This window comes from Manihot esculenta, chromosome 4 (assembly GCF_001659605.2).
Source record: "Manihot esculenta cultivar AM560-2 chromosome 4, M.esculenta_v8, whole genome shotgun sequence".
Taxonomy (NCBI): domain Eukaryota; kingdom Viridiplantae; phylum Streptophyta; class Magnoliopsida; order Malpighiales; family Euphorbiaceae; genus Manihot; species Manihot esculenta.
The window spans coordinates 5046026-5118114 of NC_035164.2; the positions used below are offsets into that span (position 1 = coordinate 5046026).

Sequence of the window (72089 nt, forward strand, 5' to 3'; positions counted from 1 at the left end):
TAGGTAACCCAAATAAATAAAACCCTAAGTCTCCAAAAGTTACCCTTTATGGGTAACCCAAATGAACAGAGCCCTACGTCTTCAAAAAAACTTTAAATCTCTATTGGTGAGGCTCTGATACCATGTAAAAATATAATATTTTGTTTGTTGTTATATTTCACGATAGAGATTACAACCTATTTATACACGAGACGGTATCTAAACAGAAAGAAAAATCAAGCCTATAATTATACAATCCTTAAAATTAAGTAACTGACCCATCTATCAATATTTATTTCTTATATTAACATATTTACTTCCTATAACCTATAACAGATTAAAATCGGTCCCTTATCCTTTTCTCTTAAAAAAAAAAAATCTTTCTTTTCTCTCTCAAAATGGGTGGCAATTTACGAGCTGCTGCTAAGATTGCTATTAATGAGGGCAATATCATTTCTTGCACTCCAGACAGTGGACAAAACATACCCTCTATGGTCAACGAAGTAGATCTCAATAATATGAACAATGAGAAATGTTTCAATACATTAAAAGGTTGCAAGCTACTCTCGAGCATTACAAAGCTTTGGGGAAGCATTATTTATGACTCCTGGGCAAGGAGGATGCTTCCACTGATACCCTAAGAATTCGAATAGATGCGATCCAAGCGCAGTCCAAAGGAAAGACCAAACTAAAGGATGAAGAGTCATCGGATGAGACTCCAAAGAACGTTGATTGGAAGCTGATTCGAGCCGTGGAAAGGTACCAAAAGGAGCAAGAGAAAGACTAAGTACTAGAAGGAGTAAGAAGAAGACTATGGTTTGGACAATGTTTCGCCCCTATCAGATTAGATCTTAGTAGAAATTTTCTTAACCAAGTTCAAACTGTCAAGTTTAGAAAAATAAGATGGAACATCAAATCTCAGAAGTCAAATGACAAAATCTCAGAAATCACACGACAATCTTTAGGACGCCATACAGTTTCAAGATATCAAAACTTCGTATTGTACCGAATGTTTCTATTAACACAAATTTCATGTTATGCTGATTAATAAATTTACAATATTTATTAACATAAAATAAAAATCAAATGATCCTGTAACGAATTAAATTTAATATAAAATAAAATTAAAGAAAAAATTTGTTAAAAATATTTTTATATATCAAATAATTAATTTAATTTAATTTTAATATTTTTCACTTTAACTAATTTTCTGAATTAATTATTGATTTAATTAATGAATTAAATTGTAATTTTATTTTTTAATTTAATATTTTATAATTACCTATTCATATTTTATAACTTATGTAATAATAATTACTCATTCTATTCCATAATTTTTTAACATCTTTTTATTAATGAATTAATTTTTCTTTTCTTTTCTTTTTCTCTCTCATTAATTTTTTTTATTTCACGTATTATAATATTATTGAATTAATTGAATTATTGTACATAACAGTTGTATTGTAAAATCACTTCCTCTTAAGATAGGATTACCCATAAAGCAGTTTTTCTTTACAAGAAATTATTTTTAATACTAAAGTACATGAACATATTGCATGAGAACTTATTACATGAAGCTCAACTTTCAAGCAAAGCACTCATATCTTTTGAATAAGGAGATTCACACCATGCTCAGGCTCCAAAAGCAGACCATAAGTAGGTGAGTGTCGATATTTAGGAGAGATAGTAAGTTTGAAATTAGAGAGTATGACAGCGAAAAACACTTTCAATTCTATTAAAGCCAAGTTCTGTCCAGGACACACTCGAGATCCCAATCCAAAAGGTATATAGGCTTGTGAAGACTTGCAGGCTCCGGTAACTCCATTAGTGAACCTCTCAGGATTAAACACGTCTGCATCAGCTCCCCAATATTCAGGATTACGATGCAATGCTGGTAGCCATATCCAAATGTCCATTCCTTTTGGAACCTTCAACTCACCAAGCTTCACATTTTGCATTGCCTCTCTTGAAACCAATGTCACTCCTGGATAAAGCCTCAGAACCTCTTGGATCACCATTTTTAACTGCATGAAAAACACAAAAATCAATTAAAAATACGGATGCAGTGCAACTTCTCAGTTTATATCTACTTATGTGAATGTATCTACCACTTTCATCTTGCTGAGCATATTGTAGTCTAGGAGCTGTTGTCCCTTACAAATCTCTAAAACTTCAAACCGAGCACGGTCTTGCCATTCAGGATGTGAAGCTAGTAACATTAAACCCCAAATTGCTGCAACAGCAGGGGATTGGTACCCACCAAAAATCATATTTTTGCAATTGTCAACTATGAACTCATCTTCTGTTAACTTTCCAAGTTCACCATTCTTGGAACCTTCAATGATAGCTTGTAATAAGTCCTGATGAGATGTAGATCCACTTCTCTCCTTAGCTATGTCCATTATCATTCCATGGATCTCTTTTGCTAATCTCCATGTTTTTCTATTTCTTTCTATAGGAAGAAATCTTATTCATAAACATAACAATGAGTATTAGTCGTGTAAGTGATTTAGATAAAACTAAACAATTTTATAATAAATACATTTAGACTGATTGTATAGAAAAAGGTGAAGATATACATACCTTAGTAAAGGAATCCCAAGAGTTGCGGTTTCACCCATAGCCTTGAGGAGTTCATGACACTTGGAAAATACTTTAATTCCATTATGATGATCACTTCCAAATATTATTTTTGAGGCAATATAAGTAGTGAAAATTCTCGCATGCTCATCCACCACTATATCAACCATCCCACCCTCACCTTCTCTATCTATTATCTTCGCCCATGCTTTAACTAGCATACTACCAGATTCCACCATCAGATTCACCATATCCTGTGTATAATAAATATTATTTTTTATTAAAGCAAATAATTTTAATTAGCCTTACAAATAAAATCCATAAATTTAATTACCTTAACCTTGTGCATGTAGAGTTGAGGGGCAATGGTCTTTCTTTGATGATGCCAAACATCACCGTTTGCAGTATTAAGGCCCTTGCCTAATAGAACTCCTCTGTCATTTTGTAAATAAGCAGGTTTTCCAAGTTCAAATGATGTGAACAGATTTATTTCTCTCACTATGCTCAGATTATTCACGTACAACAATTGTATTCCACCAAGGGCAAACTTGAATAACTTACCTGTCGTATACGATGAACATAACTAGGAGTTAACGAATGAGAATTGATTTAGAGTATGTCTGAAATCTTAAACTCGAATGTTAACAAAAACTATATATATATGTATGAAAAAGGGGAAATTAATATGTATGAAATACCATAGTTTTTGGCCCAATGCTTGAGATAGGGTAAGACAATTAAGGGACCATCGATCTGTGGAGTTTCAGAATTTTGAGAAACCATTCTCTCCATTTCTGGTATGTTTCCCAACAGCAGAGAAGGTGGAGGACCTTTGATTCCTTGCTCTCTAACAAGCTTATTAGTTTTATAGCTCTCATGCTTCCACCACGCAACATAACATAAACAAATGACGAGAAAACTCCATAAAAGAAACATCATAGACTGAAGCGTTGATAGAAATTTACACCCCAACTGTATTGCTGGATTCATGGACGTGGCTCTTTAAATAGACCATTCACATGCACGTCAATATCTGCAAGTGATAAATACCTCTCCTATATATCATCTGCATGTGATAAATGTTTACTAAAAACAAATGAAGAAAAAAAAAAAGCTTATTTATATATAACAAACTTATGAAACAATATGTTTTTCTTTAATTATTAAACAGTTAAATCTTTTTTATTTCTGTTTATTTTTATTTTTACTTTTAATCTAAGCTGTACTAAAAATAAAATATTTTTAGTTGCAATTAGCCATCCACGATCAGTTATGAGCCATAAGTGACAGCTATTAATTATTAACTATATTTATATAAAATAGTTGTTTTGAATTCGGTTGTAAATCTATGATCTCCAGATTTGGTCCGACGGACTGCGAAGACTTTGACGAATCCCTGTCAAAGATTCGCCAACTAGGCTCCTTACGAGATTATCAGAAGGAGTTCGAAAGATTGGGAAACAAGGTTAAAGGGTGGACGCAGAAGGCGTTAGTGGGTACGTTTATGGGCGAATTAAAAACAGAAATCGCCGATGGAATCCATATGTTTAAGCCAAAAACTTTAAAAGAGGCAATCAGTTTAGCCAGGATGAGAGATGAACAGCTGAGTCGGCAAAAGAAAATTCACCGTCCTAATTTTATATCACCGACCTCCTCCCCAGTTAAAAAAACAGAAACACCCATACGCCGATTGACTTGGGATGAGATGCAGAAGAAACGTGCCCAAGGTCTCTGCTTTAATTGTGAAGAGAAATTCACTCCTGGGCATCGTTGCAAGGGACCCCAACTTCTCCTTCTAGATGGGGGTGATGAAGACGAGGCAACCATGGAAGAACAACCGGAAATATCCCTACATGCACTCTCTGGATGGGCAACTCACAAAACAATGCGGGTGGCAGCAAAAATTGGTTCCTACACCCTGATTGTACTGATTGACAGTGGATCTACACATAACTTCATCAATACAAAGGTAGCAGACATGTTACAATTGCCAGTACAGCCGTTCAAACCCTGCGACGTTAAAGTTGCGAATGGAGGATTACTGGCATGCCAAGGCAAATTCAATAATGTTCAGCTGCACCTCCAAGGTATACCTTTTGTAGTCACTTTGTTTGCTTTGCCTATAACGGGTTTGGATGTGGTTCTAGGGATTCAATGGCTGGAAAGGTTAGGAACAGTGGCATGTAATTGGAAGAACTTAACTATGGAGTTCCAATGGGACAACAACACTCACAAATTGCAGGGCCTACGGACACCAGTTATTCAATCAACATCTCTACAAGCCATCTCTAAAGAAGCACGACATGGCAGTTCAATATTTGCTATTTGTATTGATTCCAGTAAGGGTTCAGAATTCATTCACCCTGACTTACAATCAATACTGGACCAGTATCAGGACCTGTTCAAGGAACCAACTCAGTTACCACCACCAAGAGAAATAGAGCACCACATCAACTTGAAAGAAGGCACTGAACCTGTCAATATCAGGCCTTACCGATACGCCTATTTCCAGAAAGCTGAGATTGAGAAACAGGTACAAGACATGTTGAACTCCGGGTTGATAAGGTCAAGTACAAGCCCGTTCTCTTCTCTTGTTCTGTTAGTGAAAAAGAAAGATGGGTCTTGGCGGTTTTGCACTGATTACCGAGCACTCAACTCTGTTACCATCAAAGACAGATTTCCAATCCCCACTGTCGATGATATGCTCGATGAACTCCACTGAGCAAAATATTTTACCAAACTAGACCTTCGAGCGGGATTTCACCAGGTACGAGTTCATTCTGCAGATATTCCTAAAACTGCTTTCCGTACTCATAACGGTCATTACGAATATCTTGTCATGCCCTTTGGCTTATGTAATGCACCATCAACCTTTCAAGCAATTATGAACTCTATCTTTCGTCCCTACCTCCGCAAATTTGTTTTGGTCTTTTTCGATGATATTCTCATCTACAGCCCAGATTGGACCACTCACCTTGGACATGTCCATACAGTGCTTCAAACCCTGAGACAACACCAATTTACCGTCAAACTCTCTAAATGTGCTTTTGGGTTACAGGAGATAGAGTATCTGGGACATATTGTCACTCCTCAAGGAGTGAAGGTGGATCAAAATAAAATTTCAGCTATGGTAAATTGGCCTAAACCCACTAATGTTTCTGAGTTATGTGGGTTTTTAGGTCTTACAGGTTACTATCAGAAGGTTGTCCGCAATTATGGCCTTATAGCACAGCCACTCACCAATCTTTTGAAAAAAGGGCAATTCTAGTGGACTGATGTAGCAGATTTAGCTTTCCAGCAGCTCAAATCTGCAGTGACAGCCACACCTATTCTTGCCATGCCAAATTTTGATGAAATATTTATTATTGAATCAGACGCTTCAGGCGACGGCATTGGTGCGGTGTTATCCCAGCAAGGCAGACCGATTGCTTTTATGAGCAGGGCTTTGGGCAATAGCAAACGCTCTTGGTCTATTTATGCTAAAGATATGTTAGCTATCATACATGCCATCCAGGCTTGGAGACCATATTTGCTCGGCCGAAAATTCATCATCCACACAGATCAACGCAGTCTCAAACATTTTCTGGAACAACGGGTGGTGACACCTGAACAACAGAAATGGATTTCCAAGCTTCTTGGTTATGACTACGAGATCCTCTACAAACCAGGGAAGGAGAATAATGCAGCAGATGCATTATCACGGGTTTCGAGCAGTCCTAGTTTGGATGCTTTGTTCGTATCTCAGTCTCCATTATGGGATACAATAAAAAAAGAAGCTAAAACTCATCCTTACATGATTAAAATTGGCAAAGAAGCTACAACAACTCCAGGCAATCCGTATCGGTGGCAAAATGGGCTGGTGAGTTATAAGAATCACATTGTTGTGCCTCCAAACTCCCCACTTATTCCACAACTTCTACATGAGTTTCATGATTCTCGTCTTGGCAGACATTCCGGAGTTCTAAGGACATACAAGCGGATTGCTCAGCAATTTTATTGGCCCTCAATGTATACAACTATCAAGAATTATGTGGCGGCTTGTGAAGTTTGTCAACGAGTTAAGATGGAAACTTTGTCACCTGCTGGGTTACTATAACCACTTCCGATTCCTTACCAAATTTGGGATGATATCACAATGGATTTCATCGATGGACTGCCCACCTTGAATGGTAAGAATTCTATCCTTGTTGTGGTTGATAGATTGAGCAAATCTGCTCATTTTATAGCACTTTCACATCCATATTCGACCAAGGTGGTAGCTGAAAAATTTGTTGACGGAATTGTGAAATTGCATGGCATGCCACGAACAATCATCAGTGACCGTGATCCCATCTTTGTAAGTCACTTTTGGCGTGAATTTTTTAAGATGTCAGGAACCCAGCTTAAAATGAGTTCGGCTTACCATCCTCAGATCGATGGTCAATCTGAGGTAGTCAACCGTTGCATTGAACAGTACCTCCGGAGTTTTGTGTACCAACAGTCCCGCAAATGGTTCTCTCTGTTGCCTTGGGCAGAATTCTGGTACAACACAACTTTCCACATATCAACGGGAATGACTCCCTTCCAAGCCTTGTATGGAAGATTGCCCCCAACAATTCCCCTCTATCATGAAGGAAGCAGTTCAGTTCATGAAGTTGATAAAAATCTCCTTTCTAGAGATGCCTTGTTGAGTCAACTTAAATCCAACCTTGCGGCTGCTACAAATCGAATGAAACAATATGCTGATTCAAAAAGACGAGATGTACAGTATGAAGTTGGTGATTGGGTATTTTTGAAGCTTCATCCCTATCGCCAACATTCTGTGTCTGTTCGAACTTATCCGAAGCTTGCTTGCAAATTTTATGGGCCATATCAGATTGAAGAGAATATAGGACCAGTCGCTTACAAGCTTCAGCTTCCCCCTGGTTCTCGCATTCATCCAGTTTTTCACGTATCTCTCTTAAAAAAGAAGATTGGAGAAGCTGCTCTTTCCAGCAATGAAATGCCACCTGTGACTAATGATGGCGAATTGCTCTTGGAACCTAAATCTGTTCTTGATACCCGTTGGGTTAAAAAAGGATCCAAAATTGTTGAACAACTTCTGGTCAAATGGAAAAAGCTTCAAGAGGAAGATGCTACATGGGAAGATTCTCAGTCCTTCACAGTACGTTTTCCTACCATTAACCTTGAGGACAAGGTTGCTGTCCGAGGGGGAGGTAATGATAGACCAAGAAGATCCAGTCGGTTGCCGAAGATCAATTCCAAATATCTTGACTGAGTTACTGCTGCGGCTTGCTTGACTTGCCTAAAATAGCTGTTATTTGATTCTACTTTGATTCTGTTATTTGATTTTGTTGATTTAGCACTACTTATTTGTTTTGCTTTCATCCTTATTTGTAGGGAAGTTGTTATTTTTCTGCAGTATATATATTACTGCTATTCATTAATAAAGGGGAGCAAATTCTCAAATTCATTACTGGTTTTCTTTTTCTCACCATAAGCAGAAAATTATTCTTCTTACATTCTTACTCTGATTGGGACCATCTAACATTGGTATCATAGCCTGGTTTTTTTTTTCCTCTCTTCTTTCTTCTTACTATTCTTTCTTATTCCTTATGACGACTAACAAGGAACGAATCGAGAACCTTGAAACAGGACTAGGGCAGCTTCAAGATGTTGCTGGTCGAATGGAAACTGGGGTTACTAGCAAATTGCAACACCTGGAAGATATGATGACCAAACTTTTTGAAACAGTCCTGTCAAGCCGAGAAGGTGGAAGCAGCAACTTTCGGGAAAAATCAGTTCAACAAGGCGGCAACCGTGCAGAATCGGCCACAGGAGGAAAGCCAATGTTCTCGTCAAAATTGGCCAAGCTTGAATTCCCGAGGTACTCCGGTACTGATCCAACCGAATGGCTAGCAAAAGCCAATCAATTTTTTGATTTTCAAGCCACGCCAGACAATGAGAAGGTTTCATTAGCCTCCTATCACATGCAAGGGGAAGCTAATGAATGGTGGCAATGGTTACACAGAACTTACAAGGTAGAAGATAACAAGGAGGTTACTTGGGAGATTTTTGTCGATGAACTGTGGGCCAAATTTGGTCCGACGGACTGCGAAGACTTTGACGAATCCCTGTCAAAGATTCGCCAACTAGGCTCCTTACGAGATTATCAGAGGGAGTTCGAAAGATTGGGAAACAAGGTTAAAGGGTGGACGCAGAAGGCGTTAGTGGGTACTTTTATGGGCGGATTAAAAATAGAAATCGCCGATGGAATCCGTATGTTTAAGCCATAAACTTTAAAAGAGGCAATCAGTTTAGCCAGGATGAGAGATGAACAGCTGAGTCGGCAAAAGAAAATTCACCGTCCTAATTTTATATCACCGACCTCCTCCCCAGTTAAAAAAGCAGAAACACCCATACGCCGATTGACTTGGGATGAGATGCAGAAGAAACGTGCCCAAGGTCTCTGCTTTAATTGTGAAGAGAAATTCACTCCTGGGCATCGTTGCAAGGGACCCCAACTTCTCCTTCTAGATGGGGGTGATGAAGACGAGGCAACCATGGAAGAACAGCCGGAAATATCCCTACATGCACTCTCTGGATGGGCAACTCACAAAACAATGCGGGTGGCAGCAAAAATTGGTTCCTACACCCTGATTGTACTGATTGACAGTGGATCTACACATAACTTCATCAATACAAAGGGAGCAGACATGTTACAATTGCCAGTACAGCCGTTCAAACCCTGCGACGTTAAAGTTGCGAATGGAGGATTACTGGCATGCCAAGGCAAATTCAATGATGTTCAGCTGCACCTCCAAGGTATACCTTTTGTAGTCACTTTGTTTGCTTTGCCTATAACGGGTTTGGATGTGGTTCTAGGGATTCAATGGCTGGAAAGGTTGGCAACAGTGGCATGTAATTGGAAGAACTTAACTATGGAGTTCCAATGGGACAACAACACTCACAAATTGCAGGGCCTACGGACACCAGTTATTCAATCAACATCTCTACAAGCCATCTCTAAAGAAGCACCACATGGCAGTTCAATATTTGCTATTTGTATTGATTCTAGTAAGGGTTCAGAATTCATTCACCCTGACTTACAATCAATACTGGACCAGTATCAGGACCTGTTCAAGGAACCAACTCAGTTACCACCACCAAGAGAAATAGAGCACCACATCAACTTGAAAGAAGGCACTGAACCTGTCAATATCAGGCCCTACCGATACGCCTATTTCCAGAAAGCTGAGATTGAGAAACAGGTACAAGACATGTTGAACTCCGGGTTGATAAGGTCAAGTACAAGCCCGTTCTCTTCTCCTGTTCTGTTAGTGAAAAAGAAAGATGGGTCTTGGCGGTTTTGCACTGATTACCGAGCACTCAACTCTGTTACCATCAAAGATAGATTTCCAATCCCCACTGTCGATGATATGCTTGATGAACTCCACGGAGCAAAATATTTTACCAAACTAGACCTTCGAGCGGGATTTCACCAGGTACGAGTTCATTCTGCAGATATTCCTAAAACTGCTTTCCGTACTCATAACGGTCATTACGAATATCTTGTCATGCCCTTTGGCTTATATAATGCACCATCAACCTTTCAAGCAATTATGAACTCTATCTTTCGTCCCTACCTCCGCAAATTTGGAATTGATCTTCGGCAATCGACTGGATCTTTTTGGTCTATCAGTTATAAACAGTTCTTTACGTTTACCCTTTTCTTCAGCTCTCTGATTTGAGCGTCAGAGTAGCTACCATAGGTATTATCCATCTCACGTTTTTTTTTTTTGCCAAGTAACCAATCACAACATAGTTTCGTTTCGACCATATCATTTAGTTTCAGTATCGGGGAATCCATTGAATTTTATCTGTTAATTTGGATTAAAATTGGTCCCTTATCTTCTTTCTCTTAAAAAAGAAATCTTTATTTTCTCTTAAAAAAAATCTATCTTTTCTTTTTTTAAAAATAGGTGGTAGTTTATGAGCTGCTGCTAAGGTTGCTATTAATGAGAGCGCTATCATTTTTTTTGGTCCTGACAATGGATAAAACACACTCTCTATGGTCAACAAAGTAGTAGATCTCAATAATTTGAACAATGAGCAAATATTTTAATACATCAAAGGGTTGCAAGCTATTCTCGAGTATTACAAAGTTTAGAGAGAGGCATCATTTGTGACTCCTAGAGTAAGGGAGGACGCTTCCATTGATACCCTAAGTAAATGCAATCCAAGCGCAGTCCAAAGAGAAGGCCAAACTGAAGGATGAAGAGTTATCGGATGAGACTCCAAAGAACGTCAACTGCAAGCTGGTTCGAGCCATGCAAAGGTACTAGAAGGAGTAAGATGGGGACTATGGTTTGGACAATGCTTCGCCTCTACCAAAATAGATCTTAGCAGAAATTTTTCCAATCAAGTTTAAACTATTAAATTTGGACAAATAAGATAGAACAACTGATCTCAGAAGTCATTTGGCTATTTTTAAAATGACCACACAGTTTCAAAATGTCAATAACTACGTATTGCACCGAGTGTTTTTGTACACACGACTTTCGCGTTATGCCGAGTAATAAATTTACAATATTTATTAACATAAAATAAAAATCAAATGATCATTTAACGAATTAAATTTAACATAAAATAAAATTAAAGAAAAAATTTATTAAAAATATTTTTATATATCAAATAATTAATTTAATTTAATTTAATTTTACTTTTTCACTTTAACTAATTTTCTGAATTAATTATTAATTTAATGAATGAATTAAATTGTAATTTTATTTTTTAATTTAATATTTTATAATTACCTATTCATATTTTATAACTTATGTAATAATAATTACTCATTCTATTCCATAATTTTTTAACATCTTTTTATTAATGAATTAATTTTTCTTTTCTTTTCTTTTTCTCTCTCATTAATTTTTTTTATTTCACGTATTATAATATTATTGAATTAATTGAATTATTGTACATAACAGTTGTATTGTAAAATCACTTCCTCTTAAGATAGGATTACCCATAAAGCAGTTTTTCTTTACAAGAAATTATTTTTAATACTAAAGTACATGAACATATTGCATGAGAACTTATTACATGAAGCTCAACTTTCAAGCAAAGCACTCATATCTTTTGAATAAGGAGATTCACACCATGCTCAGGCTCCAAAAGCAGACCATAAGTAGGTGAGTGTCGATATTTAGGAGAGATAGTAAGTTTGAAATTAGAGAGTATGACAGCGAAAAACACTTTCAATTCTATTAAAGCCAAGTTCTGTCCAGGACACACCCGAGCTCCCAATCCAAAAGGTATATAGGCTTGTGAAGACTTGCAAGCTCCAGCAACTCCATTAGTGAACCTCTCAGGATTAAACACGTCTGCATCAGCTCCCCAATATTCAGGATTACGATGCAATGCTGGTAGCCATATCCAAGTGTCCATTCCTTTTGGAACCTTCAACTCACCAAGCTTCACATTTTGCATTGCCTCTCTTGAAACCAATGTCACTCCTGGATAAAGCCTCAGAACCTCTTGGATCACCATTTTTAACTGCATGAAAAACACAAAAATCAGTTAAAAATACGGATGCAGTGCAACTTCTCAATTTATATCTACGTATGTGAATGTATCTACCACTTTCATCTTGCTGAGCATATTGTAGTCTAGGAGCTGTTGTCCCTTACAAATCTCTAAAACTTCAAACCGAGCACGGTCTTGCCATTCAGGATGTGAAGCTAGTAACATTAAACCCCAAATTGCTGCAAGAGCAGGGGATTGGTACCCACCAAAAATCATATTTTTGCAATTGTCAATTATGAACTCATCTTCTGTTAACTTTCCAAGCTCACCATTCTTGGAACCTTCAATGATAGCTTGTAATAAGTCCTGATGAGATGTAGATCCACTTCTCTCCTTAGCTATGTCCATTATCATTCCATGGATCTCTTTTGCTAATCTCCATGTTTTTCTATTCCTTTCTATAGGAAGAAATCTTATTCACAAACATAACAACGAGTATCAGTCGTCTAAGTGATTTAGATAAAACTAAACTGTAATATCTTGAATTCAAATTCCAATTAGACTGATTGTATAGAAAAAGGTGAAAGATATACATACCTTAGTAAAGGAATCCCAAGAGTTGTGGTTTCACCCATAGCCTTGAGGAGTTCATGACACTCGGGAAATACTTTAATTCCTTTGTGATGATCACTTCCAAACATTATTTTTGAGGCAATATAAGTAGTGAAGATTCTCACATGCTCACCCACCACTATATCAATGATTCCACCCTCACTTTCTGTGTCTATTATCTTCTCCCATGCTTTAACTAGCATACTGCCAGATTCCCCCATCAGATTCACCATATTCTGTATATAGTAAATATTATTTTTTATTAAAGCAAATAATTTTAAATATTTGTTTATCAACTAGTTTTAATTAGCATGACAAATAAAATCCATAAATTTAATTACCTTAACCTTGTTGATGTAGAGTTGAGGGGCAATGGTCTTCCTTTGATGATACCAAACATCACCGTTTGCAGTATTAAGGCCCTTGCCTAAGAGAACTCCTCTGTCGTTTTGTAGATAAGCTGGTTTTCCAAGTTCAAATGATGTGAAAACATTTATTTCTCTCACTATGCTCAGATTATTCACGTACAACAATTGTATTCCACCAAGTGCAAACTTGAATAATTTACCTGTCATAAGTAATGAACATAACTAGGATTTAACGAAAGAGAATTGATTTAGCATCTGAAATCTTAAACTCGAATGTTAATAAAAACTAAAAATATATGAAAAAGGGGAAATTAATATGTATGAAATACCATAGTTTTTGGCCCAATGCTTGAGATAGGGTAAGACAATTAAGGGACCATCGATCTGTGGAGTTTCAGAATTTTGAGAAACCATTCTCTCCATTTCTGGTATGTTTCCCAACAGCAGAGAAGGTGGAGGACCTTTGATTCCTTGCTCTCTAATAAGCTTATTAGTTTTATAGCTCTCATGCTTCCACCACGCAACATAACATAAACAAATGACGAGAAAACTCCATAAAAGAAACATCATAGACTGAAGCATTGATAGAGATTTACACCCCAACTGTGTTGCTGGATTCATGGACGTGGCTCTTTAAATATCTGCAAGTGATAAATAATATTTATTAAATTATTAAAAATTATTAAAAATTATTTTTTTTCTTAAATTATTAAAAATTTAAATCTTTTTTATTTCTGGTTATTTTTATTTTTTTACTTTTAATCTAGGCCTGTACATGAAATATACAAAGTTTACATAAAAAATATATTAAGTATTAGTTTTATTTGTTAAATCTATAAATTTATGTTTACTCATAATTAACGGTTAATTATATGCAATTTTTAATAATAATTAATTAATATTATATATATCATTATTTGTTGCAAGTGTTTTGCAAAACTCACACAAAAACAGTGTTTGGTTTTGGATATTCTGAAAATCCAAAATTCTTAAACCTAGCTAAGCCTATGGAGCTTTTCAAATTATGGTTCCTTTAAGGTTTGTGGCACACGTGGGAGAAGGAAATCAGATCAAAATGAGAACAAAACTACTAGAGGAAATGCAAAAAGAGGTGCAAAGGAAATGAAAACTATTGATTGTATTGTTTTGTACAACTGATTTGAAACGGGATCATTGATACTCCGTCAAGAGTTTTAACATTAAAACATGATAGTTGATATTTTATTAGAAATTTAAATCAATATCATTTGATTAAATAAGATGTTTGATATTCTGTTAAGAGTTTTAACACTAAAAAAAAATAATTTATATTTCATCAAGAATTTAAATAAATATCGTCTGATTAAAACGAAATTAAGAAAGATTAAAAATTAAAATTTCTTGTAAAATTTTCAAAAATTTTTGAAGTCTCATACAGATAAAAAAAAAAAAACTACTTATAATAGCGAAAATTTTTAGTTAAAATTTATGAAAAATTTTATAAATAATTAAAATATAAAATTAATTCTTAAATGATAGAATTTGGGTCTATAGCCTTTTATCGCATTTTTGAAAATCGTTCATCTTGAATTTTTTTTTAAAAAAAATTTATTGTGGGTCTCCACCAATGTCACAAGTATAAGTTAAATACTTTTTTTTATTACTTAAATTCACTCTAAATCTTCTATAAAATGTAAGTCTAATTACACTGTATTATGAATTTTAAATATTATTAAATGTGAATTTTTCAAAAATTTTAAATTTTAAACATATTATTAAATTTTCTCTATGTATGCATTGAATTTTATTAAATTTTTTTATTAAATCGAATCAAATTAAATTAAAAAATTAATTTAAAAAAAAATTAAAATCAAATCTAACCAAACCAAAATCAAATCCAACCAAACCATAAATAAATAAATTCAAAAACAAGATAGGATTTGTAAAGCAATAGCCATAAATAAATTCAAAAGCAAACAAAAAAAGAAAAATGCTAGCGAAATAAAAGGCTACGGTGCTCACCATGAGTTTGTTAGGAGGTGTTTTGATATTTTGGAGCCATGTGGGGTCAACGTAAGACTTCCTGTGTTTGGATAGAATACCATCTCATTAATTTGACATGATGTGTTTAGCTCTATAATTTTGTTTAAATTTCTATGATCTACGCTTCTCCCTCTTTTAATTAGCTTTTCAAATTTTATGCTTTTTTGTCAGATAAGTTATTAATTCACGGTATCCTATTATAGAAATACAATAGCATCAATAATTATAATATTATTTCGTTTATTTTATAAAAAATATTTTTATATTTTTTAATATTTAATATATTTAAAAAATTTAATTAATAAAAATTATTTTTATAAAAAAATTAAATTATTTTTTAAAAAATAACTATTCACATTTTAAAATTTTTATTATGATTTCTATATAAATTTATTAATATATTTTATTTTTAAATAAATTATATTATTAAAAAATATTGTTTAAAAAAATATTTTTAATAAAAAAAATTTTCAAATATAAATTATTTTTAGTAAATGAACCAAGCCTTAGATTTGAAGGAATGGAACACAATTTATATCATATAAATTTTCAACAAAATATTGAACATAAAATTATAAAATAACACAATTTTCATACAATAATACCATGATTGTTCATTTTTCATGTAGAGCGCCATAGTTTTAATAAACCACTCTCAGTTAGAAGTTCGTTGGGACTAGAAAAATACTCGAAAACTCATCAGAGTTATAAAATGCCAGGAAGGAAGTTAGGGCTGTGAAAAGCCAAGGAGTTCAAAAACAATCGGAAGCTCATCAGTGTTGGAAAAAATATACAGAAATCCGTCAAGATTATAAAAGGTCAGGAAGACCGTAAGGGATGTAAAAAGACAAGGAGCTCGTTAAGGCTGGAAAAATACACGGAAACCCGTCAGGACTATAAAAGGCTAAGAAGTTCGCCAGGACTGTAAAAGGCTAGAAAGCTCATAGGGGCTAGAAAATGCCTAAAAGCTCATCAAGGAAGGAGAAAGCATGTCAGGGCTAGGAAATGCCTATAAGCTCGGAAGCACGTCAAGGCTACAAAATGCCCGTAAGCTCATCAAGACATTGCTATATCACTCAGATCGATTTTTGCCAGACAAGATCTTGGACTTGACTGGTCGGTAGGGCAAGTAAGAAGAAAGCAATGACATCATACGCTCAAGTCGAACAAACAAGCCACATACCCCATATCATGAAGACAATTGTCACATTCGAATCTAATGAACCAGAAGTTGCAGGCTACTCTCCAGCAATACAAGACTTGGGGGGAGGCGTCAGTCATGGCTCTCAGGGAAAGGGAAGAAGTCCTTGTCGCCACACCGAGGACTCATACAGAGGCAATTAAAAGATGGTTTGAAGGGAATTCCGAGGTTGAAGAAGATGAAGTGGACAATACTCCGAAAGGTGTGGACTAGAAGCTAGTACGGGCTGTTCAAAGATACCAAAAGGAATAAGAAGAGGATTTTGGCATGAAGGATGCCTCACCTCTTTTAGAGGAAATTTTGGCAGAAACTTTTCCAACCAAGTTTAAGCTACCTTGCTTGGACAAATATGGTGGAACTGCAGATCCCAATAGCCACATGGTGATCTTCAAGACGACCATGTAGCTTCAAGATGTCAATAATTTTGTGTTATGCCGAGTGTTTCTATTAATGATCACAGGTTTGGCTCAGAAATGGTATCAACATCTGAGCCCATATTTGATTCAAAACTTTAAGCAGTTTGCTACATTATTTAAATCTCAATTTATTACTTGTATACCTCCTAAAAACTCTTCTCTAACTTGCGAAAGATTTGCCAAGGAGAGGGCGAGTCTTTAAGAAGCATCGTCTCATGTTTCAATGCAGAAGCAATACAAGTAGAAGAATTAAATCATGAGATAGCATGTGAAGCATTGAAGAAAGGGACACATAACGCCAACTTCATGGATTCCCTAATCAAGAACCTAATAGCTACGTACCAACAGCTAATGAAAAAAGCCAGGAAATGCATCAGGCTGGATGACGAGGTCCGAGCATTGAGATAGGTAAAAAGGGCGGGCCAAAAGCAAAATCGAAAGTCGAAGGGGCGAGAATATGAAGAAGACTACAAAAGCTACCAAGTCTCCCAGAGTAGGGATGATTAAAGTAAGTACAAGGATTATACTCCGTTGGATGATTCATGAATACGTATTCTAATGTGCATTAGAAAAAACGATAAGGAGGTCAGGTGTCCTACTAAGCTCAATCTAGAGAGAGTCAGAAAGAGAGATAGGACCAAGTGATGTCGTTTTCATGAAGACCACGGGCATATGACAAAAGATCACTACAAAAAAATTGTGAAATTGCGACCAAAATTAGCGACCAAAATTTTTGGTTGCTATATAGCAACCAATCAGCGACCATTCTGCTACTACATGAATGAAATAATATTTTTATTTAACAAAAAGCTCAACGACCAAAAATTGGTCGTTATTTGGTAGCTATTTAGCGACCAAATCTTAAATCGTCGCTAAATTTAGTGGAAATTAGTGGTGCAAGATATTTGCGACCATATTTGCGACGAAATTGCGACTACTTTTTTGGCGGGAATATTTTGCGACCATATTTAGCGACTAATTATTTTAGTCGCTAAATAGCGACCAATCAGCAACCATTTCATTTTTAAAATTTTAATTTAATTTTTAATTAAATTTTATTTTATTTAAAATTTTAAATTTTAAATTAAGTGATTTGAATTCGGTATACAAAATGACGTCGTTTTGATAATTTAAGAATACTCTAACCTAATCCCTAATCCTAATCCCTAATTAATCCCTAATGCCTAATAAAATTAACCCTAATCCCTAATCCCTAATACCTAATCTCTAACCCTAATTCCTAATTAATCTCTAATTCCTAACAAAACTAACCCTAATCTCTAATCCCTAATCCCTAATCCCTAATCCCTAATCCCTAACCCTAATCCCTAATCCTAATCCCTAATCCCTAATCCCTAATTCCTAATTCTTAATCCCTAATCCCTAAGAAAATTAACCCTAATCTCTAGAGGTGAGCACAAATCGGTTCAAACCGAAAGAACCGACCGTACCGAATCGATTTGAAAATTTGGTTCGATTTTTTATACATTTCGGTTCGGTTTGATTTTTAATTTTAAAATTTTTTATTATTTCGATTCGGTTCGCTTTTGATCAGAAAAAACCGAAAAAACCGAACCGAATCGATTAATGATAATAATATATTTTTTCAATAATATAGAGAAATTAAATCATGTTAAGATTAAAATATTTTAATTAAATTTTAAAATACTAAAAATAAAGTGTAAAAAATAAAAAAATTATTAAAAAAATTATTAAAAATCGATTCGATTCGGATTTAATTTTTTGAAAAATCGGTAATTTTGGTTCGGTTCGGTTTTAAATTCAAAATTTTTCGATTAGACCGAACCGAACCGAAATCACCTATACTACGTCGTTTTGAAATGTACCCTTATTTGCCCTAAATCTAAAAGTCGTGCCACTGAGTAGAGACGCTAATCTCCATTCCACGCCGCCTCACGTCACACATGCCTCTGCCTCTTCTCTGAGCACTGAGCTCCACCATTTCCAGCGGGTCCACTGTCCACCGTCCAACCAACCTCCACTCTCCTCCCGACATCGACCGATTAACCATCGCAGCTAACTCGAGTCATCGATCATCATTACGTTGTGGATGCGCGACTTAGTTAGCAATGCCGACTCCTCCTCACCTCACTGTCGCTCTCTAGTCTCTCTGTCACCGGTGGATTTGTAGTTTTCTCCCAAGGTTTTTTCAATTTCTCTAGCTTCTAACCCAAATCCTCTCTCCCAGTACTTGCTTCTTTGTGTTGTTGACATTTTTTTCGCTTTCTGATGTGTTGCATGCAAGAAGACCCTCTTCGCGGCCTCCACACAATTGTCGGTGTCGGTCGTCGCTCTCCACGCAATCGTCGGTCGTCGCTCTCCAGTCCATTGGCTCTCCGCGCCGTCAGCAACTTGGTTGTCCTCAATCCTCTGTCCCCTTGGAAACGCTGGTCCCTCTCTCTCTCTCTTTATTTTTTTTTTATTGGCTTCTCTTCTCTCTGCATTTTGAGTATTGGTCTTCGCTTTACTCAGTTTCTCCTCTATTTTCTGTTTATGGCTTCTCCTCAATTTTCATTTGTTTATTTATTTCAAACTTTTTTAATTTTTCGCGTTCTTTTCTTATTTTCCCCATCTTTGTTTGTTCGGTGGGGTTTTAGTTTAGGATGCAATTTTGGGAATTTTTCTTTCTCCCCATTGTGGATTACTGCAGTTTGGTGATGGAGTTTAAAAGTGGTTATAAGATTTTCCCAATCGAGGGACACATTGCTGGTAAGATGATTTCGGTTCAATTTGAGTACTGTTAACACATTCTTCATTAGGAATTTAACTGAGAACTAACTCAAGAATGCCATTGTAAGACTGTCTTTATTATTGGATTGATGCAACTTGGAGATATTGCCTCTTTTTAAGCAATTGGATTTGGGGCTTGAGATATTTTATCCTTGATAGCTCAATCATTTTGTTTTTTTTCTTTTGCTTGTTCATGCGATATGAATGTTTTGTGAGTATAGTTTTTATTTGTCTTTGACTTTTGTTAATGATAGAAAGGCTTAGCTGTTATTGTTGATAGTTGAGCTTTTTACACATGTTGCTGCTATTCAGATTTTGGAACATAGGATTTAGGTTTAGAATTCCAGGTGGATTATAATTTTATTGATAACCGAAAATGTTATTTTTGACTGATTTTAATAATCACACAGTCAAAAAGAAAAAATAGTCTATAATTTGACACGGATAAAGAAAAATAACATACTTTTATATAGGTTAAATAGATTTTCTTTTCAAAGGTTTAATAGAGTATTAAGTAAGAAGATAGTCTATAATTTGACACGGATAAGAAAAAATAGTCTATAATTTGACACGAATAAGAAAAATGATAAGAAAAATCAACAAGAGTTAAGTGGTAGAATATTAATTTTCAATGCTATGAATTTACTTTGTTTACGAATTATACATTCCAAATTACAAATTATTTAATGTTTTTTATTCTCAAACAATATTTAATTTGTAAAAAATAAAACTATCATAAAATATCATTTTAATTAGTATTAAAAGTATTGATATTATAATATTATTAATTTTAATATTAATATATTAAATTTATATTATATATTATTCAATTAATAGTTTTTATATTATATATTATTCAATTTATAATATATATGATAATATTAATTTTAATATTAATATATTAAATTTATATTAATAGTTTTTTAAATTAAGATTAAAATACTAAGATTAAATTAAAAATCACCTATGTTAAATTAATATTACCTTAATCAATTAATTTTAGTTAGACGACGGAATATTATGGATAAATTGCAGAGTATATGAATAGCTAAAATTATATATACTAAATAGTGTATATATTTAGAATTAAAATAATTTAATCAGTATTTTCTTGGATAAAAAGATTAAACAGCTTAACTTTATTGTAGTTTAACTTAAAAATAATTAATTAATTAATTAATTTTAATAAAATATTAATGTCTTAATAATAATTTGCTAAAATATAATATTGCATTCAATAAAAATACAGTTTTAGAAAGCACAAACCTGAACCCAACTTTCTTATCTCAATGTTCAGGCTTATCAGTTTTATTTAAAAAGATTAGGTTTATATATTTTAATAATAATTTTAAAATTAATAGTATATAAATTAGTACTTGGCCCTTCTAAAAAAATTAAATATGAAACTAAAATATATATAGTTTGATAACTTTTATATTCATTTAAAATAGTAAAAAATTAATCAATACTTAATTTATTAGTTTGTCTTAAATTATCTTTTAACTTTGAAAAATTATAATTATAACAAATTTAATGTTGGAAATTAGTTTTATTTTCAATTGTAAGAATATAATTATAACAAATTAAAATGCCTCTATTAACTCCTAAAACAAGATAAAAATAAAAAATATAATTACCATCCAGCTAATTCACTTCATTTATGTTAATATGAAACTCAACCTCATAGGCTGCATCAGGGTTTCATATTTTTTGATCCAGTGTGTTTGGATGGATTGTCCATAGCTGCATTTCATAATAAGGTAAGAAGATACTTTTGAATTGCAGCCGTTTATATTAACATGCTGTGCAGCACTGAGTGCAGCAGCAACGTGCGCATGCTGTGCAGCACTGCACTTGCTGCAAGTGTAGCAGCAAGCATCTGCTGTGCAGTGCAGCATTGCACTTGCTGCCCAGCAATGCACTTGCAGCCAGTGCACTATGCACAACAGCACTTACTGCAAATGCAGTCTGAGCTACTGTTGTGCACAACAACACTTGACCGATTGACTGTAATTAAAATCATAATCAAAATTATCTCAATTTACTTTAATTCCTCCTCCCATTTTTATGAATTTAATTTATATATTTTTACTATACATATCTTGTGTAGGAAAATGAATGCGTGATGAACTACAGGCAGCGAAGATGGGACAGCCGTCTTCCTCATTGATGCCATCATCATCTGATAGTCCTCTAGCTCATAGATCCCTTGGTGATTCACATATGGATTAGCATGATGTCATTACTCACTGACTTAAATAATATATTTTATGATATGAATTTGATACTATTTGGATCCATTATGTATTTTGAGATATTTTAAGTTTTTTAGTGTTGAACTATAGTAATGTTTTGGACTTTTAGATTGCAGAATTATGAAATGAAGTTGATGTGTATATATTGTCTTTGATGTTTTATGTATTGGAATATGTGTGTACATATTGATATTATAGCAGGTTTATGAATTTATTGAAAAAACGATATAAATTAGATTTAAATTTATTTATTAGTGACTAATTAGCCACAAAAACAAATTAAATAATAAATATTTTTTAAATTTTACTATTAATTTGCGACGAAATAGCGACTAAATGCTTTTTCCTGGTGCGATCAAATAACAACGAAATAGCGACCGAATTAGCGACTAAAACAGCGACCATTTCGCGACCAAAATGCAAATTAGCGACCAAATTAGCGACCATTTCTCGACCAAAATTTAACGACTAATTTACTTCCACCCAGCGACTAATATTTCTAATACTTAATTTGCCATGACACCAAATTAGCGACCAAAAAATGGTCGCTGATTGATCGCTAATTTAGCGACTAATTTTCAGATTGTCGCCAAAACTTTAGCGACTGGCCAAACACCGACCATTTCGTTTTGGTCGCTAACAATAGCGACCAAATCTTTCTTTTTAGCGACCAAAATTTTGGTCGCTAAATCACTGTTTTTTGTAGTGAGAGGGCAAAAAGTTGAAAGACAAGATTGAGGGGTTAATCAAGGACGAAAAACTCAAAAAATTTTCCAAAAAGAGGAGAAAAGATAGGAGATCTGAACAACTCATGAGACCACCCCTGATAGAAAACCTATGGGGATTATTATGTAATTGCAGAAGGACATAGTGATTCTAAGGAAGCCAAGAGATCACTGCAACTCAAAATTATGCAGCGAAAAAGAAATATTTATTTTCTCATTTAGGATCTTAGTGCTTTGTTTAATTCGAAAGGAAGGATAAGGAGACTAACCTTTTAGATTTGATGAAAAGAAACTGTTTCGGACTGATGGTGTTGCTTCTGAAACGAATACCCTCAATGGTATCCACATGAACGTTTCCGTCTAGAGTAGTAGCTCTCTGAACGGATGGATTAGCTATGTGCTCCAAATTTGTAACCTCAAGAAAACGATTACAAAAAACCTTTTTAAAAGAAAACGAAAAGATTTTTTATCTGTAACAGTTACAAATCGGCTACAGATATTTTAAATATTATTATCTTATAATAATAACAAATAATTAATATTAATAATAATAACATCTTTATTAATATTATTATTAATTATACTAAGGGCTCTTAGAGCATTAATAGGACGTAGCACATCAATAACGTTCTTTTGTGTGTGACCAAATAGGCTCACATTAATTGACAATAAGTCCAATCCAATAAAGTTCATAAATTATAAACAGCCTCTAACAAGACGTTATGACTACCCAATTAATATTAGGATCGATAGTCCAATAAAGTCTAATAAATAAAACATGTATTAATCCCTTTATCACACGATATCTAATTTGAATATAAGTCATGGTCAATGTCAAACTTATAATGTTCAAACTTATGATTTCTCGATCTCTAAGTAGACTGATAAAACCAAATTATATTGATCACATTATCGATTTATTTGAGCACGACCATGCATTTCTCAGTCTCACTTATCAAGGGACCCAGAAGATATTTCTCTCAAGAGAGGAATAAATTCTATCTTGATTGTTCAATATCCTCTACATAATTTCTATTATACTCAATTATAACCTTTATGATTATCCGATTAAAGGCAATGTTTGGTTATGTCAAAATATAACAGTCCTTATGTTGGAAATTATGACAATCTCAAGTCAAAGGATTAAAATATAAATATCTTGATATTCACTTATGGCAATAATCCATGTAGTAATCTCAATGTGGGTCTATCCAATACTTTATTCTCTAACAAGTATGTATGATTATTGATTTATATCAATATATACATATTCATCTCATGATTATCAATTAATAATCATACTAGTCATATTTTATTATTATCATCATAATAATAAGTAACTATAATGTTAATTATTATTATGTAACATGCAAACAAATAATAATGATAATAAAAATCTCGTTTATTAATAAACAAAATGACATATAAAAAGGTGCAAGATAATGGTGTAGGGCAAATACACTAACCGTCATGATAAGAGAAAATAAGCAAATCACAGAAGGTGTAACAGATGGTCTAGTAAGCAGGGTGAAAACTGGAAGGGACTCTTTAAGGTCTCAAAGGTTATTCGCCCAGGGTCTTATATGCTGGCCAAATTAGATGGCCGAATCATGGAGAATTTGTAATTTGAGAAAATTTTATTAATAATAGTTAATGAGGTATTTTTCTTTCATGTGTTGTGATTCGGTGACAAGAATCAATGGATTGCCTTCTTCAAAAATTTTAAAGAGCACTCATCAAAGACCAAGCGTCTGACCCATATAAATAAAGCTTCTAGGCCAATAAGTCAAAAATCTGTCAGGCCAGAAATCTAGGCATTGGACTGCAGAAATATAAACAAAAGCTTCTAGGCCAATAAGTCGATAATCCTTCAGGCTAGAAGTTCGAGCGTTGAATTGCAAAAATATAAACAAAAGCTTTTAGACCAAGAAGTTGAAAATTTGTCAGGCGAGAAGTCCGGGTGTTGGACCTTGAAAATATAAACAAAAGCTTCTAGGCTAATAAGTCAGGAATCTGTTAGGCTGAAAGACCGAGTATCGGACTCATATAAAAAAATATTCTAGGTCATAAGTCGAGAATCCGTTAGGCCGAAGGACCGGGCGTTGGACCCATTAAACAAAGGCATTGATGCCAGACCATAAGTCATAAATCTTTTAGGCCAGAAGACCAGGTGTTAGCCCCACTTTATAAGATATTTTTACAACATTTCATGATAAGTCTCAAGGCGGGAATACGCTAGGCTAATCAACCAGGTATTGGTCTCATTTCACGAGAAATGCCAAACCTCAAGGTGGGTATAAGGCAGGCCGACCTACTGAGTATTAGTTTCGCTTCACGAGAAGTTTCTAAGGCATTTAATGCTAGGCAGCAAAGCGGATATACGCTAGGCTGACCTATCGGGTGTTAGACTCGAGAAGTTTTAAGGCATTTGATACCAGGTCGCAAAGTGGGTATACGCCAGGCTAATCTACCGGGTGTTATTCCTGTTTCATAAGAAGTTTCTAAGGCATTTGATGCCCAGGCCTCAAGGTGGGTATGAACTAGATCATGCGATTAAAAACATTGGTCCCATCTCACAATGAGAATCACAGACATATGTCGCTTCTCTTATAATTACTTCCGAAGATTTAGGACTTTTTGCAAAAGAGGAAAGCCCATTGTAGGCGGACGAGACTTTTTAATGGACGAGACTTTTTGACGATTGACGAAGGCAGAACGGGCTACCAAGTGAGCAAATGAAGTTTGCAAGGAGCTTGCAAGGACTAGAAAAATTCCCAAAAACTTGTTAGGGCTAGAAAATGCACGGAACCTCAATAGGGATGGAAAATGCCAAGGAGCTCATTAAGGCTAAAAAATGCTCGGAAACTTGTCAAGGCAAGAAAATGCCTAATTATTTAATTATTTATGAAGTCTAATTAAAATAAAAAATAATACATTCGGCGTAATTGTTAGCACAAATTCATAAATCAAAAGCAATATAAATTTAAGAAATTAAAATTTCAAATCAGATAACACATTCTAAATTTTTCTACAAAATTAAGAAACTTCATCTAGACAAATACAAATCATACAAACCCAAATTGATAAATTCTATATAAATCCAAAGAAAGGAAGAGTCAAAGTAAAGTAAATCTAGATCGAATTCTCATATAGTTATAATTGAAACACTAAGAAAAAAAATATAAATTCACAATCCATTCAATAAACCTAAAAACTCCAAAAGATAAAAATTAAATTAATAATTTAGTAAATATAAATCGAGAGTGTCGAGTCACTAATATATTTTTCATTGAATGATGCTATGCAAATTATTATCACACAAACGAATCTTGAAACTAAATTTAGTTGTCGTGATATGCAAAATTGGTATCGATTAGTATTTTGTTAAGATATGTAGCTTCTAAAATATGGGATAACTAACAAAATAATCATATAAAATTTATACTCACTTAACACATGTCTTATCGATAATGAAAATGACCCCTTAACAGAAAAATATTTTTTTTTATATAATTGACTCTATTTTATATGAATAAATACATAAAAATTTATACAAATTTAACACTATTTATTTTTTTATAATTTTATTAAATTTATGTAAAAAATATTAATATTATAAGAATTTATATAATATAAGATAACTTGAAAAACAAAATAATCACATCAAATTTATACACACTATTACCACATGTCTTAATTTGATGAAAAGGACCAATCACACTAAAAACAACCTTTTTACATGTGGTACCCTCTTATTACTGGTGTTTCATGTCATAATTAAGAATTACCAATCAACGTTGAGAAGAAAACAAAGAACTTTGTATTTTTTTTTTTGAAGAAATCTCCTATTATTATTAATGGGCCACCTCTCTTCAAAAAAGTTAAAGAATATGATTATCCAGTGAAATGTCCATGGAATTTTTCTACCTCTTTTTATTAATGGATTAATTTTTATTTTACTTTCTTTTTCTCTCTCATTAATTTTTTTATTTCACGTATTATAATATTCTTGAAATAATTGAATTATTGTACATAACCGTTGTATTGTAAAATCACTTCCTCTTAAGATAGGATTACCCATAAAGCAGTTTTTCTTTACAAGAAATTATTTTTAATACTAAAGTACATGAACATATTGCATGAGAACTTATTACATGAAGCTCAACTTTCAAGCAAAGCACTCATATCTTTTGAATAAGGAGATTCACACCATGCTCAGGCTCCAAAAGCAGACCATAAGTAGGTGAGTGTCGATATTTAGGAGAGATAGTAAGTTTGAAATTAGAGAGTATGACAGCAAAAAACACTTTCAATTCTATTAAAGCCAAGTTCTGTCCAGGACACACTCGAGCTCCCAATCCAAAAGGTATATAGGCTTGTGAAGACTTGCAAGCTCCAGCAACTCCATTAGTGAACCTCTCAGGATTAAACACGTCTGCATCAGCTCCCCAATATTCAGGATTACGATGCAATGCTGGTAGCCATATCCAAATGTCCATTCCTTTTGGAACCTTCAACTCACCAAGCTTCACATTTTGCATTGCCTCTCTTGAAACCAATGTCACTCCTGGATAAAGCCTCAGAACCTCTTGGATCACCATTTTTAACTGCATGAAAAACACAAAAGTCAGTTAAAAATATGGATGCAGTGCAACTTCTCAATTTATATCTACTTATGTGAATGTATCTACCACTTTCATCTTGCTGAGCATATTGTAGTCTAGGAGCTGTTGTCCCTTACAAATCTCTAAAACTTCAAACCGAGCACGGTCTTGCCATTCAGGATGTGAAGCTAGTAACATTAAACCCCAAATTGCTGCAAGAGCAGGGGATTGGTACCCACCAAAAATCATATTTTTGCAATTGTCAATTATGAACTCATCTTCTGTTAACTTTCCAAGCTCACCATTCTTGGAACCTTCAATGATAGCTTGTAATAAGTCCTGATGAGATGTAGATCCACTTCTCTCCTTAGCTATGTCCATTATCATTCCATGGATCTCTTTTGCTAATCTCCATGTTTTTCTATTCCTTTCTATAGGAAGAAATCTTATTCACAAACATAACAACGAGTATCAGTCGTCTAAGTGATTTAGATAAAACTAAACTGTAGTATCTTGAATTCAAATTCCAATTAGACTGATTGTATAGAAAAAGGTGAAAGATATACATACCTTAGTAAAGGAATCCCAAGAGTTGTGGTTTCACCCATAGCCTTGAGGAGTTCATGACACTCGGGAAATACTTTAATTCCTTTGTGATGATCACTTCCAAATATTATTTTTGAGGAAATATAAGTAGTGAAGATTCTCACATGCTCATCCACCACTATATCAATGATTCCACCCTCACTTTCTGTGTCTATTATCTTCTCCCATGCTTTAACTAGCATACTACCAGATTCCACCATCAGATTCACCATATCCTGTATATAATAAATATTATTTTTTATTAAAGCAAATAATTTTAAATATTTGTTTATCAACTAGTTTTAATTAGCATGACAAATAAAATCCATAAATTTAATTACCTTAACCTTGTTCATGTAGAGTTGAGGGGCAATGGTCTTCCTTTGATGATACCAAACATCACCGTTTGCAGTATTAAGGCCCTTGCCTAAGAGAACTCCTCTGTCATTTTGTAGATAAGCTGGCTTTCCAAGTTCAAATGATGTGAAAATATTTATTTCTCTCACTATGCTCAGATTATTCACGTACAACAATTGTATTCCACCAAGTGCAAACTTGAATAATTTACCTGTCATAAGTAATGAACATAACTAGCAGTTAACGAAAGAAAATTGATTTAGCATCTGAAATCTTAAACTCGAATGTTAATAAAAACTAAAAATATATGAAAAAGGGGAAATTAATATGTATGAAATACCATAGTTTTTGGTCCAATGCTTGAGATAGGGTAAGACAATTAAGGGACCATCTATCTGTGGAGTTTCAGAATTTTGAGAAACCATTCTCTCCATTTCTGGTATGTTTCCCAACAGCAGAGAAGGTGGAGGACCTTTGATTCCTTGCTCTCTAACAAGCTTATTAGTTTTATAGCTCTCATGCTTCCACCACGCAACATAACATAAACAAATGACGAGAAAACTCCATAAAAGAAACATCATAGACTGAAGCATTGATAGAAATTTACACCCCAACTGTGTTGCTGGATTCATGGACGTGGCTCTTTAAATATCTGCAAGTGAATTATCTTATTTATATATAACAAAATTATGAAAAAAAATTTGTTTTTCTTAAATTATTAAAAATTTAAATCTTTTTGATATCTGGTCATTTTTATTTTTATTTTTATTTTTTTACTTTTAATCTAAGCCTGTACATGAAATATAAAAAGTTTACATAAAAAATATATTAAGTATTAGTTTTATTTGTCAAATCTATAAATTTATGTTTACTCATAATTAACGGTTAATTATATGCAAAATTTAATAATAATTAATTAATATTATATATATCATTATTTGTTGCAAGTGTTTTGCAAAATTCACACAAAAACAGTGTTTGGTTTTGGATATTCTGAAAATCCAAAATTCTTAAACCTAGCTAAGGTGGGAGAAGAAAATCAGATCAAAATGAGAACAAAACTACTAGAGGAAATGCAAAAAGAGGTGCAAAGGAAATCAAAACTATTAATTGTATTGTTTTTGTACAACTGATTTGAAACTGCATCATTATACTCCGTCAAGACTTTTAACATTAAAACAGAATAATTGATATTTTATTAAGAATTTAAATCAATATCATTTAATTAAATAAGATGATTGATATTCTGTCAAGAGTTTTAACACTAAAAAAAAATAATTTATATTTTATCAAAAATTTAAATAAATATCGTTTAATTAAAATGAAATTAAAAAAATTAAAAATTAAAATTTCTTATAAAATTTTCAAAAATTTTTAAGTGTTAGACAAATAAAAAAAGAACTATTTATAATAGCGAAAATTTCTAGTAAAAATTTATGAAAAAATTTATAAATAATTAAAATATAAAGTTAACACTTGAATGATAGAATTTGGATATACAGTCTTTTGTCGAATTTCTGAATATCATCCGTCTTTGAATTTTTTTTTCTTTAAAAAATTTATTGTGGGTTTAAGTTAAACACTTTTCTTTATCACTTGAATTCGATCTAAATCTTTTATAAAATTTAAGTTTAATTACTCTGTAATGAATTTTAAATATTATTAAATGTAAATTTTTCAAAAAATTTAAATTTTAGACATATTATTAAATTTTCTCTATGTATGCATTGAATTTTATTATTAAATTGAATTAAATTAAATTTAAAAATTAATTTTTAAAAAAATTAAAAACAAATCCAACCAAACCATAAATAAATAAATTCAAAAACAAGATAGGATTTGTAAAGATATAGCCATAAATAAATTCAAAAGCAAAAAAAAAAAAAAAAAAAGAAAAATGCTAGCGAAGGCTACAGTGCTCCCCATGAGTTTGTTAGGAGGTGTTTTGATATTTTCGAGCCATGTGGGGTCAACGTAAGACTATACCATCTCATTAATTTGACATGATGTGCTTAGCTTCTATAATTTTGTATGGCAGCTATAGCTTTTAAATTTCTATGACCGACGCTTCTCCCTCGTTTAATTAGCGTTTCAACTTTTCCGCTTTTATTGCCGATATGTTATTAATTCACGGTATCCTATTATAGAAATACAATAGCATCCATAATTATAATTAAGTTATGCAGTAAATTGAAAAAATTAATTGAATTAAATTAATTTAAAATTTTAATTTAATTTTTTATTTATTTTAATTCAATTGAATTTAATTTTTAATTTTAAAAATTTTAATTATTTTAATTTTAATTAAAAAAATAAAAAATTAAATTCAACTAATTAATAATAATAATATATTATTTTTAATAATACAGAAATATTAAATTATATTAAAATTAAAATATTTTAATTAAATTTTAATATATTAAAAATAAAAATTAAAAAATAAAAAATTTATTAAAAATTTAAATTGATGAAATCGAATCGAATTGAATCTGATCGGTTCTGTTCTATTCGATTTCTGATCAAAACCAATTCAGTTCAATTTTTATAAATACTAAAATTTCGATTTTCGGTTTATTTAGTTCGATTCAATTTTTAATCAAATTGACCGAATGATCACTCCTAATTATAATATTTATTTAGTTTATTTTATAAAAAATACTTTTATATTTTTTAATATTTAATATATTTAAAAAATTTAATTAATAAAAATTATTTTTATAAAAAAATTAAATTATTTTTAAAAAATAAAAACTATTCACATTTTAAAATTTTTATTATGATTTCTATATAAATTTATTAATATATTTTATTTTTAAATAAATTATATTATTAAAAAAATATTGTTTAAAAAATATTTTTAATAAAAAAAATTTCAAATATAAATTATTTTTAGTAAATGAACCAAGCCTTAGATTTGAAGGAATGGAACGCAATTTATATCATATAAATTTTCAACAAAATATTGAACATAAAATTATAAAATAACACAATTTTCATACAATAATACCATGATTGTTCATTTTTCATATTGAGCGCCATAGTTTTAATAACCCACTCTCAGTTAGAAGTCGGTGGGGCTGGAAAAATACTTGGAAACTTGTCAAAGTTGTAAAGGTCAGGAAGAAAGTTAGGGCTGTGAAAAGCCAATGAGGTAAAAGCCGCTCGGAAGCTCATCAATGTTGGAAAAATATACAGAAACTCGTCAAGCCTCTAAAAGGCCAGGAAGACCGTAAGGGATGTAAAAAGACAAGGAGCTCATTAAGGCTGCAAAAATACATGGAAACCCGTCATGGCTATAAAAGGCTAAGAAGTTCGCTAGGGGTATAAAAGGTTAAAAAGCTCATAAGGGCTAGAAAATGCCTGAAAGCTCATCAAGGAAGGAGAAAGCATGTCAGGGCTAGGAAATGCCTATAAGCTCGGAAGCACGTCAAGGCTACAAAATGCCCGTAAGCTCATCAAGACATTGCTATATCGCTCAGATCGATTTTTGTTAGACAAGATCTTGGACCTGACTAGTCGGTAGGGCAAGTAAGAAGAAAGCAAGGACATCATACGCTCAACTCGAACAAACAAGCCACATACCCCATATCACGAAGACAACTGTCACCTTCAAATCTAATGAACCAGAAGTTGCAGGCTACTCTCCAGCAGTACAAGACTTGGGGGGAGGCATCAGTCATGGCTCTCAGGGAAAGGGAAGAAGTCCTTGTCTCCATACCGAGGACTCATACAGAGGCAATTAAAAGACGGTTCGAAGGGAATTCCGAGGTTGAAGAAGATGAAGTAGACAATACTCCGAAAGGTGTGGACTAGAAGCTAGTACGGGTTGTTCAAAGGTACCAAAAGGAACAAGAGGAGGACTTAGGCATGAAGGATGCCTCACCTCTTTTAGAGGAAATTTTGGCAGAAACTTTCCCAACCAAGTTTAAGCTACCTTGCTTAGACAAATATGGTGGAACTGCAGATCCTAATAGCCACATGGCGATCTTCAAGGCGACCATATAGCTTCAAGATGTCAACAATTTTGTGTTATGCCGAGTGTTTCCATTAATGTTCACAGGTTTGGCTCATAAATGGTATCAACATCTGAGCCCATATTTGATTCAAAACTTTACGCAGTTTACTACATTATTTAAATCTCAATTTATTACTTGTATACCTCTCAAAAACTCTCCTCTAACTTGCGAAAGATCCGCCAAGGAGAGGGCGAGTCTTTAATGAGCATCGTCTCACGTTTCGATGCAGAAGCAATACAAGTGGAAGAATTAAATCATGAGATAGCATGTGAAGCATTGAAGAAAGGGACACATAATGCCAACTTCATGGATTCCCTAATCAAGAACCTAGTAGCTACGTACCAACAGCTAATGAAAAAAGCTAGAAAATGCATCAGGCTGGATGATGAGGTCCAAGCATTGAGAGAGGATAAAAGGGCGGGTTAAAAGCAAAATCAAAAGTCGGAGGGGTGAGAATATGAAGGAGACCACAAAAGCTACCAAGTCTCCCAGAGTAGGGATGATTAAAGTAAGTACAAGGATTATACTCCGTTGGATGATTCATGAACACGTATTCTAATGTGGATTAGGAAGAACGATAAGGAGGTCAGGTGGCCTACTAAGCTCAATCTAGAGAGAGTAGGAAAGATAGATAGGACCAAGTGATGTTGTTTTCATGAACACCACGGGCATAAGACAAAAGAGGGAAAAAAGTTGAAAGACAAGATTGAGAGGTTAATAAAGGACGAAAAACTCCAAAAATTTGCCAAAAAGAGGAGGAAAGAGAAGAGATCTGAACTCGAGGCAACAACTCATGAGACCACCCCTGACAGAATACCTATGGGGATTATTATGTAATTGCAGAAGGACCTAGTGATTCTAAGGAAGCCAAGAGATCACTCCAACCCAAAATTACGCAGTGGAAAAAAATAATCTTTGTTTCCCTTTTCAGGATTTGAGTGCTTCGTTTAATTCGAAATGAAGGATAAAGAGACTAACCTTTTAGACTTAATGAAAAGAAACTGTTTCGGACTGATGGTGTTGCTTCTGAAACGAACACCTTCAATGGTATCCACACAAACGTTTTCGCCTGGAGTGCTAGCTCTCTGAACGGATGGATTAGCTATGTGCTCCAAATTTGCAACCCCAGAAAACGATTACAAAAAACCTTTTTAAAAGAAAACGAAAAGATTTTTTATCTGTAACAGTTACAAATTGACTACAGATCTTTTAAATATTATTATCTTATAATAATAACAAATAATTAATATTAATAATAATAACATCTTTATTAATATTATTATTAATTATACTAAGGGCTCTTAGCACATTAATATGACATAGCACATCAATGACGTTCTTTTGTGTGTGACCTAATAGACTCATATTAATTGGCAATAAGTCCAATCCAATAAAGTTCATAAATTATAAACGGCCTCTAACAAGACGTTATGACTACCCAATTAATATGAGAATTAATAGTCCAATAAAGTCTAATAAACAAAACATGTATTAATCCCTTTATCACACGATATCTAGTTTGAATATAAGTCATGGTCAATGTCAAACTTATAATGTTCAAACTTATGATTTCTCGATCTCTAAGTAGACTGATAAAATCAAATGATATTGATTACATTATCGATTTATTTGAGCACGACCATGCATTTCTCAGTCTCACTTATCGAGGGGCCCAGAAGATATCTCTCTCAAAGCGAGAAATAAATTCTATCTTGATTGTTCAATATCATCTATATAATTTCTATTATACTCAATCATAACCTTTATGATTATCTGATTAAAGACAATATTTGGTTATGTCAAAATATAACAGTCCTTATGTTGGAAATTATGACAATCTCAAGTCAAATGATTAAAATATAAATATCTTGAGATTCACTTATGACAATAATCCATGTAGTAATCTCAATGTGTGTCTATCCAATACCTTATTCTCTAACAAGTATGTATGATTATTGATTTATATCAACATACACATAATCATCTCATGATTATCAATTAATAATCATACTAGTCATATTTTATTATTATCATCATAATAATAAGTAACTAGGATGTTAATTATTATTATGTAACATGCAAACAAATAATAATGATAATAAAAATCTCTTTTATTGATAAACAAAATAACATATAAAAAGGTGCAAGATAATGGTGTAGGGCAAATACACTAACCGTCATGATAAGAGAAAATAAGCAAATCACAGAAGGTGTAATGGATGGTCTGGTAAGCAGGGTGAAAACTGGAAGGGACTATTTAAGGTCTCGAACGTTATTCGCCCAGGGTCTTATATGCTGGCCAAATTAGATTGCCGAGTCATGGAGAATTTGTAATTTGAGAAAATTTTATTAATAACAGTTAATGAGGTATTTTTCTTTGATGTGTTGTGATTCAGTGACAAGAATCGATGGATTGCCTTCTTCAAAAAGTTTAAAGAGCACTCTTCAAAGACCAAGCGTCTGACCCATATAAATAAAGCTTCTAGGCCAATAAGTCAAAAATCTGTCAGGTCAGAAATCTTAGCGTTGGACTGCAGAAATATAAACAAAAGCTTCTAAGCCAATAAGTCGATAATCCTTCAGGCTAGAAGTTCGAGCATTGAATCACAAAAATATAAACAAAAGCTTCTAGACCAAAAAGTTGAAAATCTATCAGGCGAGAAGTCCAAGTGTTGGACCGTGAAAATATAAACAAAAGCTTCTAGGCCAATAAGTCAAGAATCTGTTAGGCTGAAAGACCGAGTATCGGACCCATATAAAAAAAATATTCTAGGCCATAAGTCGAGAATCCGTTAGGCCGGAGGATCGGGCGTTGGACCCATTAAACAAAGGCATTCATGCCAGACCATAAGTCGGAAATCTTTTAGGCCAGAAGACCAGGTGTTAGCCCCACTTTATAAGATATTTTTACAACATTTCATGATAAGTCTCAAGGCGGGAATATGCCAGGCTAATCAACCAGGTATTGGTCTCGTTTCACGAGAAGTTTCTAATGCATTTAATGCCAAACCTCAAGGTGGGTATAAGGTAGGATGACCTACTGAGTATTAGTTCCGCTTCATGAGAAGTTTCTAAGGCATTTAATGCCAGGTAGCAAAGCGGATATACGCTAGGCTGACCTATCGGGTGTTAGTCTCGAGAAGTTTCTAAGGCATTTGATACCAGATCACAAAGTGGGTATACGCCAGGCTAATCTGCCGAGTTTTATTCTTGTTTCACAAGAAGTTTCTAAGACATTTGATGCCCAGGCCTCAAGGCGGGTATGAACTAGGTCATGCGATTAAAAACATTGGTCCCATCTCACAATGAGAATCACAGGCATATGTCGCTTCTCTTATAATTACTTCCAAAGATTTAGGACTTTTTGCAAAAGAGGAAAGCCCATTATAGGCTGACAAGACTTTTTGACGATTGACGAAGGCAGGACAGGCTGCCAAGTGAGCAAATGAAGTTTGCAAGGAGCTTGCAAGGACTAGAAAAATTCCCAGAAACTTGTTACGGCTAGGAAATGCACAGAACCTCAATAGGGCTGGAAAAAGCCAAGTAGCTCATTAAGGCTAAAAAATACTCGGAAATTTGTCAAGGCAAGAAAATTCCCGGAAGCTTAATAGGGCTGGAAAAGGCCAAGGGCTCGTCAAGGCTAGAAAAATGTCTGGAAGCTTGTCGGAGCTCGAAAATACTCGGAAGCTCATTAGAGCTGGAAAAATACGCGGAAACTCGTTAGGACTAGGGGTGTAAACGAACCGAGCCGAGCCGAGCTTTGAAGAGCTCAAGCTTGGTTCGTTAAAATTTTTTCGAGCTCGAGCCGAATTCGAGCTTTACTCGTATCGAACTCGAGCCGAGTATTAAGAAGCTCAAGCTTGGCTCGTTTAGCAAACGAGCTTAGACGAATCGAGCTTTTATCGAGCTGAGTCGAGTTTTTATCGAGCTGAGTCTCAAATAGTTCACGAGTAATTTAATTTATTTACATGTATAATGAGTTTTAGTTTAAAACTGATAAGTTTAAAACTAAAATAATTTTAGTTAAATAAGTATATCTATAAATTAGCATGTAAACTTATAAAGATGAGTTTTTAAATCTTAATGATCTAAATATATGCAAGTTTAAGAGTATAACTAAACTATATAGACCTGAATTTTAAAAAATTCAGATTTGGCTCATGAAAGTATATGCAGGGTTTAGTTTATTTCTCTTATGATAGTAATTTCAGTTTACTTAACGAGACTGTTCACGAACCTATTCGCGAGCCTGCTCATGAACTCAGAAATGAGTCGAGCTCACGAGCCTTAACGAGCCGAATACTATGGAGCTCAAGCTTGGCTCGTTTACTAAACGAGCCTAAAAATTAAGCTCGAGCTTGGCTCGTTTAGAAATCGAGTCGAGCTCGGTCGAGCTTTTATCGAATCGAACCTTGAATAGCTCACGAACGGTTTGGCTCATTTACACCCCTAGTTAGGACTGGCCGTTAGAGCTATGAAAATACAAGGAGCTCGAAAATGCTCAGAAACTTTGTCATGGTTGAAAAAATACACGGGAACCCATCAAACGGTAAGGAAGACTGTTAGGGCTATAAAAAGTCAAGGAGGTCGTTAGGGCTGAGAAAATGCTTGGAAGTTTGTAAGGCTAAAAAAATACATTGAAGCTCATCAGGGCTGTAAAAGGCCTCGTGGACTCAGCTCGTTTCCAAGTTCATGAGTAGGGTCTTAATCAATCACATTAAATAAGCTGATATTAATATTTTAAGGGAAAAAATTGTTCGTAAATTATTCAAAATTAAATTTGATAAAAAAACCGACCAGCTTAAACTCGTTTGGTAAACGAATCAAACTTGAACTTATTAATACTTGATTTAAGTTCGAAATGAGTAAAATTTGAGTTCGAAAAAATTTTAACAAATCAAATTTAAACAGAAGAAATCTCATTTTTGCCCTTAAACTTTATGGCATGTCCAAATAAATCCAAAATCAAGTTTTGACTCAATTAATTCAAACTTTTTTGTTTAAGCTCAAATATGCCATTTTTGCTTTAAAAAATTTTTAAAAAATATATTTTTTTAAAATTTTTATTATTAAAATATTAATTATATATATATAAATATTTAATTATTTATGAAGTCTAATTAAAATAAAAAATAATACATTCGGCGTAATTGTTAGCACAAATTCATAAATCAAAAGCAATATAAATTTAAGAAATTAAAATTTCAAATCAGATAATACATTCTAAGTTTTTCTACAAAATCAAGAAACCTCATCTAAATAAATACAAATCATACAAACCCAAATTGATAAATTTTATATAAATCCAAATAAATGAAGAGTCAAAATAAAGTAAATCTAGATCGAATCCTCATATAGTTAAATTCGAAACACTAAGAAAAACAAATATAAATTTATAATCCATTCAATAAACCTAAAAACCCTAAAAGATAAAAATTAAATTAATAACTTTATAAGTATAAATCGCCAGTGTCATGTCACTAATATATTTTTCATTGAACGATACTATGCAAATCATTATCACACAAACCAATCTTGAAATTAAATTTAGTTGTCGTGATATGCAAAATTGATATTCGTTAGTGTTTTGTGTTTTGTTAAGATACGTAGCTTCCAAAATATGGGATAACTAACAAAATAATCATATAAAATTTATACTCACTTAACACGTCTTACGGATAATGAAAAGGACCGCTTAACAGAAAAATAACTTTTTTTTATATAGTTGACTCTATTTTATATGAATAAATATATAAAAATTTATAAAAATTTAACACTATTTATTTTTTTTATAATTTTATTAAATTTATGTAAAAAATATTAATATTATAAGAATTTATATAATATAAGATAACTTAAAAAACAAAATAATCACATCAAATTTATACACACTATTACCACATGTCTTAATTTGATGAAAAGGACCAATCATATTAAAAACGACCTTTTTACATGTGGTGCCCTCTTATCACTGGCGTTTCATGTCATAATTAAGAATTACCAATCAACGTTGAGAAGAAAACAAAGAGCTTCGTTTTTTTTTTTTTTTTTTTTGAAAAAGTCTCCTATTATTATTAATGGGCCACCTCTCTTCAAAACAGTTAAAGAATATAATTATCCAGTGAAATGTCCATGGAATCATGGCGATGTGATGAATATATGTACATTTATTAAATATTTTAATTATAATGTAACTTTTTTTCATTTAATTTTCCATCATTGTTTTAATTTAATTAATTAATAATTTAATTTGAATAGTCTTTCACATATTTTATGAACATTTTTAATTAAATTATCAAATTAAGCCAAACTAAAATACTTTATTTTAAATTATAATAATAATAATAATTACATAATTGAATGATAATTAAGAGTCAATACCATAAAAAAGCAATTACTTTTAATTAAATACATAGGTTACAATATTTATTAACATAAAATAAAAATCAAATGATCATGTAACGAAATAAATTTAATATAAAATAAAATTAAAGAAAAAATTTATTAAAAATATTTTTATATATCAAATAATTAATTTAGTTTTAATATTTTTCACTTTAACTAATTTTCTGAATTAATTTTTAATTTAATTAATGAATTAAGTTGTAATTTTATTTTTTTAATTTAATATTTTTTTATCAACTAGTTTTTATTAGTATTACAAATAAAATCCATAAATTTAATTACCTTAACCTTGTGCATGTAAAGTTGAGGCCCTTGCCTAATAGAACTCCTCTGTCATTTTGTAGATAAGCAGATTTTTTAATTTCAAATGATGTGATTAACAGATTTATTTCTCTCACTATGCTCAAATTATTCACTTATTCCACCAAGTGCAAACTTAGAATAACTTGTTATAAATATTGATGAACATAACTAAGGGTACTACAAAAAAATATAATTTTTAATGACAAAAAGATAACGATTAATTTAATTTTTTTAAAAAATATATATATATAATAATTAATAATGTAATTTATTTTAAATTTCACGTAAAAAATAGAATGAATAAAATATAATCTAAAATCATATTAATTATTATTAATAAAAAATAAATTTATCATTATTGTTATAATTTTAACGATCGATTATAGTATCGTTCTAATTAATATTAATGACTGATGTATAATATTTTTATTAAAAATTTCTAATGACGGAATCTCTAATGACGATGGAATAAAATTATCACTAAATTTATCGTTAGAGATTTTTAACGATTAATTTTTATTATTTAATGATAGATTTTTTCACATTAGTGAATATTTTTTTTATAATTTAAGAAATTAAAATGGAAAAAGTGAAGCTTGTTGTGTAAATCTAAAGGAAAATGCTGAGTGATGTCAGATGATTTTTAACTTACACTTCAACAAGTATTATAATTAGCATTACAAAATTTTAAAGCGATATTAATTCTACTGTTAAATTAACTAATATAACAGCAATATGAATAAATATTAATTACTATCAATGATATATAAAAAGATATAATAATCAAAAAATTATTGATATTAATAAAAAAAATTCTTTTAACAGTAATATTTATTGTTGTTATTAATAATATTTTAGCAGTAATCATAATTTTCTTGTAAAATATTTATGATTATAATTTTGTAACAATAGTGTTATTTATAATAGTAAATTTTATATTTGTAGCAGTAAAAATTTTCACTTTGAGTTTAGCATTTCTTGTAGTGCCAGTTATTTAAAGTCATTTGAAATCGTAAAATTGAAATTAAGTAAAAATAACTAAATAAATAAATACAGGAAATTAATATGTAAGAAATACCATAGATGTTGGTACAGTGCTTGAGATATGGTAAGGCTGTTAAGGGACCATCTAACTCTGGAGTCCCAGACTTTTGAGAAATCATTCTCTCCATTTCTGGGATATTTCCTGCAATAGCAGAGAATGTGGGGAGGGGGGACCTTTGATTCCTTGCTCTCTAATAAGCTTATTAGTTTTATAGCTCTCATGCTTCCACCACACAACATAACTAAACAAATAATGATGAAAAAACTCCATAAAATAAGAAAATCTTCAAGGGAAAGAGGGAAAACTATTTATTTTTATATTTTAAAGGATTAAAAATAATTTTTTATTTGATTAAATAAAATTCACAAAAAGAACTAAAGAGTGATAAACCTTTAACATTATATTAAAATAATAAATTATTTAACAAAATAAGTGACGTTTTAGAATAAGTTTCCTATTATTAATTTTTTTAAATAATATTTACTAATATCAACATAATTTAACTTCAATAATAGCTTAAATATTTTAAATTTGTTAAAATTAGTTGCAGTAGTGTTAAAATCAAAGTTAGGATCATGCATGGTTCCAAATATTTACATATTATATCTTTTATTTTTATAATAATGTAAAATAATAATCATCCAAATTAAATTATGAGTTGTTAAAATAAGATAAAATTATATATGTTCATTTGGATAATGTAGAAATATAATATTTTGTTTGTTGTTATATTTCAGGATAGAGATTACAACATATTTATACATGAGACCGTATCTAAACAGAAAGGAAAATCAAGCCTATAATTATACAATCCCTAAAATTAAGCAATTAACCCATCTATTAATATTTACTTCCTATATTAACCTATTTACTTCATACAACTTATAATACTCCCCTTTAAGTTGGAGTATAAATGTTAATAATGTCCAACTTGTTATATATATAATCAACTTGTCCCATACAACTTAGCAGACACCAAATTTGTGAATCAAACTTTTTCCAATAGTTGACGTATCCACAAAACTTCACAAACAGCTTTTGCCATGACTCGACATTCAGGTTCAGCACTAAAACGGGAGACCTCATTTTCTCAGCTTGGTAAAATGCCTTACACACATCATAAATACGGGAAATATTCCCTTCGCCGGAATATAGAAATTCTAAATACTCTATTAATTCTTTAACAAATTTAGAATGGATAATAAGACTAATCACCTCACTATGAATAGAATTTTGAATCTACAGAAACAAACGAGTATCATCCCTCATCCAATCTCTATGAGTTTCATCAGTAGAAGGATTCTTGGTAAGATGATCATTCATTTCAATATTTCGTAAATAAATACGGATATTCTTACTCCAATCCAAAAAATTAGATCTATTTAATTTGTATTCAGTGATTTTAGTCATTACAAGAATCACATTGGTTTTAACTTCAATTATAAAGACAACCAACTCAAAACAATCAAAATAAACAAAGTACCCGTGAACAGTAACCGATGAACATTACTCGTGAACAGTACCCGATGAACAGTACTCGTGAATAGTACTCGATGAACAGTAACAATACTCGTGAATAGTACTCTATGAATAGTAACAGTACTCGTGAATAGTACCCGATGAACAGTAACAGTACTCGTGAATAGTACTCTATGAACATTAACAGTACTCGTGAACAGTACCCGATGAACAATTCCTGTGAACAATTCCCGTGAACAATGCTCGATGAATAGAGCTCTAAGTCTCCAAATGTTACCCTTTATGGATAACCCAAATGAACAGTGCTGAGTCTTCAAATGTTACCCTTTATGGGTAACCCAAATGAACAGAACCCTAAATCTCAAAATATTATCCTTTATTGGTAATCCAAATGAACGGAGTCCTAAGTCTCCAAATGTTACCCTTGATGAGTAACCCAAATGAACAAGCCCTAAGTCTCCAAATGTTACCCTTTTATGGGTAACCTAAATAAATAAAACCCTAAGTCTCCAAAAGTTACCCTTTATGGGTAACCCAAATGAATAAAGCCCTACGCCTCCAAAAAACTTTAAATCTCTATTGGTGAGACTTTGATACCATGTAGAAATATAATATTTTGTTTGTTGTTATATTTCATGATAGAGATTACAACCTATTTATATACGAGACGGTATCTAAACAGGAAGGAAAATCAAGCCTATAATTATACAATCCCTAAAATTAAGCAACTGACCCATCTATCAATATTTACTTCTTATATTAACATATTTACTTCCTATAACCTATAACAGATTAAAATCGGTCCCTTATCCTTTTCTCTTTAAAAAAAAAATCTTTCTTTTCTCTCTCAAGATGGGTGGCAATTCACGAGCTGCTGCTAAGATTGCTATTAATGAGGGCAATATCATTTCTTGCGCTCCAGACAGTGGACAAAACATACCCTCTATGGTCAACGAAGTAGATCTCAATAATATGAACAATGAGAAATGTTTCAATACATCAAAAGGTTGCAAGCTACTCTCGAGCATTACAAAGCTTTGGGGAAGCATTATTTATGACTCCAGGGCAAGGAGGAAGCTTCCACTGATACCCTAAGAATTCGGATAGATGCAATCCAAGCGCAGTCCAAAGGAAAGGCCAAACTGAAGGATAAAGAGTCATCGGATGAGACTCCAAAGAACATTGACTGGAAGCTTATTCGAGCCGTGCAAAGGTACCAGAAGGAGTAAGAGAAAGACTAGGTACCAGAAGGAGTAAGAAGAATACTATAGTCTGGACAATGTTTCGCCCCTATTAGATTAGATCTTAGAAGAAATTTTCTTAACCAAGTTCAAACTGCCAAGTTTAGAGAAATAAGATGGAACATCAAATCTCAGAAGTCACATGAGAAAATCTCAGAAGTCACATGACAATCTTTAGGACGCCATACAGTTTCAAGTTATCAAAACTTCGTATTGTACCGAGTGTTTCTATTAACACGACTTTCGTATTATGCCGATTAATAAATTTACAATATTTATTAACATAAAATAAAAATCAAATGATCCTGTAACGAATTAAATTTAATATAAAATAAAATTAAAGAAAAAATTTGTTAAAAATATTTTTATATATCAAATAATTAATTTAATTTAATTTTAATAATTTTCACTTTAACTAATTTTCTGAATTAATTATTGATTTAATTAATGAATTAAATTGTAATTTTATTTTTTAATTTAATATTTTATAACTACCTATTCATATTTTATAACTTATGTAATAATAATTACTCATTCTATTCCATAATTTTTCAACATCTTTTTATTAATGAATTAATTTTTATTTTATTTTCTTTTTCTCTCTCATTAATTTTTTTTATTTCACGTATTATAATATTATTGAATTAATTGAATTATTGTACATAACCGTTGTATTGTAAAATCACGTATTATAATTACCCATAAAGCAGTTTTTGTTTACAAGAAATTATTTTTAATACTAAAGTACATGAACATATTGCATGAGAACTTATTACATGAAGCTCAACTTTCAAGCAAAGCACTCATATCTTTTGAATAAGGAGATTCACACCATGCTCAGGCTCCAAAAGCAGACCATAAGTAGGTGAGTGTCGATATTTAGGAGAGATAGTAAGTTTGAAATTAGAGAGTATGACAGCGAAAAACACTTTCAATTCTATTAAAGCCAAGTTCTGTCCAGGACACACTCGAGCTCCCAATCCAAAAGGTATATAGGCTTGTGAAGACTTGCAAGCTCCAGTAACTCCATTAGTGAACCTCTCAGGATTAAACACGTCTGCATCAGCTCCCCAATATTCAGGATTACGATGCAATGCTGGTAGCCATATCCAAATGTCCATTCCTTTTGGAACCTTCAACTCACCAAGCTTCACATTTTGCATTGCCTCTCTTGAAACCAATGTCACTCCTGGATAAAGCCTCAGAACCTCTTGGATCACCATTTTTAACTGCATGAAAAATACAAAAATCAATTAAAACTACGGATGCAGTGCAACTTCTCAATTTATATCTACTTATGTGAATGTATCTACCACTTTCATCTTGCTGAGCATATTGTAGTCTAGGAGCTGTTGTCCCTTACAAATCTCTAAAACTTCAAACCGAGCACGGTCTTGCCATTCAGGATGTGAAGCTAGTAACATGAAAGCCCAAATTGCTGCAACAGCAGGGGATTGGTACCCACCAAACATCATATTTTTGCAATTGTCAACTATGAACTCATCTTCTGTTAACTTTCCAAGCTCACCATTCTTGGAACCTTCAATGATAGCTTGTAATAAGTCCTGATGAGATGTAGATCCACTTCTCTCCTTAGCTATGTCCATTATCATTCCATGGATCTCTTTTGCTAATCTCCATGTTTTTCTTTTCCTTTCTATAGAAAAACTATAGAAATCAAAACTATTGATTGTATTGTTTTTGTACAATTTATTTGAAATGGGATGGTAGACACTCCGTCAAGAATTTTAACATTGAAACAGTATAATTGATATATCATCAGGAATTTAAATTAATATCGTTTAATTAAAATAAAATTATTGATATTCTATCAAGAGTTTTAACACTAAAAAAGAATAATTTATATTCCATCAAGAATTTAAATAAATATCGTTTGATTAAAATGAAATTCAGAAAGAATAAAAACCAAAATTTTTTATAAAATTCTCAAAAATTTTCAAATCTCCAACAGACAAAAAAAAATATTTATAATAACAAAAATTTCTAGTGAAAATTTATGAAAAATTTAAAAATAATTAAAATGCAAAGTTAACTTTTAAATGATAGAATTTGGGTATGTGGCCTTTCATGGCATGTCAGTCTTGATTTTTTTTTTTTTTAAAGCTATTACGAGTCTCCAACAAACATCATAAGTTAAACACATTTCTTTGTCACTTGAGTTCAGTCTAAATCTTCTATAAAATTTAAGTCTAATTACTCTGCCTCATGAATTTTAGATATTATTAAATGTGAATTTTTTAAAAACATTAAATTTTAGATATTATTAAATTTTTTCTGTATACATTGAATTTTATTAATTTTTTTATTAAATCGAATCGAATTAAATTAAAAAATTAATTTTAAAAAGTATTAAAATCAAACCCAACCAAACCATAAATATATAAATTCAAAAACAAGATAGGATTTGTAAAGCTATAGCCATAAATAAATTCAAAAGCAAACAAAAAAAGAAAAATGCTAGCGAAATAAAAGGCTACAGTGCTCACCATGAGTTTGTTAGGAGGTGTTTTGATATTTTCGAGCCGTGTGGGGTCAACGTAAGACTTCCTGTGTTTGGATAGAATACCATCTCAATAATTTGACATGATGTGTTTAGCTCTGTAATTTTTTTTAAATTTCTATGATCTACGTTTCTCCCTCATTTAATTCATGATATTCTATTATGACGATTGACAAAGACTTTCTTTTTGACGATTGACAAAGACTTTCTTTTTGACGATTGACGAAGGTAGGACGGACTGTCAAGTGAGCAAATGAAGTTTGCAAGGAGCTTACAAGGATTAGAAAAATTTTCAGAAATTTACTAGGGCTAGAAAATGCACGGAATCTCAGTAGGGCTGGAAAAAGCCAAGGAGCTCATTAAAGCTAAAAAATGCTCAGAAACTTATCGAGACAAAAAAATGTCCGGAAGCTCAATATGGCTGGAAAAGGCCAAGGGCTCGTCAGGGCTAGAAAAATGTCTGGAAACTTGTCGGAGCTTGAAAATTCTCGGAAGCTCATTAGAGCTGGAAAAATACACGGAAACTCGTTAGGACTATTGAAGGTCAGAAAGGTCGTTAGGGCTATGTAAAAATAAGGAGCTCGAAAATGCTCAAAAACTTTGTCATGGTTGAAAAAATTCATGAGAACCCGTCAAACGGTAAGGAAGACTGTCAAGGCTATAAAAAGTCAAGGAGATCGTTAGGGCTGAGAAAATGCTTGGAAATTTGTCAAGGCTAAAAAAATACACGGAAGCTCATCAGGGCTGTAAAAGGACTCGTGGACTCAGCTCGTTTCCAAGTTCATGAGTAGGGTCTTAAACAATCACATTAAATAAGCTGATATTAATATTATAAGAGAAAAAATTGGTCGTAAATTATTCAAAATTAAATTTGATAAAAAAACCAACCAGTTTAAATTCATTTGCTAAACGAATCAAACTTGAACTTATTAATACTCGGTTCAAGTTCGAAATGAATAAAATTTGAGTTCAAAAAATTTTAACAAATCAAATTTAAATAGAAGAAATCTCATTTTTGCCCTTAAACTTTATGGCATGTCCAAATAAATCCAAAATCAAGTTTTGACTTGATTAATTCAAACTTTTTTGTTTAAGTTCAAATATGCCATTTTTGCTTGAAAAAATTTTTAAAAAATATATTTTTTTTCAAAATTTTTATTATTAAAATATTAATTATGTCACACCCATTCTCTAATCTGCATATGATTCAAAAAACTGATAGAATTCCCCCTAATATTTATACATATGAATACATATAACCTGCTATAAGTTGAAAATATTAAACATATAAAAGAGGACTGATAGCGGGACTAGTCAATTCATAATATATATACAATAAACAAAATACATTCATCACTTGGATTTACAATCTATACATAATCTTCCAAATTTACAAAAAGAAGTGACAAGAGACTTAGGATTGGTCCGACCTCCTCTAGACTCTGAGTGGACGAGGTGGAAGGAAGGACAAAACTAGGAAGTGTAGATTTCTACGAGTAGATCACGAAAAATGATCTGAAATATTAAAAGTATGAGGGGTGAGTACAAAATACTCAGTGAGCAGATAAATAAATAAAAAAGGGGAAAAGATAACGTTTAGGTACTTAATGGAACCAAATATTTAGCTAAAATAAGTCAGCTGAATAAATACAATTTAATTCAATTAATACAAATAAACTGTGAAAAATAGAATTCGCATACACTCATAATATGTTCCTTGTAGATAATGTTGGCATCTCAGGTGTGATAAAATAAAGACGGCCTGAGAGCAATGCTGGCATCTTAGGCTCTATGATGACAATTTTAGCCCAAGAGTTAATAAAATACTGGTCATACACATGTGCAGAGTTACCCCAAAGGGTAACCACCTGACATACGCCTCAAAGGCTGTCTGCATATCAAGCGCTGTCTCAAAGACAGTATAAATATATATTATGCTGAAAATAAATCACTTGTCATCAAGGTGTTATCTATTCGGTGCATATACAAAGTGTAATAGGCTATTTATTCAGCTGTGCTTTAAATTCAATTTTCATTCATTCAATAAATATAAATTATCGTTATCATTTTCCAACTTAAATAAACAAAATAACATATATGAATATATATATATATATATATATATTTAAGAAAAGTATTAATGTTATATATTTATCCACTCACCAGTACTGGGAACAAAATAACTTAGGTCGTAGAAGCACTCCTATGATCTATCCTGGAAGCTGGATCCTCTCCTAAAATTAAAAAGAAAAATAATATATCAAATAATAAATAAATATTCTAGGATGGAAATATAAAATGTAAAATATAAAATTTTAAATATATTTTTATATATAATTTTAAGAAAAATTCGGTAATATTTCGGTATAGTTAGACCTCCAAAAATTATATAAACTTAACAAAAATACACAATAAACCATAAATATTATATAGGACAACCTATGAAAAATCATTAATCTAAAAAGAAATATGAAATCTCATTAATTGAGTTTAACTAAAACTTATTCCTCTTTTTATTCTCAAATCACTAAAAATCACTGTTTAATGGTAGAAAAAATAAATTATATCATAATAATTTGAATAAAAGGAATAAAATTTACCTACCGAATTTTGGAGCTGGAAGAAATTATTGAATTTCTGAACATTTAAAATAGAATGTAACTGAGAATTTTAAAAGTTTATGGGTTGATTGAGTTGAGGGTAAGGAGATTTGAGTTAAAGAAAGGGAAACATTTTTTTTTTTAAACAAAACAGAGAAGTGCTCTGCTTGCTACTGCTTCTGCTTCTGCTTCTGCTCTTTTGTTTTTTTTTTTTCCTTCGCGATAATGAAGGCTCTGGAAGAAACCAGAGCCTTTAATGTTTTAATTTATTATTATTTTTTTTTTTTTATTTTGTTTTAAAATATATATATATATATGAGTCATGAGCCTTCCTCTTTTTTTTCTAAAAGGGCCGGGTATAATAAATTATATATTTATAAATATTTAATTATTTATGAAGTCTAAAAGGGCCGGGTATAGTTGACTCTATTTTATATGAATAAATTTATAAAAATTTAACTCTATTTATTTTTTTATAATTTTATTAAATTTATGTAAAAAATATTAATATTATAAGAATTTATATAATATAAGATAACTTAAAAAACAAAATAATCACATCAAATTTATACACACTATTACCACATGTCTTAATTTGATGAAAAGGACAAATCACATTAAAACGACCTTTTTACATGTGGTACCCTCTTATCACTGGTGTTTCATGTCATAATTAAGAATCACCAATCCACGTTGAGAAGAAAATAAAGAACTTTTCTTCTTTTTTTTTTTTTGAAAAAATCTCTTATTATTATTAAGGGAGATTTATAATTTAGTCCTTGAATATTGCTATTATTAACAAGTCAGTCCCTGTATTTTTAGAAACCTATTAAAACGTCCTTATATTTTCTTTCCGTCAACGAAATAGTGCTTCCGTCATTTTTTCCGTTAAAATTAGATAAAGGAGGAGAGAGAAAAATTTTAAAATCCAATTTTACCCTCAAATAAAACCTCTTATTTACTCCTTGAATATTGCTATTATTAACAAGTCAGTCCCTACATTTTCAGAAATCTATTAAAACGTCCTTATCTTTTCTCACATCTATTAATATGTCCTTATTGTTTCTTTCCATCAACAAAATAGTCCCTCCTCCTCTTCCTCCAAAAAGAAGAAGATGATGATGATGATGAAGGAGAAGGAGAAGGAGAAGAAGAAGAAGAAGAAGAAGAAGGAGAAGGAGAAGGAGAAGGAGAAGAGGAAGAAGAAGAAGAAGACGAAGAAGGAGAAGGACAAGAGGAAGAAGAAGAAGAAGAAGAAGAAGGAGGAGGAGGAGAAGGAGAAGAAGAAGAAGAAAAAGAAGAAAAAAAAGAAGAAGAAGAAGAAGAAGGAGGAGGAGAAGGAGAAGAAGAAGAAGAAAAAGAAGAAAAAGAAGAAGAAGAAGAAGAAGAAGGAGGAGGAGGAGAAGGAGAAGAAGAAGAAGAAAAAGAAGAAAAAAGAAGAAGAAGGAGAAGAAAAAGAAGCAGAAGCCGAAGAAGCAGAAGAAGCAGAAGCAAAAGAAAAAGAAGAAGAAAAAAAGCAGAAGCAGAAGAAGCAAGAAGAATTGATGAAGAAGAAAATGAAGGAGGAGGAGGAGGAGGAGGGTAATTTGGTCTTTTACTATATTGTTAACGGTAAAAATAGACAGAAGGACTATTTTGTTGATGGAGAGAAAAGATAAGGATGTTTTAATAGGTTTCTAAAAATACAGGGACTGATTTATTAATAATGGCAATACTTAAAGATTAAATTGTAAATCTCCCTATTATTAATGGCCACCTCTCTTCAAAAAAGTTAAAGAATATAATTATCCAGTGAAATGTCCATGGAATCAATGGTGACGAATATATGTACATGTGGTACTCATTCTATTCTATAATTTTTCTACCTCTTTTTATTAATGGATTAATTTTTATTTTACTTTCTTTTTCTTTTTTTTGAAATAGGGGTTGGGGGAGTCGAACCTTAAACCTCTCAAGGCTACAAGGATGCACTTTCCACCAGGCTAAGTCTCAAAGTGCTTTTACTTTCTTTTTATCTCTCATTAATTTTTTTTATTTCACGTATTATAATATTATTGAATTAAATGAATTATTGTACATAACCGTTGTATTGTAAAATCACTTCCTCTTAAGATAGGATTAACCATAAAGCAGTTTTTCTTTACAAGAAATTATTTTTAATACTAAAGTACATGAACATATTGCATGAGAACTTATTACACGAAGCTAGTCTCATATACATATTGCATGAGAACTTATTACACGAAGCTAGTCTCATATACATATTGCATGAGAACTTATTACATGAAGCTCAACTTTCAAGCAAAGCACTCATATCTTTTGAATAAGGAGATTCACACCATGCTCAGGCTCCAAAAGCAGACCATAAGTAGGTGAGTGTCGATATTTAGGAGAGATAGTAAGTTTGAAATTAGAGAGTATGACAGCAAAAAACACTTTCAATTCTATTAAAGCCAAGTTCTGTCCAGGACACACTCGAGCTCCCAATCCAAAAGGTATATAGGCTTGTGAAGACTTGCAAGCTCCAGTAACTCCATTAGTGAACCTCTCAGGATTAAACACGTCTGCATCAGCTCCCCAATATTCAGGATTACGATGCAATGCTGGTAGCCATATCCAAATGTCCATTCCTTTTGGAACCTTCAATTCACCAAGCTTCACATTTTGCATTGCCTCTCTTGAAACCAATGTCACTCCTGGATAAAGCCTCAGAACCTCTTGGATCACCATTTTTAACTGCATGAAAAACACAAAAATCAGTTAAAAATACGGATGCAGTGCAACTTCTCAATTTATATCTATTTATGTGAATGTATCTACCACTTTCATCTTGCTGAGCATATTGTAGTCTAGGAGCTGTTGTCCCTTACAAATCTCTAAAACTTCAAACCGAGCACGGTCTTGCCATTCAGGATGTGAAGCTAGTAACATTAAACCCCAAATTGCTGCAACAGCCGGGGATTGGTACCCACCAAACATCATATTTTTGCAATTGTCAACTATGAACTCATCTTCTGTTAACTTTCCAAGCTCACCATTCTTGGATCCTTCAATGATAGCTTGTAATAAGTCCTGATGAGATGTAGATCCACTTCTCTCCTTAGCTATGTCCATTATCATTCCATGGATCTCTTTTGCTAATCTCCATGTTTTTCTATTCCTTTCTATAGGAAGAAATCTTATTCATAAACGTAACAATGAGTATTAGTCGTGCAAGTGATTTAGATAAAACTAAACTAAAAAGGTGAAGGATATACATACCTTAGTAAAGGAATCCCAAGAGTTGTGGTTTCACCCATAGCCTTGAGGAGTTCATGACACTTGGAAAATACTTTAATTCCTTTATGATGATCACTTCCAAATATTATTTTTGAGGCAATATAAGTAGTGAAAATTCTCGCATGCTCATCCACCACTATATCAACCATCCCACCCTCACCTTCTCTATCTATTATCTTCTCCCATGCTTTAACTACCATACTACCAGATTCGACCATCAGATTCACCATATCCTGTATATAATAAATATTATTTTTTATTAAAGCAAATAATTTTAATTAGCCTTACAAATTAAATCCATAAATTTAATTACCTTAACCTTGTGCATGTAGAGTTGAGGGGCAATGGTCTTTCTTTGATGATGCCAAACATCACCGTTTGCAGTATTAAGGCCCTTGCCTAATAGAACTCCTCTGTCATTTTGTAAATAAGCAGGTTTTCCAAGTTCAAATGATGTGAACAGATTTATTTCTCTCACTATGCTCAGATTATTCACGTACAACAATTGTATTCCACCAAGTGCAAACTTGAATAACTTACCTGTCGTATATGATGAACATAACTAGGAGTTAACGAATGAGAATTGATTTAGAGTCTGTCTGAAATCTTAAAAATGTTAATAAAAACAAAATATATATGAAAAAGGGGAAATTTATATGTATGAAATACCATAGTTTTTGGCCCAATGCTTGAGATAGGGTAAGACAATTAAGGGACCATCGATCTGTGGAGTTTCAGAATTTTGAGAAACCATTCTCTCCATTTCTGGTATGTTTCCCAACAGCAGAGAAGGTGGAGGACCTTTGATTCCTTGCTCTCTAATAAGCTTATTAGTTTTATAGCTCTCATGCTTCCACCACGCAACATAACATAAACAAATGACGAGAAAACTCCATAAAAGAAACATCATAGACTGAAGCGTTGATAGAAATTTACACCCCATTTGTATTGCTGGATTCATGGACGTGGCTCTTTAAATAGACATTCACATGCATGACATTATCTCCAAGTGATAAATACCTCACCTATCATATCATCTGCATGTGATAAATGTTTACTATAAATAAATAAAGAAAAAAAAATTAGCTTATTTATATATAACAAAATTATGAAACAATTTGTTTTTCTTTAATTATTAAAAATTTAAATCTTTTTTATTTCTGTTTATTTTTATTTTTACTTTTAATCTAAGCTGTACTGAAAATAAAATATTTTTAGTTGCAATTAGCCATCCACGATCAGTTATGAGCCATAAGTGACAGCTATTAATTATTAACTATATTTATATAAAATAGTTGTTTTGGATTTGGTTGTAAATCTATGATCTCCTTTAGTTTTGAGGGCATTTGTTTAGTGCATGTGTAATTTATTTGCTTTGACTGTAGGGTGGTTTATTTTCTAATTTGCTTTGTTGCATGGTGACGCGTGTTTTTTCTTTTTTTTTTTTATAAGCAAAAATTTTTATTGAAATAAGAATCAGGAAAAAATTTAATATGATCATTGAAAACTATCTTCTCAAACCCTTACTCAGCTTAGATCAATAGTATACTAAGTGAAAAAAACTTAAGGAATACAGAAAGAAAAAAAAATAAAGAAAAAAGCACTCAAATTAGAAAGTGCCTACAAAGTCTTCAACCCAATCAAGTTTCTTAGCAAGACGATCAGCTACAACGTTAGGAGATTAACCCAAGAATTTGCATTGAGTGCAAAGAGTGACAACAGATCAAGAATCTTAAAAATGGCTTTTAATTCAGCAACATTGGACTCTTCAACCCCTACCGGAAATGAGAAGATGCAAAGTATAATATCCGGCTAAACTATGCTATCATAACTCTAACTTTTCGACGGAATCTCCGTTAGAATATAAAATCTCAAAATCGAAAACTTTGAAAGGGTAAAATTGATTTTTATAAAATGAATTTAAAAGATTTTAAAATGTGAAAAAAAATTTTTCAAATCATTAAGGTTCGGCCGCCGAACCTCTCAAATTTAGCCGCCGAATACAAGCTGGCAGACCCAACTATAAAAGACCTCCAACTCGATTTTGAGAAGAGTTTTTCTCTCTTCGTTTGGGCAAAGGTGAGCCTAAAACCTCTTGATGATTTTTGCTTTGACCTTTCTTTAAATCCTCTATAAATTCATGAGTTTTACATTTATTTTGAAGAATCAAATTTGATTTTCATGTTTTAGCTTTTGGGATCCTCAGAGCTCATCTCTTCTTCTCCTCTGAATTTCTCCTTGTTGTTGTAGTTGTGTTTCTTTCAAGAGGTAAGTTTGTTTTTCTCTAAACTCATTGTTCTTAGGCTAGATATGAGTTGTGTATAGTTTGAGTTGTTGGAATGAGAATGCATGTAATGATTTATGTCTTTTTCCCTTTTTGTTTTGAATCTTGAATGTTGATGTGCTAAATTACTTGCATGTGGGTTTTTTTGAAATCTTCTAGCTGTTTAGAGGCTCCTAGATTGTTGTGGAATATTTTTAAGCTTTTGCTTGTAAGTTTGAAAGCCTTTTGAGGGCTGTTGGTGGAGGTTGAATCGGATTCTACATTGCAGAAGAATCTAAATTTGGCCGCCGAACATGCTTGTGAAGGCTGCCTTTTGACCATCTAACCTGCCTCCGAAGATTTGATCTTCGAATCTATAAGGGAATTTTAGGCCATTAAACCTGCCACTAAAAGTCCCCTATCCAGTCTCGTTTTCTACATGTTTTCTTATATGCTTTTAGGGTTTCTTAGGGTAGTGTCAAATATTGTAAAAGTTATATTTGGTCCCTCATTTAAGTCCATTGGTATAGGATTAGACTTGGGAGACCGTAAAGGCTTATAGTGAGATAACTGATTCAGAGCTAAGCTTGCATCAGTCAGAGGTGAGTAAAACTAAACCAAACTATTATTTTAAAGAAATCAAATATTTTAAACATGCTCATGCATTGCGAATGCCATGTGTATATGATTAGGTTGTTTTGCATTAGAATTTACAAATATGATGCATTGCATAATTTGTTGTTATTGTGGATGGATGTTAGATGACCCACTAGCTCTCAAACATATTATGATATTGTTATGACGGATACGGAAGTCCAGGTCAAAACTCATTCTATGCCTCTGACATTATGTAAGAGAAAGTCTATGTCGAGACTCATTCTATGCCGCTGGCACTATAGATATGTTATGTTACATTGTGTTTAAAAGGAAGTCCTAAACATCTATTGTGGGTCAGGTACTATTAGAATTTATAAAGGGTTACTGGTGACAAGTCTATCTTGATGTGAATTGTTTATGTTATCCATTTATATGATTATAAGTTTTATTAAACTGCTTTTGTTTATGTTTCTGCTCACTAGACTCTTGTAACTTATCTCTTTCCCTTAACCTCAAGTTTGCAGGACCAGCATTAACTCGAGAGGTCAGCAATGTTGTATGAGATAGTTATAATGTAATAGTATAGTTGTGGACATGTAATTCATATTGTAGATTAGAATTGTGATTTGTCCAAATTTTCTTTTATAATCCCTTCATTCATGGTCTTATTATACAAAAATTTTAAAGTTTAAGTTTTGTTTGGACCAAACCGAGGCAATGACCATACTAGAGCATTTGATGAGGGCTCTAGTATGGATTTTATATTTTTAGTTATGTTGCATGCACATGTAGGGGTGAGCATTCGGTCGGTTCGATTTTAAATCGAACCGAACGGAATAAATCGAAAATCAAAATTTTAGTATTTATAAAAATCAAACCGAACTGATTTTGATCAGAAATTAAATCGAACTGAATCGATCTGATTCAGTTCAATTCGGTTCGGTTTGATCAGATTCAATTTTTAATAAATTTTTTATTTTTTACGCTTTATTTTTAGTATTTTAAAATTTAATTAAAATATTTTAATCTTAATATGATCTAATTTCTCTATATTATTGAACATAACATATTATTATCACTAATCGGTTCGGTTCAGTTTTTTTAATTTTTTTATGATCAAAATCGAACCAAACCGAAATAACTAAAATTTTTAAAATGAAAAACCCAAATGAATAAGAAACTGAATCGAATTTTCAAATTAATTCGGTTCAGTCAGTTTTTTCTGTTTGAACCAAATATTGCTCACCCCTATGCACATGTCGTGTTTCAGCTCATGAGATGGAAATATTTTCCTATGCTTTTAAGATCATGTTTGAGATTATATCAAATATATCAGGATATATAGTAGACTTGTTACGGGCTCCGATGACCTATATCTGAATCCTAGCATCAGTAGCGGTCTGGTTTCGAATCATTACACAAAGGAAAAATACCATTTGAGTCACGAAGCCCAACCCCAGTTGCACATCGACTAAGCTTACTCAATAAGGATCCATCAACATTCTATTTAAGACAATTAGAAGGAAGAGGGGACCATACAAAAGGTCTGGATTTAATCGAGTTGCTTCGCATCTTTATTGAATTAGCATTTGCTAGCAAGTTTGGACTAGAAAGGGAATTCTTTATTTAAAGCCTTTAGCCGAGTTACTACTCTAAAAAAGATGAGATAGCAAATGTAGATGGTGTCATTGTTATACCCTTTAAAAATCTTATCATTTTTTGTGGTCCAAATTTTTTAAATAATGGCGTAGAAGAGAGCTAAACAAAACTACTTCTAAAAAGACTCATAAAATAAAGATTTCTATTCTTGAAAGAACTTAGTGCTCAAGGCTAGAATACATTAAGCAACACTCCACCATTTGAAGAACCAAGTCCAGACAGACCAAGAGCAAAAATAAGAGAAAATTAAAAAGGTGATTCACTAATTCCTCTTCCTCTACACATAAAGCACAAGGAGATTGAGAGGGGTCAATAATATCTAGGTGAAAGAGATAGACTTTGGTGCTCAACCTGCCATGACAAACTAGCCAAACCATAATTTCAACCTTTAAGCGATGCTACACCATTCCAGACATAGGGAAACACAGAGAGATCTTAGGGCGACACTTGAGAGAAACATCTATATAAAGAGTGAACATAAAGCTCACCACTGAAATTAAATTTCCATATTAATCTATCCTTAATCGAAGAACAAGGTGTTAGAAAAAGGGGATTAACAATCGTAAAGTACAGAGAATAAAATTAGTTATCTAAATTTGGGATGATACTAAAATTAAATAATATAAGGGAAAAATTAGTTAGCTAAACAATTTGGCTAATTGAAACTAGTAAACTAAATTTGAAAACTAACGCCTTTATTCAGATATTGCAATATGTCTAACAGTTTGATCTGCTCTACACTCTACTATATTGCACTCATCAGACTAAATGACTCAGTGTCTTTTAAATGAGCATTACAAAGAAACTAAAAAAAATCAATAAATGAAATGAGAAGATAATGTCACTACACTGGATATGGCTTGGCTCAATAATAAACTAAAAAATAGGATCTAAAATATTTGAATAGAGATAGCTAATAAAGATCAATTCAAACTAATATTAACTATGTGATAATTTTGAATCGATCTTCAACACACCATTTTGATTCAAAATTGCACACACTAAGCTAGTTTTTGCTTTTTGAACATTAGCACTTTTCAAAGCATGCAACAGGACAAATTGTATTATAATAATCCACACTTTTTTGCTCTGAATAGTCCTTCACCACAAGTTAAGCTTTTTATTTTTTGAATGCTTTCATCTACTTGAAACTTTATTCTAAAGACCAATCTAACTCTTCTTTTTCCATTGCTTCTTCAAAAGTTGTTCGATTAGCTATAAACAATACTTGTGAGCTCTCATAAATTTCAGTCAATGATCTGAATTTTCTTGGAGGAGTTTTATATTCAAATAAAGATGAACTTGCTGAAATTGGAGAAATAACTTATTGTATTTGAGAACTAGCTTGTTGTATTTGAACAGGTGGAGATTTAGCTTATTATATTTCAACTGGACTTTCAGTCTGTACAGTGTCTAGATTTTCTTGCAAAGGCCAACTTGCCTTTTCATAAAAAACAATATTCCTGCTCACAAATATTTTGCCACCAACAGGATTATACAGTATATATGCTTTAGATAGAACACAATAACCAATAAAAACACATTTTACTGATTTATCATCAAGTTTTCTATGATTATGAGAATTAATCAAAGCATAGACAACACGATAAAAAATTTGTAAGTGGCTCACTGAAAGTCTTCTATCACTCTAAACTTCAAATGGAGTTTTGTTCAAAATAACCTTTGTTCGTGATAAATTCAGCAAGTAAATGGTAATTGCAACACTTTCTGTCCAGAAATCATTTAGTAGTCCCTTGGCTTTTAACAAACTTTTTGCCATTTCCATCACTGTGCGGTTCTTTTGCTCGGCCACTCCATTTTGCTCTAGTGTATATAAAGTTGTTAATTCTCTTAGATGCCTTCATCTTTACAAAATTGATTAAATTCATGGAACACAAACTCTCCTCCTCTATCGGTTCGAGGTGCTTTTACACTTTGCCTATTTTGCTTCTCAACAAATGCCTTAAATTTCTTGAAAACTATAAAGTTCTGACTTGGATTGTAAAAAATACACCCAATTCATGTGGCTGAAATCATCAGTGAACAATAAAAAATATATACTCCCATCAAACGACTGCATTTTTATGGGACCACACAAGTCAGCATGTACAACCTCAAGATGTTCAGTTGCCCTTCTAGACTTTCCCAAAGGAAATGGTTGTTTACATTGTTTCTCATAAATGCACTGTTCAAACAAATCTAGAAACTCTATTTTAAGTAACTCAAAAACCATATGTTTTTTACTCAATAACTGAAGACTCTTTACATATAGATGTTTATACCATAAGTGCCATAACATGGACTCACTACTCTCTTTGAAAACAAGAGCATGATTCTCAACACTAGGGACTTCAAGTGGAAATAATTTATTTTAGAATAGAAATAGTTACTACAATCTGATCTGATTTTTTATCCCTAATCATACAGGACTCAACATCAAATAAAATAGAATATCCATTACTCATGAGTTACCCAAACTCAACTCATTCTATGTTAAACTTGGAATAAAATAGACATTGTGTAGCAGCTTCATATTACCGTGGCTATTTTTAATTGCTATGGTTCTTTTGCCTTCAACTTGCATTTTTTTGCCATCACCGAGTCTTACTGCCATCTTGTATTAACTCATCAAGCTCTTTGAATAATGACTTTATACCAGTTATATGATTAGAGCATCCACTATCTAAAAATAAGATATCACCTAAAGTTATTCTGCTATCTTCATAAGTCATAAACAACTTGGTCTCCTTTTCCTCTTCTACATAATTAGCTTGTTGGTTTCATTTTTAGCAACCTACTTCTACATACCCATAATAGCATTGAATACTGCTTTTGCTAGTTCCCTGATTCTCTGTTTTTTGTTCATATTGCTCATTTCTTTGTCTGTCATCTCTATTATGATCATTTTTGCCACGACCTCCTCTACCTCGATATCCTCCTTTTCCACATCTCTGCTAGCTACTTCACTTTTTATATGAAAGGCTTTTTCTTTATCATTTTTATCTAATTTGCATAATCTGGCTTTATGAGATTGCATTAATTCATCAAATGAGTATGTGGCCAAGTCTTTAAACTCTTCAAGGGTTGCCACAATATGATTAAACTTTGGGGTTAAATTTCTTTGTCTGTCACCTCTACTATGATCATTTTTGCCATGACCTCCTCTACCTCGATATCCTCCTTTTCCACATCTCTGCTAGCTACTTTACCTTTTATATGAAAGCCTTTTTCTTCATCCTTTTCATCTGATTTGCATAATCTGGCTTGATGAGATTGCAAGGATTCCATTAATTCATCAAACGAGTATGTGGCCAAGTCTTTAGACTCTTCAATGGTTGCCACAATATGATTAAACTTTGGGGTTAAACACCTTTAACACTTTTACAACAACAATTTGATAAGAGATTTCTTCTCCATAAGACCTCATTTGATTAACAATTGCAACTACTCTTGAGAGAAAATCTTACATTATCTCTCCACTCTTCATTTGCAAGGTTTTAAAATTATGACGAAGGGACTAAAGTTTAATTGTGATTACCTTAGAAGAGCCTTGGTATGCCTTCTGCAAGGTTGTCTAAGCATCTTTAGCATTAGTTGATGCTGTAGTTTTTAAAAAATTGACTCGTGTATAGCTTACTGAATAAAGAATAATGCTTTAAAATCATTCTTATTTTCCTTCAATTTGGCTTCTTCATATGGTTCAAGTTATCTTTTCTCAACTAAGTCCCACAGATTTTGATACTTAAACAGAGTTTTCATCTTAATACTCCAGAATTCAAAGTTTTACCTTTGAAAACAGGAATTGACGGCTGAGAAATACTCACAATATTTCTATTAGATGCCATGAGTTTACACCAATCATTCTAAATGAACTATGTTGTGATACTACTTTTACTGGGGAAAAGGAATTAACGATCTAGAGAATAGAAGATAAAATTAGTTATCTAAATTTGGGCGATACTAAAATTAGATAGCATACGAGAAAAATTAGATAATCTAACTAATTGAAACTAGCAAACTAGATTTGGGAATCGATAACTTTATTAAAAAATTGCAATATGTCTGACAGTCGGATCTGCTCTACACTCTACTGTATTGCACTCTTCTTCAGACTTAATGACCCAGTGCCTGTTAAATAGGCATTATAAAGAATCTAAACAAATATGAATAACAAAAATGAGAAGATAATGTCACTATACTGAATATGACTTGACTCAATAACTAACTAAAAAATAAAGACTAAAATATGTGAATAAAAATAGCTAACAAAGACCAATTCAAACTAACGTTGTCCACATACTAATTTTGAATCAATCTTCACACAAGGTTGGACATAACTAATGTGGCAAATGTCTTTATTTTTTTTCCTTGCCACTCCTTTTTCTCGTGGTTGATCTTTTTATTTGTAATTTTCTCCTTTTCTCAATAATTATATATATATATATATATCAAAACAAAAACTAAAGCTAACTTCGCTTATTTCGTGAAAAAATTTTTTTAGAAAAATAATTTTCATAGTTTCTGATATTTGAAATACTCAGAATATTTAGTTAATGAAAAATATTTTTATGATAAAAAAAAAGTCATTTTGAAGAAAATAACTAAAAAAAAAGTTATTTTTCATATTTTAAGATTCTTATTAAGATTTTTACATATAAATTTGTTAATAATTTTTATTTTTTAACTTAAAATTAAATAATAAAAAATAAATTATCACGTTAAAAAATATTTTCTATGAAAATATTTTTTACATAAAATATTTATGAAAAATATTTTTCAAATATAAATTATTTTTTAAAAATAAATACATATTAGAATTGAAGTGTGAAATTTTATAAAAGGAAAATAAAAAATTTATCACTTTTCTACCAAATAATTAAATATACTTTATTAAAAAATTACTTTTTTTTCATTTACTCCAGAGTTCTTTAAGACTAAATTCAATCTTATTTCATAATATAGCCTTTTCTTTTCTCTCTCTCATTGATTTTTAATTTTAATGATGATTAACAATCTAAATTAATTTTAAGTATTGAAAAGTTTTTCATTCTATTAATACTAACTGAAAAAAATTATTACAGGATCAATTTTAATCTATTTATGTAATTTATATTTTAAAGGATTAAAAGTATTTTTTTTATTTGATTAAATCTAAAGTTGACAAAAAGAACTAAAGAGTAATAAAACTTTGACATTGTTTTAAAAAATAAATTATTTAATAAAATAAGTGATATTTTAGAATAAGTTTCCTATAATTAATTTTTTATATGTAATATCATATTAACATACTTTAACTTGATTAATAGCTTATAATATATTTTAAATCTATTAAAATTAGTGGCAATGGTGCTAAAATCAAGACCAGGAGATGCATGAGACAAATATTTAGATATTATATATTTTATTTTTGATATTCATATTTTAATTATTTTTATATTTTTAATAAAAAAATTTCACATTCAACTACTAATTTTAAACACAAGTGTAATTAAATCAAACCGAATCAAATTTTAATAAGTTTAAACTCTCATAGAAAATAAATTTAAAAAACTCGAGCTCGACCTCAACTCGAGTTTTATTTATAAACTCAAACTCGATTTATAAAATAAATATTATAACTCAAATTCGATTTTAACTCGATTCGTAATAAACTCATTTATTATATTAACAAGCCAATTTAAATTTCATTTAAAAAGTTTGAATTTAAACTCGTTTAAACTCGAATTTAAATTCGACTATATTATAAACAAACTCAATATAATTTAAATTATAAATAAATTTAAATTAAAAATAAAATTTAAATTATAAGGTGAAATACTTTTAAATTAAATTTTTTTATTTAATTAAAATCTTTCAAATTCAAAACTAATAAAAAAATATATAAAAGGTTGTTCTTTTATAGAAAAGTTACAATCTTTCATATCCCTTTAACTTTTGACATGGGATTGGCATTGGCAAACGAGTCTGTTCATGAATTTATTTGAAAGTCCGTTTACAAACTTGTTCGCAAGTCAGCTGGTGAATTTGTTCATAAACTTGAAAATAAACTGAACTCGCGAGTCTAAACGAGCCGAATACAACTAAGTTCAAGTTCGACTCGTTTATTAAACGAGCATAAAAAATAAGTTTGAAAACGAGCCGAGTTCGATCGAGTTTTTATCGAATCGAGTTTCGAATATCTTACACACAGTTTGATTCATTTAGACCCTAATTTTAAAGTTTTTAATTTATTTTTTTAAAAAAAATTACATCCATAACTAATTTAATGGCTGAGAAAGCTGTCCGAATACGTGGCCATGCTTTTTTTTAGCCAAACCCTAAAAAATAATGTTCCAACAAGTGGTACAAAAAATTGATATGAGAAGTGAATATTGAAGTTGTGAAATTTATTTATTTATATTTTTTATAATATCTAAATATTTTTTATAAGATTAAATGAAATTTATTTATTTATATTTAAAATCTATATAAACAAATTCTAATACTATTTCAAAAAAAAAAAAAAACAAATTCTAATAAAAAATTACCTATGAGCTGAAAAGTTTTACGGCAGATAATTTCATTTATAAATATTTTTATAAAAATTAAAATAAATTTTATTTTTTAAATTCAGAAAATAATTTTTATTTAAAAAATATTTTTTAATAAAATAATTTATTTTTTATTTTAAAGAAAAATACATAACCAAATTTATATATAGATATTTCAATAAAATTCTCAAAGTGTTAAAAATGGTGCCCGTCTCTGCACGAACTCGATCCTATAACAGACTGATTCAAAAAATCAGTTAAAAAATAAATATTTAATATTTAAATTCACTTAACATGTTTTTTTTTAATTTAAATTGAAATTTAAAAAATTAATTAAATTTATATTATTAACTAAAGTTATAAAATTTCATATTATTTCAATCACGATCAATAAATAAAAATAATAATAAATAAATTTCAATTCTATATTTTTTAAATCAATTTTACCTACCGACACTACAATTAATTATCATGCATGATATACTGATAAAAATTAATATAAAAATAATAAAAAATATAATTTTAATAACTTTTATAATTTAAAATTCTAAATAAAAAGAAAAACAATTTAACATATAATTAAATTAAAATCATAAATAAAATCTCTTAAAATGATCTGAATAATAAAATACCCTTGCTAAAAACTACATAAAATAAAAACATATCAAACGATATCATTTTTTTCCAAATCAATAATATTTACATATTATTTAAAAATTGATATATTTTCTCTGTTTATTCTTTTATTATTATTTATATTTTTATTTTCATCTATAAAAAATAAAATTAATAAATAAAATGAAATTTTAAAATAAATAATATACAGATTTATTTAGTTCGATCTGCATTGACTCCATCTCAAAATGAGCTGGATAAAAAAAAATTATTTTGAAAACGAGCCTCAAGTCCCTTGTTAAATTAAAAAAAAAAAAAAAACATACGATTTCAATCTATTCGCAAGCTCGAACTCCAAAATCAAATCCTAGCACCGCCAAAAGCTTTCTAAGGAGTGGTTCAATTTAAAAAATTAGAATCAAATAGCCTTAATTTTCCATTCAATTAAAATTTATCAAATTCAGTCCTAATTTCTATAGGTTATATGAATTTAAGATTTTTAATTAAAACGAATCAAACGGTCTGATTTTGATATGAAACAGTTAGTCTTGGATTTTACGGCAGATTTGGATCGGACTTAATTTTTATTGCCAACATCCGATAGAGACCCACGATAACTTTTCGAAAAGAAAATTTCGAGACGCACGACTTTAAAAAATGTGACGAGGGCCGTAGACCTGTCACAAAGTTCGACATGAAAATTTCAACATTTAGGGGTCAATTTTGCAGTTTAATTATTTTTTTTCATATTTTAGGTATTTTCGTAATTTTATATATTATGATTTTATTTCTATTATAAATAGCCTCCTTTGGTTATTAGAAAGTCACTTTTCAATTTTTGAGAAATTTTAATAAGACTTTTAGTTTTTCATTCTATCTTTTTTCTTATTTTATCTTAACTAAACGATGTTCGTTAAAATTTCTGATGGAGTCGAAATAGTCCTTTATCAGATTTGATTGTGATAACAATAGTTATCGCTTTACCTAGCTGTGGCTACTGCTTGTTCACATCATCACCTTTTGGGTGGTGGTTAGCTATATAGTACATTTGCCAACAGGACAGGAGTAGGACTTAAAATCTAAGTCACTTGGACCAATGTCAAAATTAACTACATGGTACTAATTTTATAAAAAAAAAAGAAAATAGTAAGTTAAGTATTCATTTGTTTAAGTTACCCTATACTAATTAGCAAAATAATTCTTTAAAACTTATTAGTAATTTTTTAAATATTTTACGGTGATTTTTTCTTTTAATTACTATAACTTATAATATAACATATATTTGCTGGTAGGGAAGGGTGGGATCACTAAGAACTGTTTCAATGCGAATTACTAACTGAACTAGCGGTTGTGGAGGAGCGACAAAAATTTTTTTGTGAATAAGCTATACCTAACCACAATTTTATTTTTTTTAGAGATTTACTATTTATTTTTTAATTATTATTATTATTAATACGTCATTCTCTATATTTTTAGAAATTCATTAAAATATTTTTATTTTTTTTTCTGTCAATGAAATAATAATTCTGTTATCTTTTCTATTAAAAATAGATAAAAAAATAAGAGAAAAAATTTTTAAAATCTACTTTTGCCCTTAAATAAAATTCCTTATTTAGTTCTTGAATATTGCTATTATTAACAAATCAGTTTTTATATTTTTAGAAATATATTAAAATATTCGTATCTTTTTTCATATCTATTAAAATATTTTTATCGTTTCTTTGTCAATGAAATAATCCTTCCTCTTCTTCATTCTCCTCTACAAAAAAGAAAAAGAAAAAAAAAAAGAAGAAAAAAAAGAAGAAGATGATATTGATGATGATGAAGGAGAAGAAAAAGAAGACGAAGAATCACATTCTCCATCTCCTCCTCTTTAACAGTTTTAATAATTAATTTAAATTTAATAACTAATTAATTTTAAATTTGTTGCTAATTATTTGATAAAAATTTTGAAAAAAAAATATAAAAAATCAAATCATTACTAAATTTAGCGGCTGATTTGAAACCTATTAGTATTCTAACACTAATTTGATAAAATAAAAATACTGAAAATTAAATGTGGTAATAAATCTGTTTTTAATTTTAAAAATGCATAAAAAAATTATGTTGAACTATTGATTTTGTTATTGTATTTGATATTAAAATTTTAATTTTAGTAGTTTAAATTATATTAATTTTATGAGAAATTTTATTATAGAATTAAATGAGGAAAATTTTTTTAAAAATGAAGAAATTATACGAAAATGAAAAAATAAATAGAAAAAAAGGAAATAAAATAAAAGAATTATGATGGAAAAATGAAGTGAAAGAGAGTAAAAGAAATAAAGAAAATGAGAAATAAGGAAATAGAAAAGGAAAAAAAAAAGAGAATGATAGAAAATGAGATATGAAAGAAAAATAAAAAATTGAAAAAAAAGAAAGAAGATATGAAAAAATGAAGAAAATGAAAAAAAATTAAATAGAAAAATGAGAAAAAAAAAAGGAAATGAGCATAGGAGAAAAATTAAATGAATAAAATGAAGAAATGAAATAGATGTCTGTATATATAAATATGTGGATTTAGTAATTGATTTAAATCATTATTAAATTAAAAGAAAAACATAAGTTTTAAAAATAAAAAAGGTATTGTTGTCCAAAATTTAACATCTTAGAATGTTTACTAATTTTCGAATCAATAAAAAATAATAAAAGATAACTTATGGTATATAACAATCACTCAAAGAAAATAGAGTAAAAAATAATAAAAGATAACTGATGGTATATAACAATCACTCAAAGCAAATAGAAGGGAGAAAGCCTACTGTAGACACTTTAAGAGCTCAAATAGAAGTGATCAAAATGTGGCTTAAGGAAAAGGTCAAATCCGAGGATGAATCAGACGGAGCTCCGAAAGGCATTAATTGGAAGCTAATATGGGTCGCGTAGAGGTATCAAAAGGTATAAGAGAAAAGTTTCGGCTTAGATAGAGCCTCGCCTGTTTCGGAAGAAACTTTAGCAGAAACCTTTCCAATCAAGTTCAAATTGCCTAGCCTGGACAAGTATGATGGAACAGTAAGATCCCAGAAGCCACCTAGTGATCTTCAGTATGATCATGCAGTTTCAGGATGTCAACAACTTTGTGTTATGTTGAGTGTTTCCATCAACTCTCACGAGTTTAGCTCAGAAATGGTATCAACATCTGAGTGCAGATTCAATCTAATACTTTACACAATTTATACTTTTTTTAAATCCATATTTACTATCTGCATACCTCCTAAAAAACTTTCTTCTAACTTGTAAAATATCTGCCAGGGAGAAGGCGAGTCTTTAAGAAGTTTTATCTCACGATTCAATGATGAAGCAATATAGGTGAAGGAGTTAAACCATGAGATAGTGTGTGAAGCATTAAAGAAAGAAACTCGCAACATCAAATTCATGGATTCCCTAATTAAAAATCCAGTTGCGACATATCAATAGTTGATAGATAAAGTTCAGAAGTATATTAGGCTAGATGATGAAATCTAAGCGTTAAAGGAAGATAAGAGGGCGAGTCAAAAGCAAAGTCAAAGGTTCGAGAGGCAAAGACATGAAGGAGATCATAGGAGTTATCCCATCTTTTGAAGGAGGGATGATGAAAATAAGTATAACAATTATACTCCATTAAATGACTCACAAACTCATATTTTGATGTGGATTAGGAAAAATGATAAAGAAATCAGGTGGCCGCCCAAGCTCAACATTGAAAAAGGAGAGAAACTGGATAGGACAAAGTATTGTCACTTCTATGAAGATCGTGGTCATACGACAAAGGAATGTCGGCAACAAAAGGATGAGATCAAGAGGTTGATAAGGGACAACACTCTTCAGAAATTCACTAAGAAGGGAAGGGAAGGGAAGAGAGGAGACTTGAGCTCGAGGAAACAATTCCTGCAGAAGGACCTAACCAAGAACCTGTAGGGGTCATACATGTAATAGCAGAAGGACCTAGGAATGATCAAGGAAAGTAAGTAGACTGTAGATGTAATTACTTCTCTGGTAAGTTAAAAAAAGACATTTTTAAGTCCCAGAGGTCATTTGCCAAGAAGTTTTATGAGCTAGCCAAATTGAGAAGCCGAGTGATCTTCCATTCTCAATATATCTGTAACTTAAGGGCATTCTTTTAATAATAAATTTAACAAGGTATTTTCATATATTTTATTCTACAGTGATAAGAAACGATGAGAGTGTCTTCCTCAAAAAAAGCAAAAGGATTAAGGAGACAATAATAGGCCACAAAGCGAGTTTCGTCAAGCCAATCACAAGGCAGGTTTCGCTAGACCATTCGAACATTGGTCTTACTAAACAAGGCTACAAGGTGAGTTCCGCTAGGTCAGGTCACAAGGAGGGTTCCGTCGAACCATCCGGGCATTGGTCCCACTAAATAAGGCCAAAAGGCCAGTTCTGCCAGGCTAGATCACAAGACGGATTCTGCCAGATCATCCGGGTATTGGTCCTACTAAACAAGACCATGAGGCGAGTTTTTGTCAGGCCATATCACAAGGCGGGTTCCGCCAGACCACCCAGGCATTGGTCCCACTAAGCAAAGACTACAAGGCGGGTTTTGCCAGACCATCTGGGTCTTGGTCCCACTAAACAAGGTCACAAGGTAGGTTCCGCCAGGCTAAGTCACAAGGCTGGGTCTGTCAGACTATCCTGGCATTGGTCTTACTAAATAAAGCCACAAGGCGGGTTTCGCCAGGTCAGGTCACAAGGCTAGTTCTGTCAGACCATCTGGGCATTGGTCCTACTAAACAAGACCACGAGGCAAGTTTTGCCAGGCTAGGGCACTAGGCAGGTTCCAATAAATTAGATTACTAGGAGATAGCCCTATGTGAGATTGTTGAGACATATGAGGCTCAAGCTGGACAAATGTTCATGGGCGAGTACTGGCCTCAAGATCATGAGAAATCCTGTATAATATTTCGAATCTAAGGCAAGTATTCACTAGGCCATATGTCTGGGTGTTATTCCCATTGCTCAAGTATTTTCAAACTACTTATTACTACTATGGTGGATGGATGTTAACTCTCGGCAATTCTTTATAAAAAGAAGAAATTGTTTAAGTCTGGGGTATATAGACACTCAGTAAAAAATAATGACAAAATATATTTTCATTAATCATAAAAGATTACATAGGAGGGATACCTGCCCGAGTCTCCATTCAACCATTATTTTCAACATCTATTATATTATCTATAAAGACACAATCGTTGGGAGTGTCCTCAATACACCTCTCATCTTCAGTTGCATCCTCCTCATCAGGAAAAATGTTGTCAATCTAGAAAAAATCCTTAGAAGGAAATCGTTTTACCAGCTTTCTGCAGAATTGACAAGTCTTATTGCGATACAAGTCACATTCAGTTGTTGTCATATGACGCTGTTCTAGAGATAGTGACTGCCTCTATTGTCCAGTAGACATTTGATTATTTTAATTTGAACTCCATAATTGTTTTGCTTGAAACCCATGACCAGAAGAATTAAAGAAATTGTTGCGATTACTTGGAAAACATTGAGTTGTCGGTTTGCTTTGTTGACCATAGAAAGCCAAGTGTAAAGAAAGTTTAGACAAAGAAGCATCTGCTTGATTTGAAAACCAGTTGCATTGTTGATCTAGATTTTGCAATTGTGAAACTAGTTCTAAAAAAATGAGTCTTGGTGGTTTCATCATTGTTGTTGTGAAGGTCTCGTATTGTGGCCCAAGACTCATGAGAAGGCAAAAAACTTTTTCTTTGTTTGGAATTGATTTGCCAATAGTTGCTAAACTGTCACACAACCCTTTAAAAATACAAATATGCTCACTTGTTGTCTTGTTCTCATCTTTGCGTAAGTAGCTCAGTTGTTGACATATCTTGAACTCTCTCTCTTGTGAGTTCTGCACATATTCATCTTTCAAAGGCTCCTAAACCACACAAGCAGTACCAATACCTTTGACAAGTCCAAGAGTTTCTTCAAAGAGAGTACCAACGATCCAACCCTGAAGAAGCCAGTCGGACTTTTGCCAAGCTATGAATTCTTTGGTAAGTTGTGGTGTAGAATCTTTCATTGAAGCAGAAGTTGAAGTAATAAATTTTGATGGAGCAGAAGACTCATCTGGGATATGATCAACAGCATCTTGAGATTCAGCTAGCCCTAGAATTTGTTCTCTTTATTACGAGTAATTTGTTTGTGTAAGTTTTAAGGTAACGAAGTTACCAATATTCAAGGAAAGGTTAGACATGATAGACATGAACTTTTCTGCTTTGATACCAAGAATAAGAATGATAATTTGCCAAGAATTAGAAAAATAAAAAGAGAAAAGAGATGCTCAATGTACTGATCCAATTAAGCAAGATGACAGCCTTTATATAGGCTTACAAAGAGCAAAAAATAATCTTAACAGAAAAAAAAGCTGCAATGTGATCATGTTCTACAGAACACTATCAACCAAATCCCTATAAAATAGGACTATAACTTTGACTAAGAAATAAAATACTGGAACTAAATAATTGCAGTAAAATAATTAACTTATCTAACAATCCCTCCCTTAAACTGAAAACTCAAAAACTCAACAAGTTTTAGTTTAAAGCTTTGCATCTTCTCTGCTGCAAACACCCATCAGATTTCTCAAATTCACGAAAGAATGTAGCTTGAGAGACTTTGTAAATATGTCAGCAAGCTGCTCCTCACTTGGACAATACTTCAATTCAATTTTTCCTTCATTACACAAATCTCTCAAAAAATAATACTTCACATCAATTTGCTTGCTCCTTCCATGAAGTACTGAATTTTTAGACAATTTTATTACTGAACTATTGTCACAGAAAATTGTGGTAGCTCCTTCTTGTTTAAGCTGCAATTCTTCAAGAATTCTCCTTAGCCAAATGGCTTGACAAGCACAAGACGTAGCAGCGACAAATTCCGCTTCTGTACTAGACAAAGTGACAATTGGTTGCTTCTTAGAAGACCATGAAACAGGTCTTGTTCCAAGCATAAAAATATATCCTGAAGTACTCCTTCTGCTGTCTTAGTCTCCTGCATAATCACTATATGTAAAGCCAATTAATTCTGACTTTTCATTGGCTTTAAAAAACAAACCGAAATCCTTTGTCCCTTGCAAGTAATGAAGAATTCTCTTGGTGGCAAGCAAGTGCATTTCAATTGGACTCTCCATAAATCTGCTAATAAGGCTTACAGTATACATTATATCCGGCCTTGTTCCGGTTAAGTACATGAGGCTGCCAACAATTTACCTATAAAGAGTGCTATCCATCTTTTTCCCTTCAAGATCTTTGTGAAGCTTTAAACCAAATTCAGTTGGTGTGGATGCAGGATTACAATCCTTCATCTGAAATTTATCCAAAATTTCTCCCTCATATTTCTTTTGACAAACAAAAAATCCCATCTTTGATTGCACTATCTCTAAGCCTAGAAAGTAATTAATCTTTCCAAGGTCTGACATCTCAAATTCTGCCATCATAGATTTTTTAAAATTTTCAAACACCCCACTTTCATTCTCGGTAAATATAAGATCGTCTACATACAAGCAAACAATAAGCATTTGGCCCTCATTCCCAATTTTAACAAAAAGAGAATGCTCATGTAATATCCGGCTAGACTCCGGCATCGAAATTCCTGCTTTCCGGCGGAATCTCGGATGTCAGAACCCTTTAGAAAGGTAAAATTATGTTTTTATAAAATATTTTTACATGTTTTATGCTTTTAATAAAGAAAGAAATTGAGTTTTGAAAGAAAAGACCAAGGAAGGAAAAAGCCAAGTTCGGCCACCGAACCTCATGTTCGGCCGCCGAACATTGGCCTCTTGCGGAGGCACCTTTGGCCCCGAAGGTGGTCTGGCCAGCCACCTATAAAAGGCCCCTTGTCCGAAAATGGGGGAGTTTTCTCTCTCTATTTTTGGGCATAGGTGAGATTTCGCCCTCCCATGGTCGATTTGTTGTTTTCCTTCAATGCCTTCGAGTTTTTAATGGGTTGTTACTTTGTTTTGAAGATTTTTAAGCTAAGATCAAGTTTTTGAAGCTTAGAGACCCTAGAGCTCGATTTCTCCCAATCTCCGAGTTTGGATCACCTCTCCTCTTGATCGTCAAGAGGTAAGCGTAGATCCTCGCCTTCTGTTATGTTTTAAGTAAGTTTTGAGGGGTTTTGAGGGTGTGTAATGCATGTTTAGAGTAGATGTATAATGTTAGGGTTTATGTTAGTTTTATGCTCAAATGTATGCTATGTTGATGTTTGTTGGGGTATAGGCTAGTTTTATGCCCCTATATGCTTGAATATGTGTTTATGCATGTTTTAGTATAGTTGGATGCATGTTGGGATGTTGTTGGTGGCTGGATGTGTAAGGCAGAATCGGGTTCTGCCCTTTGGGAGAGCTCAGGTTCGGCCGCCGAACCTGCCTGGAGGCAGCTTTAGGCAGCTTTAGGCCGCCTAAACTCGCCCCCTGAAAGTTTGGACTTTCGACTTTTGAGGGGAGTTTCGGCCGCCGAACCTGCCGCCGAAGGTTGTGAATTTCGGCTCTGGAAGGACTTTCGACTGTCGAACCCTGCCCCCGAAAGTGCCTGACTTTCGGCTCTGGAGGGACCTTCGGCCGCCGAACCTGTCGTCGAAAGTCCCCTGCCCAACCTTCCTTTGCCTGTTTTTCCTTGCATGTTTATGATGTTTTAGGGGGTTTTTGAGGAGATGTTTAGAGTCATGTTAGAGTTTGTTTGGTCTCTCATTTGAGTCCACCTGTGTAACGACCCGAAAATCGGACCGCTACCGGCGCTAGGATCCAGATCGGCTTAAGGCCGCCGGGACCCGTAGCAAGCCTGACATGTAACCTGTAAACCTGTTTTAATCCCATACATGATCAACAATCATACATAAAAATTAAAACTTTTCTTTCATTCATTTCTCATACACCAAACTCAACCTGTGCATGTACTGAACATGAATCATAAATCATAAACATTGGCCCCTCAGTGGGACCTCATCAATGCCCCCAAGGGGTGGCATAACATGTGTTGAGTTGGTTAAACATAATCATCCATAAGCCTTAAGATCATGTATCAACAAGGGATTACAATAAACTATGGTCAAGCACACTTCTAAACCTCAATATCATTATACATAACATAACTATTCATAACTTTACATTTTATCATGTCCACATTCTATCTATTACATACAATGACTTCAATACTCTTGCTGACCTCCTGGTCTACCCTGTACCTGCAAACCTGGGGAATTTGGGAAAGGGGTGAGCTACTAGAGCCCAGTGAGCAGAATAATAAAAACATTTAAAAACATATGATAACATGAAATGCATCACATCACAACTAATCATATCAAGGATGAACTTGTCACCATTTAGCCCTCTACATATTCCAATCATGCCAGGGGCGTAGTGCAGGCCACACCTGGTCTTTCTCTTATACATAACATAACATACATAATCCATGGTGCCGGGGGCGTAGTGCAGGCCACGTCCGGTCTTTCTCTTACATAGTGCCAGGGGCGTAGTGCAGGCCACACCTGGACTTCCATACCATATCATCATGTCATAACATATGAGGGCTAATGGATC

General features: G+C 32.0%; 5 protein-coding genes across 7 annotated transcripts; all 5 read right to left on the bottom strand.

The window, feature by feature from the left end:
• Positions 1-1438: 1438 nt before the first annotated feature.
• LOC110613660 (cytochrome P450 714C2) lies at positions 1439-3549 on the bottom strand. Its single transcript, XM_021754888.2, has 5 exons — positions 3258-3549; positions 2894-3120; positions 2563-2813; positions 2088-2445; positions 1439-2003 (listed from the first exon to the last, which is right to left on the bottom strand). The coding sequence occupies exons 1-5, from the start codon at positions 3547-3549 to the stop codon at positions 1578-1580; spliced, it is 1554 nt and encodes a 517-aa protein (XP_021610580.2). The 3' UTR covers positions 1439-1577.
• Positions 3550-11531: 7982 nt separating this feature from the next.
• On the bottom strand, positions 11532-13469 carry LOC110613661 (cytochrome P450 714C2). Its single transcript, XM_043956068.1, has 5 exons — positions 13376-13469; positions 13020-13246; positions 12664-12914; positions 12181-12538; positions 11532-12096 (listed from the first exon to the last, which is right to left on the bottom strand). The coding sequence occupies exons 1-5, from the start codon at positions 13467-13469 to the stop codon at positions 11671-11673; spliced, it is 1356 nt and encodes a 451-aa protein (XP_043812003.1). The 3' UTR covers positions 11532-11670.
• A 12989-nt stretch (positions 13470-26458) lies between these two features.
• On the bottom strand, positions 26459-28586 carry LOC110613006 (cytochrome P450 714C2). The gene is made up of 5 exons (XM_021753906.2): positions 28303-28586; positions 27947-28173; positions 27591-27841; positions 27108-27465; positions 26459-27023 (listed from the first exon to the last, which is right to left on the bottom strand). Exons 1-5 carry the CDS (start codon positions 28553-28555, stop codon positions 26598-26600), a joined length of 1515 nt encoding a protein of 504 aa, XP_021609598.1. The 5' UTR covers positions 28556-28586; the 3' UTR covers positions 26459-26597.
• Positions 28587-43167: 14581 nt separating this feature from the next.
• On the bottom strand, positions 43168-44095 carry LOC122723513 (cytochrome P450 714C2-like). The gene is made up of 2 exons (XM_043955827.1): positions 43765-44095; positions 43168-43680 (listed from the first exon to the last, which is right to left on the bottom strand). The coding sequence occupies exons 1-2, from the start codon at positions 44062-44064 to the stop codon at positions 43255-43257; spliced, it is 726 nt and encodes a 241-aa protein (XP_043811762.1). The 5' UTR covers positions 44065-44095; the 3' UTR covers positions 43168-43254.
• Positions 44096-49664: 5569 nt separating this feature from the next.
• LOC110613005 (cytochrome P450 714C2) lies at positions 49665-51809 on the bottom strand. 3 transcript variants are annotated; one of them, XM_021753904.2, is made up of 6 exons: positions 51521-51809; positions 51171-51391; positions 50834-51084; positions 50393-50750; positions 49848-50308; positions 49665-49763 (listed from the first exon to the last, which is right to left on the bottom strand). In XM_021753904.2, the coding sequence occupies exons 1-5, from the start codon at positions 51792-51794 to the stop codon at positions 49883-49885; spliced, it is 1530 nt and encodes a 509-aa protein (XP_021609596.1). In that variant the 5' UTR covers positions 51795-51809; the 3' UTR covers positions 49665-49763; positions 49848-49882. The 3 variants fall into 3 exon arrangements, with proteins under 3 accessions (XP_021609596.1, XP_021609597.1, XP_043811768.1); XM_021753905.2 differs by having other exon boundaries at positions 51165-51413; positions 51521-51594; XM_043955833.1 differs by having other exon boundaries at positions 49666-49763; positions 51165-51391; positions 51521-51787.
• Between the last annotated feature and the right edge of the window lie 20280 nt (positions 51810-72089).

Excerpts from the sequence above, each read along its gene's own strand:
- LOC110613005 (XM_021753904.2), bottom strand. The coding sequence starts at position 51,794 with ATGGGGTGTAAATTTCTATCAACGCTTCAGTCTATGATGTTTCTTTTA. Across the intron at positions 51,392-51,520 it reads GCATTGGGCCAAAAACTATG|GTAAGTTATTCAAGTTTGCA; the intron begins GTATTTCATACA and ends CATATACGACAG. Across the intron at positions 51,085-51,170 it reads CTCAACTCTACATGCACAAG|GATATGGTGAATCTGATGGT; the intron begins GTTAAGGTAATT and ends TATTATATACAG.
- LOC122723513 (XM_043955827.1), bottom strand. The coding sequence starts at position 44,064 with ATGATAATGGACATAGCTAAGGAGAGAAGTGGATCTACATCTCATCAG. Across the intron at positions 43,681-43,764 it reads TGCTCAGCAAGATGAAAGTG|TTAAAAATGGTGATCCAAGA; the intron begins GTAGATACATTC and ends TTTTTCATGCAG.
- LOC110613661 (XM_043956068.1), bottom strand. The coding sequence starts at position 13,469 with ATGGAGAGAATGGTTTCTCAAAATTCTGAAACTCCACAGATCGATGGT. Across the intron at positions 13,247-13,375 it reads GCATTGGGCCAAAAACTATG|GTAAATTATTCAAGTTTGCA; the intron begins GTATTTCATACA and ends TACTTATGACAG. Across the intron at positions 12,915-13,019 it reads TCTACATCAACAAGGTTAAG|AATATGGTGAATCTGATGGG; the intron begins GTAATTAAATTT and ends TACTATATACAG.
- LOC110613660 (XM_021754888.2), bottom strand. The coding sequence starts at position 3,549 with ATGAATCCAGCAATACAGTTGGGGTGTAAATTTCTATCAACGCTTCAG. Across the intron at positions 3,121-3,257 it reads GCATTGGGCCAAAAACTATG|GTAAGTTATTCAAGTTTGCC; the intron begins GTATTTCATACA and ends CGTATACGACAG. Across the intron at positions 2,814-2,893 it reads TCTACATGCACAAGGTTAAG|GATATGGTGAATCTGATGGT; the intron begins GTAATTAAATTT and ends TATTATACACAG.
- LOC110613006 (XM_021753906.2), bottom strand. The coding sequence starts at position 28,555 with ATGCTTCAGTCTATGATGTTTCTTTTATGGAGTTTTCTCGTCATTTGT. Across the intron at positions 28,174-28,302 it reads GCATTGGACCAAAAACTATG|GTAAATTATTCAAGTTTGCA; the intron begins GTATTTCATACA and ends TACTTATGACAG. Across the intron at positions 27,466-27,590 it reads CTTGGGATTCCTTTACTAAG|ATTTCTTCCTATAGAAAGGA; the intron begins GTATGTATATCT and ends TTTGTGAATAAG.